At 37.8% G+C, this 71,939-nt stretch overlaps 6 protein-coding genes and 1 pseudogene across 9 annotated transcripts in view; 5 read left to right on the top strand and 2 right to left on the bottom strand.

Annotated features, from left to right (window-relative positions):
• sstr1b (somatostatin receptor 1b) overlaps positions 1–155 on the bottom strand; it is a 2,041-nt gene extending 1,886 nt beyond the window's left edge. Inside the window, exon 1 of the mRNA XM_027017240.2 lies at positions 1–155. This exon is cut by the window's left edge and continues 1,886 nt beyond it. Coding sequence (XP_026873041.1) covers positions 1–155 — 155 coding nt within the window.
• Positions 156–13,055: 12,900 nt separating this feature from the next.
• On the bottom strand, positions 13,056–16,542 carry znf16l (zinc finger protein 16 like). Its single transcript, XM_027017202.2, has 3 exons — positions 15,602–16,542; positions 15,142–15,348; positions 13,056–14,654 (listed from the first exon to the last, which is right to left on the bottom strand). The coding sequence occupies exons 1-3, from the start codon at positions 16,329–16,331 to the stop codon at positions 13,930–13,932; spliced, it is 1,662 nt and encodes a 553-aa protein (XP_026873003.1). The 5' UTR covers positions 16,332–16,542; the 3' UTR covers positions 13,056–13,929.
• A 10,256-nt stretch (positions 16,543–26,798) lies between these two features.
• LOC113581840 (immunoglobulin superfamily member 3-like) lies at positions 26,799–30,955 on the top strand. 2 transcript variants are annotated; one of them, XM_027017270.2, is made up of 6 exons: positions 26,799–26,873; positions 26,982–27,332; positions 27,502–27,849; positions 29,272–29,394; positions 29,520–29,569; positions 29,670–30,955. In XM_027017270.2, the coding sequence occupies exons 1-6, from the start codon at positions 26,831–26,833 to the stop codon at positions 29,826–29,828; spliced, it is 1,074 nt and encodes a 357-aa protein (XP_026873071.2). In that variant the 5' UTR covers positions 26,799–26,830; the 3' UTR covers positions 29,829–30,955. The 2 variants fall into 2 exon arrangements, with proteins under 2 accessions (XP_026873071.2, XP_026873072.2); XM_027017271.2 differs by lacking the exon at positions 29,272–29,394.
• A 5,084-nt stretch (positions 30,956–36,039) lies between these two features.
• Positions 36,040–39,527, top strand: LOC113581822. Of its 3 annotated transcripts, XM_035520045.1 has the most exons (7): positions 36,040–36,143; positions 36,245–36,351; positions 36,530–36,598; positions 36,745–37,095; positions 37,965–38,090; positions 39,067–39,134; positions 39,223–39,527. In XM_035520045.1, exons 3-7 carry the CDS (start codon positions 36,589–36,591, stop codon positions 39,346–39,348), a joined length of 681 nt encoding a protein of 226 aa, XP_035375938.1. In that variant the 5' UTR covers positions 36,040–36,143; positions 36,245–36,351; positions 36,530–36,588; the 3' UTR covers positions 39,349–39,527. The 3 variants fall into 3 exon arrangements, with proteins under 3 accessions (XP_035375938.1, XP_035375937.1, XP_035375936.1); XM_035520044.1 differs by having other exon boundaries at positions 36,245–36,598; positions 37,980–38,090; XM_035520043.1 differs by having other exon boundaries at positions 36,245–36,598.
• Positions 39,528–49,520: 9,993 nt separating this feature from the next.
• On the top strand, positions 49,521–60,538 carry LOC113581829. The gene is made up of 11 exons (XM_027017250.2): positions 49,521–49,575; positions 49,689–50,039; positions 50,340–50,696; positions 50,935–51,054; positions 51,171–51,205; positions 51,376–51,496; positions 53,623–53,855; positions 58,929–59,004; positions 59,105–59,461; positions 59,605–59,961; positions 60,061–60,538. Exons 1-11 carry the CDS (start codon positions 49,530–49,532, stop codon positions 60,201–60,203), a joined length of 2,196 nt encoding a protein of 731 aa, XP_026873051.2. The 5' UTR covers positions 49,521–49,529; the 3' UTR covers positions 60,204–60,538.
• Positions 60,539–62,138: 1,600 nt separating this feature from the next.
• LOC113581804 lies at positions 62,139–64,949 on the top strand. Its single transcript, XM_035519970.1, has 4 exons — positions 62,139–62,202; positions 62,342–62,685; positions 62,926–63,295; positions 63,502–64,949. The coding sequence occupies exons 1-4, from the start codon at positions 62,163–62,165 to the stop codon at positions 63,609–63,611; spliced, it is 864 nt and encodes a 287-aa protein (XP_035375863.1). The 5' UTR covers positions 62,139–62,162; the 3' UTR covers positions 63,612–64,949.
• A 1,058-nt stretch (positions 64,950–66,007) lies between these two features.
• LOC118240130 lies at positions 66,008–70,880 on the top strand (annotated as a pseudogene).
• Positions 70,881–71,939: the final 1,059 nt, after the last annotated feature.

Below are 71,939 nucleotides of genomic sequence, written 5' to 3'. Positions count from 1 at the left end.
CCTACACAGCATACCAGTGCATAAATGGAAGGGAGGATGATCTTGCTCGCATCAGACTCTGGCTGGAAAGCCTCATAATCAGCAGTGGAATTGAAGGGAAGGGAAGTTGAGAAGAGAATGCCGTCGGTGTCATTATAGCCTGCTAATTCTGCCATTTTGTAATTCTGCCAGTAATTTTTGATTATTATTCAAAGATATCCTCCCTTTTAAACTTTTAATAACTTGATATATGCTCCTATTAAAAAGCACATACACATTGTTTCAGAGATGACACATCTCTTGAACAGGTTATGTTATAATGTGGAATTTATTTTGTCTCTTCATCCAGAAGACGTGTCCTTGACCAGGCAAAAATAAAGCAACAGCGGATTCCTTACGGCCTGTTCCTAAACCTGCTTGAACGTAACTCAAGAACTCATCAGATATTCAGCCTTGGAGCCTTTTGGCAACATAGCTGGCAGAAGATTAAAATCCTCTGTGGATTTCTCATTTATTCATAAATAAACTTGTGCTCATATAGGAGTGTAGATGAGCATGTTTGCCTTCACACCCAGGCTTGGCAAAAAGCAAACATTCCAGTTCTTCTTCAGGAAAGTAGATCTGTGCATCAAAGCATTAAAGTTTACCCTCCCCACTTATCAGAGAGTCCCTGCTTCTAGAGAAGCTCATTTGTGATAGCATTGAATCTTGCTACACTCTTCTGTCCAATCACATAATGATAGATTCTTCTGAAGGAAAGGACATTCTGTCATAGCATCCACAGCAAAAGAGTCTGATCATTCCCTGTATCAGACTCTTGTATCTCATATGTTATATACTCCATGTGGTGTACCTGTAAGAACCACCCCCAACCCCCAAAAAGTAAGCTTTTAGTACAAATTAATTTAATTGTCAAAGCAAAAAATAAATAAATAAATGTACTTTAAATTAAATTAAAGTAAATAAATGTTTTTGCATGTAGTATCAACACATTTATGTTACATGTTATTTTTCAAGGTTATGAGATCAAGACTCTAAGACTGTAACAAATCATAATGTTTATCTATTGGACACACAAAACCACAAACAAAAATGACACATACTAGATTGCTCTGCCATTGCTTTGTGATCATGTGACAATGTGCGACAATTTTTGACATTGTGGGTGAAGCAGAGGTGAAATGCATCTGTCACTCGAATTTCTCTGTATATCTGTCACACCCTTTGCCCCTGTCTTCCCAGCCAACCCAATGTTAAACTGAATCACTCAGCGACCTTTGAAACCAATTTCAAAGCTTACCAAACACCCTGTAGAGGGAAGAAATATAACAGATGTTTCCTAAAAAAGGGTTTGATGGGGGATAAAAAGGAGTGGAACAAACCTTGACTTAGCCAGCAAAAATAGCAAATATGAAGTTATTAGAAAACTACTAAGCTAATTGCCTCTGTGGCTGGAATATGAATAGGCAGTATTTGCATTTATGGTGGATTTGAGGAGACCCAATTGGGTGTGGTGTGGTTCTGTGAGCAGAATGCTAGGGGATGGACCAGACATTACCAATAAATGTTATCATACCATATCCTCTGCTCTGACACATTGTTTTATTATATGGTGAAGGGAGCATAGATAAGGTTTATTTGACCTTACAGATTTGATGTGATATCAGGGTCAGGTGAATGAGATGCTTCAAAGAGTTTAGTTCAAATTAGATAACAGCAAACACCCAGTTTTATTACTGATGTTATTACTGATGACAATCGGAGAGTGTTTGTCAAAAGTAACCAATCTGCCAACAGTTAGTTGATAAATAACCACCAAAATTAATTACTGTCCATTAGCACTTTTCCCATCACAAAATCTCAATATTTTATAGTAGTAATTGCTTTGTACTTAAAAAGCAGACAAAAGACAACACAGCAGGAGTGAGTGCGTGAGAGAGAGAGAGAGAGAGAAAGTGGTTGGGAGCTAGAGAGAGAAGGAAGGTAGGAGCTAATCGAGGGGTAGAAAGTAAAATAGACTAGACCACAGCTGGACAGTCTCCCACATGAAGCCAAAGTAAATTACAGGGGCAATGATGAAAGAGGATTGGGGAGTGAGTGGGTGGGTGTGAATGAGAGGGGCTGTGAATAAAGGTGATAATGGCTCCACAAGGGAAAGGGGAACTCCATCACTCTGATATGAAGCAAAGACTCTGGGACTTCTTTTACTCTCAATTTCCTTTTTTTTTTTTTTTTGTGTGTGTGTGAGCAGTCACTGAGATCTGCACCAGAACCACAATGCAGGGTGCTGATAGGATTAAAAAGAGCAGTTCTTTGATTTAAGATTAAAATAATGGCTATTCAAGACAAGACCATTTTTGGGAAACACCATGAAGTCCAGGGAAAGCACCATTTTTAGACCATTTTTATGTTTTGTTGGAATAGTCTACTCTCTTGTAACATTTAAACATAAATCAATCAATAACGCATTTAATTACTTCTACTTTTTTTAAAAGCAGCTTTCATCTCCCTTTATTGCAGTAAATTCTAAGGATTAGGATGTCCGTATATCTGGTTTACAAAACAAAATCAGCGGCCATAGATTTAGTCACAGATTAGCTTGGTTTAGTTAGCTGGCAGGCAGTTAGCTGGTAAGTTTAATTTGTCTTAAGTAACTGTGTAATAATCTTCTTAATTTAGCAAACTCTCACCAAACAACCTGTCCTGTGCAATAAAACATGAACCTTTTCACGTTTTGAAATAGTAAAGGCAAATCTTATTATCTTGGCTGTACAAGCACATTTCCACCAACTGCCCTTTGCCTCATATTACACTTCATTTGTAAACCAAAGAGATCATCTACACAGCTCATCTTAGGCAAATTGTGATTTAACTATACTGTATGTATGGAGGGCACTGTTATGACCCCCAAGTTTCATTGTCCATATAGATGTAATCAAATTTAACATCACGCAGAAACGCTATTAAGAGGCTTTGTGGATGAAGGCCCAGATTGAAGAGTCTGTTCTTAACAGTAAGAACTGTTTCCTGTGTTGTCATTCATAAACTGGGAGAGGAAAAGCATAAACTGGGAGAGTGGTGAGTCAGAGTGAGATGTAATGGTTTTAGATGGGAAAGAGTAGTAAGATTATTCAGAATCTCAAATTATTTGCTGAGGTAATTCCTGTGGAAAAATTATGTATTGTAGTACATCTTTAGTAAATTGCAGAGGTACTATTATGTGAGCAAGCGAGCAAAGGGTGGACAGAGAGAGGGAGACAGACAGATAAATTGGGACTAATTGAATCTAAACGCTCCCTCTGTGCAGGTGATGAATGTAAAAGGACTTACATTTCCTGAATGGTTCCGGTACTATGAATGAGTGTATTCTGCTTTCCTCAATTTCCTGGCTGGCAGAATAGCTAATAGAAATGTATCTGTGAATAGATAAATATGTCTCTGTACATGTGTGTGCATGGATAAGTATCTTTTATGGTCGCAGTGGACTAACATATTTGGACAGAGGCAAAAACATCAAAACTCAGTTCTAATTCAGTGTGAACCAATCTGCACATGGGGGGTGGGGGTGGGAGGAGGATGGGGGTTATACACCAATGCCAACCTAGTATGCTGAATCTGTTCAGTGTATTGGGATTTTAATAGTGTAGAATACCAACAGCACTAGTCATTTACAATGTTTAGAGATGTAACTTCATAAAACAAGTATGTTTGCATGATCCTGTTAAATTGTACAATAGTGACAAGTTTTCTATAAGCACTGCATGACCATTGTGACCATGGGGACACTACCACCATCATTGATGAAACCAAGATTTCAGTCCTCCATTAGGCATCTTGTTTCTTCTCTCTTTCTCTCTTACTCTCTCTCTCTTCTCTCTCTCTCTTTCTCTCTCTTTCCAAGGAAGAGACATTACTAACTGTGGAGAGTCTGGCAGGGAGTCACTTTGATCAATCAGCACACACTGAGTGACCATTATGGCAGTGTAGATAACAATTTCAGCATAGCAGCAAAAGACCCCTGTGCCTCTGAAGTCTTTCAGTACTTTTTGTGCCATGTCACAGTTGTTATTACATGCATTAAAGGTGTTATGGTTTATAACAGTTTGTGACCATTATTTTACACCATAAAAATCAATGTCAAAGAAAAGGTAAGCTCCTCCAACCTATATAACATTTTGTGAAGGTGGTTATAAAATATTATTTTAGTTATTCTTACTTAACATCATTTGTCATATGTGGTATATGTGTTTCACTGTTGAAATTTAAAAACCACTTAAACCTCAGATCTCCCATTTTACATAAACAAAAGTATTGGGGAAAATGATTGATGACTTTAATTGGTTTAATTGCTTTAATTGGTTAGGCACTTCCAGTTGCATTAACTGAGCACACAAAAGAGTTATATGTTCCTCAACCTAATCTCTCCTCGTGTTTTTGATATCCCCTTTGGGGTGGATGAACATAAGCAAATACAAAACCTCAGTAAATTGCCTATGAAAGAACCACAAGCAATTTGGCTACTCAAAGAAAATGATTTGGTAAGATTCATGGCCCAAACACTACAATGCCCAAAGACTCTTCCAATGTAAAATCCTTGTTTGTTTTTCATCACTGGCAAGATGTGTAGTTTGCTAATGGGTTTGTGGCATTTTAGAGCAAACAGCCATGCAAGATGCTTGTTCTGTCCTTAAATTGTTTCAACCTTTACATTAGCAGTATAGACATGTGAACCATTTCCAGAGACTGCTCTCTGTTCTTTCTGCCAAGTGTGTAATCTAGTCCTTTCCTTCTTGGTGCATTTTGGACCTGAATAATTATGGCGCTGAAGTCTTCTGTTTTTACATGTGCCTTAGGGATTATAATGGCAGACATCTTAAAGACTTTCCACCTCTTATCATTTTTCTTTAATAAACAACAGCTGATTTCCTCAGCCAATTTCATCTTTGCCAACTTCACCAGCAGTGTCTTTTCCAAGGCATACTATATTACTGATTTCACCATGCTGATGGAGTTACTCTTTCAAAATCCAAAATTGTTGCTTTTCAGAGGGAGGTCCTGTTTTAATCTTGGCTTAGGCTCACTGACTCCAAAGCAGATACCAAAAGACGATCACAACTATGTTGTGCATGTGGAGTGAGTGTCACATGGCATACCTGACCAGTGAGAAACCTGTGAAACCCTGATACACAGCTAAAACTGGAGGATGTAATACAAATTAAAATTATTGCAAAACAGACAAAAAGGTTAAAGGATGATACTCTGTACTTTTGTCTCATATTTGTCTCACATTCAAATTATTTGGGAAAAAAAGTCCTTTTGACATCAGTGTTCCAATTCTTACAAAGGGCACTGTGACTAAACTATAACAGCTTGCCTGCCTGTTTGGTGTATTGCACACAAGAGAGAGGGAGAAAGAGAGATAGGGAGAGAAACACACCCACTCACCCACACACACAGAAACAGACAAAGCACCTTCTGACATGGTGCTGTTGTTTATTGTCTTAACACCATTTGACATTTGATAACACACTGAAAGTTCAAGTTGCTAGGCAGAGCGTTAAAACATTTTCTGCATTCATATGCCTCTCGTGTCCTTTCATGGTGGATTACACTGGAACCACATTATTCTAATGCCATGCTTTATGACTGCAGTTCACAGGGGTGTCAAAAGACACTGATCAAAGTGCAGAAGAAGACCATCTTAAGGCTTCATATCACTGGTGTCTGTGATGGATTGGATTTAAGCCTTTTTACATTGTCACATATAATACATGGCTGTGGACTAAAGTCTACAATATCATACAATATAAAAATGGAATATATTTTAATATGCTGTCAAGATTTTCCAAAATCTAAATAGAATGTGATAATATATATTATAAACCTTAGATTTTGTATGGAATTTCCATTTTGCAGGCAAATATAAATGTTATGGCTTACCATGGCTTAGATGAGTCAAGGTAGGATGAAAAAAATTGAAATTTGAAAAATTGTGTTAGAGCTTTTTATTGCTTTTAAACATTACACATTTTTTAAGATGAGAGGGGTATGTGGTTGCTAAAGCGCTAATGGCCACACATGCATGTTTTCATACATGAATCCATATTCAGAGAACTTTCCTACTAATACATGAGAGATCATGCTCCACCTTGTGGTAGTATTATGTCTTCAAATTTGGATAAAACAAAACAAAACAACAAAACATAACCCTCCAGAATACTTTCAAATGGCCTGCTTTGAAAGTTTGAAGAAAAAAAAAAAAAAGCACCAGAGCTGTCTGGCCACACCCACCTTATAAATGCAATTGATAGCTGTGCAATGAACCTATCTGTTTTCATGCCTGCTTTGTGTGAATCATCCTCCATCTCTTCATCTGTGATCAGTTTCTGAGCACAGGTTTGCTCTTGGCTAGATTTTTGGGGATGAAGGGATGGGTGCAGTGGGGTGGCAGAATGCTCTAAATATTATACCCCCCCCCCCGAGTAATGCTGTGGTGTCTTACACCAGTGCAGCGCCTGGTGTAAGCGCCTGGTGTAAGCGCCACTAACATGTCACCATCACTGATATGGAGGGGATATCTGGTTAGCAGCAGAGTTCCAGAGTGGGAAGTTGACTAGTGATGAGTAGGGTACGGTGCAGCTGAGCAGTTCTGCATGGCAACAGAGATGCTGCAATCTGAAATTGCATATTTATAAAATGCACCTAAAGATAAGTGTGCTTAATAATTTGACCAGTGAGTGTATGTGCAAGACAAGTTCTTCTAAAAATATATATAGCACCAATATTTTATCCCCTGTGAAAATGAAACACACACACACACAAACAAAGTGGGTGGAAGATGCATGGCCCAGATATTTTTTCTTCAATTGATTCAAAATGTCTAGGATGAATTAAATACAAAATTTTAGTGCACTTCTGTATACTGGTCCTGGATTTATTATGCTGGCAGGCTAGAAACACAGCAGTATTGGAATGACTGGCACTGAAACACAGCACTACTGGACTGACTGGTACTGTTTTGTTATCCACACCCAGTATTGAAAAAAACAAGAAAGACCCAATATGGAAAAACAGAGAGACATTCTCACTGAAACTGATGCAAGTCATGCATTTAGAGCTTAATGACCATAGCTACAAGAGACATTCCAAAGTAATCTGTTCCTCAAGTTTGCTAAACATAAGAAGACATGTAGTAGAAATTTAGGCCAACTAGAAGGTTTTTATTTAAAATTAAAATTGATTATTAAAATAATTTTAAATATTTGAAGAAATACTTACTCTACAATACAATCCTATAAGGCTATTTCTGCTAGAATTAATATTATAGATATCCTACAATGTCTCCATTAAGGGAAGCAACACCAATAAAGGCTACTGAAAACTGGCTACTCATGTGTACATTATAATGGCTGGTGAGCACGTAATATTCAGCAGCAATTATAAAGATGACTGAGTCACTGGAGAGCCTCTGGGCAAATTTAGAAGACAAACCCAGTTACCAGTTTGCACTTCCATACTACAAATGCAGTAGAACTGTGTGGGAGGTATTGATGCACTGATGCAGCTTTGTTGAGGACAGTTGAACAGTAAAAATTCAAAAATCAAAGCTCCTACTGAAAATGCCCAAAATCCCAAAGTGGGAGATCATATCAACAGAGGTCTGGGAGTGTAAGGCACAGTATGTGTATATATAAACGTGTGAAGACAGACGAAGACAGAAAATCTGGCCTTGTTATATTACTGCAATCATCCAATTCCTTAAAAGACAGTCAGTTTTCCATTGAGATGTCCTCCTTCTGTACATCATAAAATTTGGCCAACATCCAGCTAGCATTCTATTCTTATTCTATTATTTCCATAACAAAAATAATTAACTTATCAGTATGTGAGGCAATGTTAATATAACCTGAATCCTTGCCCATATTGTCATTTATATAGAAATCAGAATGTATTCTTTTTCTTAATAGCATGTTTGTTTATTTCAATGCTTAAAAACAGATATTTTCAGTGCAAAAGTTTTGCTATTCATAAATAGTCCGTTGTCCTTTTACAACTGTTGTCAATGGCAGAGGAGTAGTTGTTATTTGAACAAAATTGGAGTCATGAAACATGGCAAAAAACAAACAATAAAAAATAATTTCACATGTCACATGTCTATACATACATGAGTACATTTCCTGGTCCATGCTTTGTTTTATGAAATAATATTTAACTAGCTCTCCCGTTCTGTTTTTTGTCTTTTTTTCTACTCCTCTTTCAAAGTAGCATTTACATTTAAGCTATTCTACACTTTCCAACCTCATAATTTTCTAAGGCATTTCTTATAATAAATTATATCACTACTTATTCACTTGTACCTCAGAGTACTGCACATTGTGAATATCATCATACTTGCTACAGAAATTAGCTTTTTGCTAAAAAAAAAAGAAAAAAAAAAAGGCTGTGGTGAAATATTAAATTATTTAAGACTGAAATACACTGAATGAGAGCAATCTTTTCTATAAGTTTAGTGGAGACATTATAGAAATGTCTTACCTGATTTGATCCTGACAGGAATGGATGGTAAAGGATCCAGGTTGGAGGGAAAAGGATATAGTGAGAGGAGTGTGCCAGTGGTGGCAGTGCTGTGTTTTTTTTCTCTGAGGATACGGGGGAGTCGGGCGAGGCTGAGACGTCCTCTCTCCTCCATCCAGTCGCCAGTCTTTGGTCATGTCTGCATCTCACACCTGCTCTTCCACTGTGCCCATCTCTCTCTCTCTCCCTCTCTCTCGCTCTCTCTCTCTCCCCCCTTTTCCCCTCTGATTCCACCATCTCATTTTCTCCTACTGCTCTTTCTCCCACTCTCTTTCTCTTACCTCTCTTTCTGTCAAATACAAACATACGTGTACACATACACACACACACACACTTATATTTTGTTCAGTGATGGGTACAGTGGGTATTTTGTTCAGTGAAGAATTCTTAATTGATTATATGACACTCAGATTCATGTGAAAACCTGCTGTGTAAGATGAGAAACTACATTATGTTCATTTTTTCAAAAGCCACATTATGTCATAACATGACATGTACATTATCATAGTCACATTTTCTACAAAATAAACGTAGCTGAAAATAATATAAAGATTGCAATAATGTTTTGCAATAATAAATAACATTTGCTATGAGACTAGCAATTTGTTTTTTCACTTAGGAGTCATGGAACATTTACACATTAGGGAAGATAATCTGGAAATTTAAGAAAAGGCTAAAATGCACTTATTACTTTTTATTGTCATGTTCTCCTTGAATACATGAATAATGGATACAACACTGCAGATTTTAACGTATTTTCATTATTTTCTATTCATTATTTTCCTCTAAATTTAGCTACAACCAGTAGCTCTGAGCTTTATCACATGACCGAATAAAGTTTGCTACCACTTCCCTAGTCTATCGTCGGCCAGTCAGCATTTCTGATTTCTTCAGTTCTAGCCTGCTGCACCTCCATGGCTAACAGTGGAGAAGACATGCACCAAACTCATCTTCCCCACCTATGAGAATGTGGTTGGCCATATATTCAGCAACCCCATGGCCTGTGGACAGCACTCAAAAAAATCTGATATATGAACCAGAATGCAGAGTACAAATATGGGCTACTAAACAGTAGCATTTCAACAGTGCTTAAACTGAAGGGTCATTGTATACCTATATTAAAGTAAAACTATAAATCTTCTGCATTTGATCTGCAGTAATCACAGATAGGACAAATTAAATCAATTTTCCCCTGTGCACTTTGAATTGTCTTGCTCTAGGGTTTGGAATTTAAATGAAAACACAGAGGAGCTCACTGAATAGGACAAGTGATAGATATGTTGGTGTCAACCAGTTCCCAATGATTCTTCAACCTCCTGACATTTTAAAAAGCTTCTGAACCCTGGAGACAACACAACCATTCATATAGCACCAATATTTTATCCCCTGTGAAAATGAAACGCACACACACACACACACACACACACACACACACACACACACGCACACACAAAAACAAACAAACAAACAAACAAACACACACACACACACATACGCACACACACACACTCACCTGCGTTCATTTGCCACCTCTGAGCATGGTCACGACTGTAAACCCATGTTGTTACCCTCTGTGTGGTCAAGTCATCTTGTTTCTGCTTTTAGTTATGGACAGTCTGCCCAGTACTGACAGACTGAGGTTAGCATACATCATGGTAGAAGAGTGTGTCTGGAATAGCCAAGCCTGGATCCATAATCAAGGTAAAGGAGCAACTTGATATAACACGGTGAAAATAACACACATCAAGAGAAGTAAACAAATCGTGATTGGTGTAGTTTATCATTAGGTATTATCCAAAAAATATTTTCAAACATAAGGACATCAAAACAAGAGGAATGTAATAAAAGACAATAAAAGATGCATTAGTATTATTATTACAATATTTGAGAAACTGGGAAATTATGGCCAGAGAAAAGATGCTATAGTGGCCATGTAACCCATGTTAAGTCTCCCAGTAATGATCAATAATTACTATGTCCACAAAATTTAAATTATAGGAATGCTAAATTCATATAATGGGAAACATATCCTAACAATGTTTTAATCTGTCTAACTGTCATTTAATTATTCTGTATTCTGAAACCTATGAAACTAATTTCTATAGTTAATTATTGCGATGCTCTTATGTATTATTTCACTGTCAGAATCTGGCCAGCTGGTGCAGAGTATGGGCCCTGTGTTGGGATGGAAAAATAAATGATAGCATAACTGTAGGGGCTGATTGAATTTTGCACTCATGTTTTAAGTATAATACCTTCTTAATGCAATAGTAGATTTATTATCTAGCCTCTAATGTCTCCCAGCAATCAAGCAGTAATTTTATGAAATTAATAAAATGCTCTGCATGGCAGTAGCTAGACATGGCATGAGCAAATTGTCTTTGAAAATCCATTGCTTCTATGAGAAGATCTTATTGGATTTAACTATGTGGTAATAATGAATTGTTTTTATTCTACTGTGTCCTGTGAAAACCCTGTGATAACAGTAAAAGACAGACAGAAAGAGAGAAAGTGTCTTACTATTTCTTTAAAATGAATCAACACAACTTATAACAAGCTACAACATGTGGGGGTTTTATATAGTAAGCCAGCTGTAGATGGATACGGGTGGCTCATGTATTTTTTTTAGGCACGAGTTCATGTTCTTCAAATTCATGTTCTTTTCCCACTGCTATGGGGCTTTCTGTCTCCAGGTGTGTAAGTCATGGGTTGCAACTTGCCTGAAGACACTGCCATGAGCATATTGCTACTTTTCCTTTTCCTGCATTACATCGTTTAATTGATGCAGTTGCCACAGCAACGGTCTCTTACGAGAAGCAGAGGCAACAGGGATGAAAATGGAAGAAGCATCTGCTGCCTCTGAGGTGGGAGGATGGCTCTTCGCACCTTCCGACCTCGCCACAGGCAAATGAACAGGCGCCGGTCACACCATAACCCGGCAACCGCACTGGTGATAAAACAGTTGATCTTTATTTGCTAATAACTACTGCAAGCTTGGAACTCTCACTATAGTTATATTTGATGTATAGTTCTCTGCTTCCCCATTCTCTTGAGGATGTGTCTGCTGTGGCCCTGGCTTACTCTGTAAACTGATTCCTCACCCTGTGGGAGCCCATCTTCTTTCTGGAAGGTGGCTAGCTGCAGGTGAATGGGCCTTTAATTAATGTTGTTGGCAGTGACTGACAAATATTCTGCCAACCTACTGTGGCTACAGATAGTGTGGCCCCCACATTCTACCCACTGTGGAGTGCAAGGGTCTGCTATAAAGTAAGAACTCGCAGTCTGCTTCTGAATATGTTGATATAGTCTGTTTGTATTAAGAAAGTCTGGGTAAAGTAGACACACTCTATCACTGTAACTTGTATTTTATTTTTATGTGGGGAAAATCCAGTGTTAATTGTTAACAGGGCACATTGAGTCCACTCTTCTCCAAATGGGCTCAAATTACTCCTGCAGGAGTTAATTTAGAGTTGGTGATTTTAATGTGTACCAAGAGACTTTGCAGTCATATCTGGGAACTCCTGATTAAATCTTAGCAGCACATAGAAGGTTTAGACTTTCCCAACTCAAATCTCGAGCTTCATCTCACACTCCCAAACTCTTCAACATTCTGAAATTAACAAAGTTTGAAAATTCTAAGTTTTCTTTTTTCAGTCTTGGAAAAATATAAATAATGCTGGCTAAAACTTCGTGAGAGCTTTTATTTACTTAACAATTGTGTGTGTCTGCTATGTGTTTGCAGTCTGTAATGCAATTAAAATGTTTTCTGAGACTTCCTGATTAAGAAAGACAGACAGCAAGGAATGCTCTAGTTAGACATGGATCCAAGCCTGAAGTGTCCTTTTTTGTATTATGCATATAAATATTGCAAGGTTAAGTTACTAATGATGTCTTAAGCTGGACAGGAAGACAGATAGCCTATTGCAATTTAGGTGACAGAGAGAGAGGAGAGAGAGAGAAAGAGAGAGAGAGAGAGAGGGTGGGATTGAAGGTTTGGTGGAGCCATTACAGACACCGATTTCTCATAGCTTGATATGGAGGAAAACATTACTCACCCTGAAATCCTGTCAATTCACCACTAATTCATGCCTTGCTTGCTCTGTTCAGGACTGGATAAACTCCTCCAGACTTCAAATTATTTATCACAATTTCAATGTTTCTTTAAAATGTGTTTCTGTGTAACACAAAAAAATAATTGCAACAACATAAATTAATATTCAGTATAGACACAAAAAGAATTGTGATACTGATCATAGAACAAGAATGTTTATTAGTTAAAATTATGTTGTCAGCAACTAGAAAAGACCAGTCAGATGTATTTTCTGATCACTGACAAGCTGTACCTCATCTTATTTAACAGTCAAACATTTATTTGAGATATGCTGTGTATAGATTTTGATAAAAGTCCTATAATACACCTGCTTTTTCAACTTAAATGAATAAATGATTCCTTTCTTCATAGAAAGTAAATAACTACATAACAGTAGTTACGTTTTCAAAAGTAATTTTTAACAGTTTTATTTTCCAGTTTTTTTTTCACATTATTGGTAAAGCCTAGTTATTAAACAATGTGGCCATATGTAAAAAAAACAAAAACAAAAACAAACAAAAAAACAAAATAAGTGTTAATAGTGTAAATTACATGACTACAGAGAAAGTAGTACACTGGTAAAGATAATACGTACAATTGCAACAGGCAGTTCAGTGTATTGCCAATAAACCAAATAACGCAGATAATGCAGTAAAACATACAGCCCAGAAGGTGGCACCACTGTTCAATTATGACCTCACTCTCAAAAGGACACGCATAGCACAACAGGTGTCATTGCATTGAAACTAAGGTGATTTGCAGAATTGAAGCAGAAATCAGATTAGACCTGCATGTTGCAGACATAATAATAACTAATAACAAATTGTTCTAACAATAAAAAGAAGACAGACTATAAATTCTTCCGTATTAAAAGCAACAGGTGTACCATACTCTCATAAAAGTATGGTTTTCTCAGAAATTAACATGCATGATTTCATGTTCTGGTTAAGCATATACAGTTCATATTCCATGTGAGAGTCTTTTAATGCCATATATTTCTTTGATACGCCTTTGAACCAGTGTTAAAGCAGCATGTGTGGTTTTCTGCTAGTGAGAAAATAACCCAACAAATAATTCAGTCAGCTCAATTTATTTATGCTAGTCAAAAAGTATATTAAGCTTATCTGCACCAGAAAGACAGCAGAAGAGGGTCACTTCTTTCTTTACCAACATCCTACCTCTGTCTACTCATTCATAACTCATTGGCACCAATGAGTCTATTTGTCCCATACAGCTGTTGTGAGACACCTTGGCAGTACCATATCGGATGAGAAATGCCAGTTCTGCTAGCCCGTCTGTACCTTGTCCTCTTGAGCCCATGCTGGACTGTGCCCACTGGGCAGCTGGGTGACAGGCGTGCACCGGTGACTCTTGTAAGTCCCCAAGTGCCGGAAACTGCGGCCGCACTGGTAGCAGGAGTAGGGCGTGGCGCCGCTGTGGATGCGCATGTGTGTGTACAGGTTGCCCAGCTCCTTGAAGCGACGGCCGCACTGCGGGCACGCGTAGGGGCTCTCGCCTGTGTGCACGCGCTGGTGACGCTTGAGTCCGGATAGCACTGGGAAGCCCTTGCCACACTGTGGGCAGGGGAAGGGGCTCTGCGCGCCGCTGTGGCTAAGCCGGTGGCTCTTCAGGCGGGCGGCGTGGCGGAAGCGCTCGCCGCACTCAGGGCAGGCGAACGGCTTCTCGCCCGTGTGGATGCGTTGGTGCTGCCGCAGGTTGCCCAGGTAGTTGAAGCGCCGGCCGCAGTCACCACACTCGTAGCCTCCCTCCGATTTCTTCTCGCGGGGAAAACGCGTGGGCGGAACCTCCGGGACGGCTGTACCGGCCCGCCCCGGCCCGACCTCATCACCTTCCCTGCGGGGGGAAGAGGAGGAGCCACCGGGGGGAGACTGCAAGGCCTGGGAGCTCTCATCTCCGTGCATCAGCTTCAAGTGCTCCTCCAGAAACAAGGAGTCAGGGCAGAGGGTTCCGCAGAAGGGGCAGATGAAGGTGTGAGCAGAGAAGTGATGGCCTAAAAAACAAACAAACAAAAAACAGAGGTTTGACTTAAGAAAATAACCAAAGCTCAAGGTGTTATACACAATACGTTTATCAAATTGGGGCAGTACCATATTACACTACACAGAAATTCAGCTTTGATATGCAGTCAGCTGTGAGCAACAATACTATTAAATAATATATTTTGTTTATGCCCTGTACTTCCGAAGTTTATAACTAAAATGATGCAATTACAAATAATTCACCCCTTTGCTAGGCGAAATTCTTACTTTTACCATAAAAACAACAATACAAATAACAAGTAAATCTGAGATCCTCATAGGTTTGCTAACATGCCATTTTTGCTATAGCTCCATTTCCTCTAGCTATACGCCACACAAAAACAATGGTCTGTAGTTCCTCGTTGTGCAGGGTCAATCAGAAAGCCCCCATTTTCCCCTAAAAACATTTAGTGAGGAAGCCCTCCAAAATCTCCAGCCACAGTCAGAGGTCTGGCTAACCTGGATCTAACCGGTCCATGCTGTCCCCCCCAGGACTGCTTCTGTTCTCTCCTGGGGAGCTGTGAGCATCCAGAGCGAAGGCAGTGGTGGGGGTTTCGGGAACCGATCCCAGTCCCTCCCTCTCCCTCCCTTCATCGGGGCCTTCTTCCTCTTCTTCAGCTCTCTCTCTTGCCACAGTGACATTCTCACACTTTGATTCAGACTCACCTGAGCAGGCAACAAAGATTTTACCAATCCCCCCCCCACACACACACAGACAATAGTTTTCAAATATCAAAAATAAAAATTACCAACACAAACAGACTAAAATGAATTAAAAGTACTAGAGTCAAACAAGTGCTGGAGCCAAACTGAAAACATTACTATTAGGAACAACACAGCGTCGCAGAGCCATATTAAAACAACTACGAATGCAGAATTACTGCAACGCATAAACTTGCATTTCGGTCTAAGCGGTCACCTTTGAATTCATTAGAGTTCAGTTCCACTCCTGCCATCCATTCGTAGTCATACAGGCGTTTACTGGCGGAGGGAAGCATATTGAAGATGTCCTCTGCGGCTGTGTCAGTCACGGAGTCCCCGGAGCCTCCGCCGTCTGTCCAGAGACTGAGGGACGCATGCGGTTCATGACGGGTGTTTCGATCAGGGTGATTATAGGCCTGGTTGTTTTGGTCGCTATCCACTTCAGCACCACCCCGCGAATTTTTGTCTTTCATCAGATAGTCACAAATGGCATTGATGTTTTCCTTTTTAACAACGGGGGCGCCCTGTTTTATTTTCCTTTGATCGGCGTTGTGTTTTTGACTGGGATGGAGCTCCGATTTCCTCACAAATGTGGATGGCTCTGCTGTCGGCAGACTCGACTCTCTTCCGTCTCTTTCCACCGACTCAAGCCTCGCCTTGAGAAGCTCGATCTCGTCGGTTTTCTCTTTAAGCTCCATTTTGAGGACCCTTATCCGCACACTTACTATTTTTCGTATTTCGGACAGGGCCGCTTCGAGTACCACTGTTATGTTTCTGCCAAGGTGCTCGGTGATTGCGCTCACGGAACACACCAACTCCTCGTCGGAATCAAGTTCGGGGAAATTCTCGTCGGATCGAGCGGAGGTGGCAGTAGCATCCATTGATGTGTTTTGAGATTCGCAGGACTGTCCTGCTTCCATAAAGCTATGGTTCCTTTTACGGCTCATATTTTAAAAGTGCAAATTGAACGTCCAAAGCCAAGAGCTTCCGAAGGTGCCCAAGCACCATAGAGTTCTGATACAACTTCCTGCTACACAGGAAGTTGTCTTACCCATTAGCGCCCTCTATGCTCACTGTATGCATTGGCTAGTTATTCCTTCAAGGTGGCCTAATAATTTGAAAAGAAACATAGTTTTTCTTTTTAAAATTTTGACTATACTCCTCTCACTGATAATTTACTGCTTTAATTCAAGGATTTGTGTTTAGCATTTTAAAGTTTTTATTTCAATATAACTGTCACTCATTGTGGGGTTAAAGCCTCCATGCACGTGGCTAACAGATCCACACTGGCCCGGACTGATCGCATCTCACTGTTCCAGCAGCTGTTCTTGTTGATGTCCAGTGGCTGTACCCTGTAAGCTCAACAACACTGCCAGGCTTGGATCGCTCACTGTGTTCCTTTCTAATGGCTTTGCATTCCATGCCATTGTGCAAGCAGAAGAACAAAATGCAAGCAGTGTAAAAATAAACACAAAAAGATGAGCCAAAGCAAAGAGGAATTGTGCTGAGAGTAGTAGAGTGAGGAGGTAAAAGGTGTGGCATTAGGCTGTAGACAGGCTAATGCAAAGTGCATTGTGAAGAGTTTAAATAAGGAGAGGCAAAGAGGAAAAGGGTGTTTAGGGAACAGTACTCAATACTCTTGACTGGGAGGTATGTTGTGAATGGGATCTGTGACTGGAGCCTGTGGGTGTATAGTTTGTGCCTGTGACTGGCTGGATGCTGACTGAGATGAGTGCTTTTATTAGTTTGCTTCCTCCCATTCATATTTCTCTCTTTTTAAAAAAATCATTGATAGTTCTTGTGATATCAGTAATTCTGCTAAGAATGTTCTTAAAGGTCCTCTCTTCATTCCATTCCTCATAGGTCAGTAGATTCGAGATGAGCTATGCCTTGCTTTGGTGGTCAGTGAGGGTAGCCAGCTGCAGACGAGGGAGGAGCTGAGCAGAGCGTTGTCAAGTCAGACAGTTTTACCTGCCACACGCCACATGAACAGGCAGCTTTCAAATATAAATCTCTCATTTAAATATTTTGCATGTGAACATAATATCAAAAAACACTATATATTTTAATAGCCTACATGCTGTAGTCACTATAATCTGTGGGTACGTTTGTACGTCATTAGCCAACCAGCATGCACTGTACTGAGCCACCTGAACAAGCTTATTGTGGTGAATACCATCTCCTCAACTACTGCCTGACAACACCATTACTTGTCTGTTATGCCCCAGTCACACACATCTGCAAACATTGATCGCCACAGTCACACTCCCTAATCACTTCCCTGGTCCAAATCACAAGTCTCTTAACAATCATCACTATCAGCTTGTTTGGCTTTACCTAGTTATTCCTGCAGGTCCCTCTCTACTGTACTTCACATTACCCTCCACTGGAGCCTTTCATGCCATTCCAAACACTCCTTACTCACTTCTAAGCCTGCATCCTCTCACTCGCTTCCAAGCAAGCCTGGTTATCTCTTTGGTGGTTTATCATTCTCACAGAGTTCGTTTGCTTGAGCCACTGTTTCTTTAATCTTTTAATAAACTCTTGCTTGTCGCTCTACTCTTGTCTAACTCCCTATCTCCAGTACCATGATGCACTCTGATTGTTATAGTGAGATTCCTTCTCATTACCATTATTACTATTGCTGCCAGACGTGCAAAGGTAAATTATGCATTTTATTAATCCATATTTGGGTATTCTTACTATTCTTTTAATAGCCAGTTCAAAAACACTTCAATTTATGCTTCAGACATATTCTTTCTTTTCCAGTCAGAAATTTCACCTAAGACAAACCCTCAGTCCCAATGGGTAAAAAAAATAAATTAAAAATTAGGCTCTTTTACGGAGCCTAAATAATTTTCTGTATAGAGGCCATCCACAGCTTCACAAAGAAACCCCAAACTCAAATATGAACATGTTTGCACACATTATCTCACATAGTGTAATGTGTTCATTATCAGTAGGCTACTACTAAAATATATGCAAAATACCAAAACCTCTTATTTTTATTTATACTGCTTTCAATAAGTACATTAACTTTCACCAGGATCGTGAAGAAGACCCAGAAGTGATGACCTGTGTTTCCCTCAATTTAGCAAGCAAGAAAGCTAAAGGAAAAAAAAAAAAATCTATTCTGCTGTTAACTATTATTGCAGATTGATGGTTTTTGGTGTGCAATGTGTGTTTTATATTTGTAATTAATGTATTGCATTGCTGAGTGTGTATGGCTTAGTATTTCTCGAAGTTCTTTAAATCCTTCACATTGGGATATCTTTCTGGCTAACTGTAGTTTTGTGTGTATGGTTGTTTGAAATTTGAGTAGATTGCTGTCTTTATCATTTCATGATCTCTGACAAGACTGCAATCCAAAATGCAGTATAGACCAAGATAGCCTTAGATAATATTTTCCTGGTTTATAAATGCCTCTTGCACCTAGTGCAAAATCTTCCGGTACAGAACTTTCTGATTGCCAATAGGCATATGTGATGTACCTCTAATTTCTTCCACCAGCTGTAAAACATTATATGAACCTACACTTTGTTATAATATATCTTGTGTGTATCTGAAACATGTGAACACTGGAGGTTGACTCCAGAAAGTGTAATTAATTGAATCAACAGTAGAGAGCAACATTGCACAGTATTGGAGATATGCTTCTTTACCTCTGTGGTACAGTGCTTATTTCAAACATGGATCATATAAATACCATGCAACTATCTTATGATCTTTTTTTTATTTTATTTATTTATTTATTTTAATTTTTTTAATTTATGGAACAGAATGTATAGATGAAATATAAGGTTTTTGTTTTGAGAAACATCAGACTTTTTGTGCTTTTTGTGATTTTTTTGTTGATGTTTTGTGTGTTCTTATAATTTTATTTTTTATATCAGTGTGAACATTTGGTCAAGACTACATACAGACAAATATACAAACAAGTGTTTCACTGGAAAAATGACAAATCTTTTTAAAAAGAGGTAAACTTCCCCTGTATAGCCCTTTGGCTGTGTGACCACAAACACTCACCCACACCTCATGCAAGTGACTTTGAGGGGGAACTTGCAAGAGCAAGAAATGTAAAGGTAACCTGTGGTTTGCTCTGTGCGCACCATTCTGACTGATCAGGCCTGTTATGTTCAGTGGCCTCAGTTAGTTTTTCAATGCTTGATCTGTGTCTTTGAGAACCCATCGTTGTTCACAACTGTTCGTCATCTTATTTTAAGCAGAATGAGCTTGCTCTTTACAGTAGGTGACAAATCTGCTATGGTTTAGTAACCAATGCATCTTACTCTACTGTCATTTATAGTGATTCTGTACTTTGGCTAAAATTTTACAATTAGTTTTTGTTTAAAAAACAAACAAATAGTTTTTGTTTAAAAAACAAACAAACAAACAAAAACTAATCATACATAAATTACTTTGCTGTAATTTGCACATTGGACTTTGACCTTTGCTTCATGCAGATATTTGGGTTTGAAAGTTTTTACTATAAGGGAAATTCCAGGACAGAAATTTAAAATCAAACTAAATATAAGTAAAAGTACATGTAACTTGCTAAAAGGACTTTCTTTATGAACTGCTAAATGAAGCTCCTCTATTGCTCTTCCAAATGTTTGCATTATATATACTGCATGTATCTACTTTTAACAGATTATTGCATTTAGGTTGTATAGAAACAGTTCACTGATAATCTTCAGTCAGAATCTGACAAAAATCCCTGCATGTAAATGTCACAGATCGTCATGGCAGCCCTCCTCTTCAACTGAGGAGGTCACTCTCTCCTCAGTATTAATTAGTGTTTGTTACAGCTGAGCCTTAGCGTCACTTATTTTCTGTGCTATATAATCACTCTGTCTTGTGAGCTTATTGACACTATTGTTAGCTGTGTTAGTATTTCAACCCTGGTTTCTGTCTTTTCCTCTACAAGATTTTGGATTTATCCATTGGACATTGTTTGGTCATGTACATCTTTATTCTCTATAAATAAATCTGTAACTATATTCCACATGTCCCATCTTATGTGTTACAGTAGCCAATGTAATCTTATCTACTTAGTCTAGTCTCATTATCTTGGATAGTAACAATACTATACTCAGTCAGTCCCCATACATAGTTTACACAACCATCTGAACAATATACAACCATTTAGACATTCAATGATAATGAAACAAACTTACATAGGCAACACATAGCAGGCCAAGTGTTAAGCATGTTTTTGGCAGTTTGGGACTGTGGGATTATACAGAGGGCATACCATTTTGGTGAACTATTACTGTTCTTTCTGTAATGAAAAAGCTTCCACAAACCCACACATCTGCTTACCTTGCTGAAACCTAAGAACAACCCATAACAGAGTGAAGAATCATAGATAAAGCAAGAATAGGCAGAGATGAGCTAGCCAACATGATATCCTGTGTGAACCATTTACCCCTGCTGTACATTTCCTGCTTCACACACATACTGACTGCTATAAGGTCAACAACTTGTACTGAAAATAATTTTTGATTTTGTTTACTTTTCAATTGAGCTCACCTGGTCTGGAGAGTTACACACTGGAGAGTAAGTAACCCCAAAGGTGCTCTATTCACACCCATTAAGTCTGGCCCCCTGTAGGTTTTCCTGCCTGCCTTTTTGAATGATGATAAAATTGTTAGCCACAACAGAAGTAACCATAAACCCAGCATAGTCTAATGGGGTAGCAGGGCTGTCATGGTAATCAGGGGTGAAGCACCCTGACAGCCTGCAACCCTGGTGGACACTCTAGGAGGGTAGGACCTACTAGATTAACTCAACTGGAGATAAGATTGAGCAAGGAAGGGGAATGGAGAAAAGAGGCAAAACTGAGAAGGAAACCAAGCAGAAGGGACAGGGTTTGAACTGAAGGAGTAGGAAACAAAGAGCACACATCTCTACCCTCTACACTACTGTGAAAGTGAGGGTACCACAGGAGTGAACAACTTAAATAGACAGTGTAGTGCTTGGTGGTCACAGAGGGGAGGAAGGGAACTAGGGGCTTACTCAACCAGATGGGATGGATTTATGGGTGCGTGACAAAAAATAAATACTCTTTGTACTTGTTCTCTTGGTGATGTCATTTCTTGTACTTGTACAGGTACTTGTACAGTCTCTTGTGATCTCAAAGCAACTCACTACTTCCTGGTCTTCCTCTAAGAGCCATCAGACCTCTACAACTTGTCCAGAACACAGCAGCACGACTGGTCTTCAATCTTCCAAAGTTCACACGTTACTCCGCTGTTGCGCTCCCTTCATTGGCTTCCAGTAGCAGCACACATCAGATTTAAAACCTTGATGCTTGCCTACAAAGCCAAAAATGGACCAGCCCCTCCATACATGAAGTCAATGGTCAAAACTCAATCTATACCTCAAGTACTTTGAATCTCAAGTAAGGTTCGGCTTGAAATACCATGCTTCAAGTCTCATGGAAGACAAGCATCGAGACTATTCTCTGTCCGGGCTCCCAGATGGTAGAATGAACTTCCACTTGCTGTCAAGATAGCAGAGTTCCTTGCAGTCTTCAAACGCAGACTGAAGACCCATCTATTGATGGAATATTTAAATGACCACTGACTCTGCTCCTATATTGACTAAATAAACTAGGGTACGGTATTGTTTATTACACTGATGTTGTCTAACAAACTCTAGTACTTATTGTTTATTGCACTTATCATTGTTTAAGATAGACCTTATGAATTTTGTACTTCTAGGCATCAACAGTGATCCTTGTATTTATACAGTATTCTAGATCATTGGTATATTGGACTCTAACCTACTCACTCTACTGGCTAGGATGTATTCTATGAGTAAATGACAAAGCAATTTTGTAACTTGCTCTGGATAAGAGCGTCTGCTAAATGCTGTAAATGTAAATGTAAATATGAGAGAAAGAGAGAGAGACAGAGAGAGACAGAGAAAGAAAGTGAGAGACAGTGAGAGAGAGCGAGAGGGCTCACATATGGATTTAAACACAAGGGCTGTGATTATATACATAGTAGATAATTTTACACTGTTAGAGCTTCCAAAAGTACCTCAAACTTTGGCTCAAACTTTGCAGTTTTTCTCATAATATTAGTTTGAATATATATACCTGTCCATTTTGGTCAAAATCAGACAACCTATGTTTCAGCGACATGACTCAAAAAAGTGATATCAGTATCCATTTGATCAATGTGTTGCAGCCACATAAAATCAGTATGTGAACATAAGGTCAAAATGTCAATTATTTACTTTCAGACTTTTGATTATGACAAGACATCATTGGATGTGACTGAATGAAAATTCTAAGACTAGTTTAAAAAGTGCTCATTGTATATAATTAATGTTTGCAAAAGAATGATTATTTTTGAAAAGCACATGTAATTGCAAAGTGGTTAGGACTCAACAGAGAATCATTTATGTCTAGTTTTGTGTTGCCATGTGAAATTATGTATTAGCTATACTGGATTTATTAGTATAGCGCACTCCAGTGGCCAATTCCCTTCACACTTGTGTAAGTTAAACCAAGTAAAACCAAGCTTTGGACATCCCAGGTACTCCCAACCCTTACCATGACCTCACAGTTTCCTTCGAGAACTCCCTGGTATCACCATCTGAAGCTGTCCGTAGCCTGGGCATAACTTTGAGTTGTTCTCAACTCATGTTTCAAATCTAACCTGGTCTTCCAGTTTTCTCCTTTGTAACATACAGTTATGGTAAGGGTTGGGAGTACCTGGGATGTACAAAGCTCAGTTTTACTGGGGTTGAGCTTCAAGTCGTGGGCTGTCATCCATGACGTAATGTCAGTCAAGCATGTGAGATACGTCTGGAGATGTGTCAGAAGGTAGAAAAAAAGAAATAATTGAGTGTCATCAGCAAAGCAGTGGTAGGAGAAATCATGAGAAGAAATTACATCACCAAGAGAACGAGTATACAAAGAGAAGAGAAGAGGGCCTAAAACTGAGACCTGTGGAACACCGGTGGAGAGTCTACATGGTTTGAATGCAGATCCTCTCCATGTCACCTGATAGGACTGTCCCTCCAGATAGGACTGAAACCATTTCCATGCAGAGCTTATCCAGGACCCAGCTCTGCTCCTCAGGACCGAAGCCCCCCCAGTCCACCAGATACTGAAGAATGCTCCCTTGCCTCCGAGAGTCCAAGATCTGCCGAACAACATAAACTGAAGTCCCATTGAAGGCTATGGATGAAGGAGGCTCGACGCTGGGTGAAACTATATCAAGGGGTCATTCAATGACAGGTGTGAGAAGAGAAACATGGAAAGTGCGTGAGATGCAGTAATGAGAGGATAGGTTGAGCTGGAACTTAACTAGCTGTTTCACTATCTTGAAAAGGCCTATGTATTTCGGACTCAGTTTACGACATGTGACGCAAGTCTTTCATGGATAGCCACACTCTGTCTCATGGCTTGTAGTCTGGGGCCACCCCTCAGTGACAGTGACAGTCCCCCTTTTGTATTTCTGCAACACCTGCCCGATACGTTGGTCCATCTCCTCCCATACTCCCTCGCTGCGTCTCATCCAATCATCCAGCGCCAGTACCTCCATCCGCATCGCTGTCCAAATTTCCAGATTTTTAAAATGATTAAAGTTCAGACTCTTAGGAGACTGTGGATACCAAACCTAGGACTACTTCATGCTCAAAAGTATGTGTGATTTTGGATATTATGCAGAATATTTCAAAATTGAAGTGGGCGGAGCTTATGGGTTCTTGAGGCTTTTTTGCCATGGAAATCACTGGAAAAAAGAATCACACTGTTTGGTTGTGCCATAGGGCCACCTATAGTCTGATCCAGCTGACATCATGTGCCTAAGTGGTGGGAGGGACTACTACCTATCGATCAAGTTTCATGTCCATAGACCTTACGTTTTGGTCTGCATGATTTGTTTTAAGGTAGAAAAGGAATAATAATAATAAGAAAAAAACTGCCTTGACCTTAAAAAAACCCTAACAAAAACAAAAGTCCCAGAATGGGCATCTTTGTAGTTACTGTGTTATGGATGCAGGGATGGAGCGAGATGCAAGTGCACATTTAGAGCTTTTTTATTTGCCATAGAAAAAGCAAACACAAAACACAGTGGTGAACTGGCTAAAAAGCAAAAGAAAAAAAGGCAAAAGCACTGTAGAACCTGGTACGCTGGACAGCAATAGAGCAGTGGTAACACTGGACATCTAGTTCAGAAACAATGCACAGCACTGTATAAGCATTCCTTTAAGCTTAAGTAGAGGGGGTGGGTTGCAGTGGGTGTGTCCTACAGGCTGTGTACCTGGCATACTGTGACAATACTGCATGATGTCACAATGATATAGGAAGATTTTATTTTAGTGTTTATTAAATGTTGATGAAATTTATTAAATGTTGGCAAAACAGGACCTTATATACATACACTAACAAGGACGATAACAAAGGACAGATGTGACACAACACGGGAGTGGCATGGCAACAAAAGACAGACAGACACACACACACATACACACAGACAAACAGTGACAAGGCATCACCAGGCTTTGGGGTGGAGTCTAGGAGAAGGGGCCTGTGCCGTGTCAGAACCCACCCCCTCACGACGGCGCGACTCCTGGTACCAACACCAAATTATGAGTTAACACCAACACCAACACCAAATTATGAGGATGGTGGACCGACACGGGTTAGCTTGCACAGGAGGAGAAAGACAGGGACCAAGACAATGACAGGCACAGGGACAGGCACACTAACAGGAAGGGGAACATAAAGGGAGACAAAGGGATTGACATGGTAAATAGTGATGGAATAGGGATGGCGATAGGCACAGGTACATGAACCGCAGAACCAAACAGAGGAACAGGAAGGAGTCCGGTGAGGCTAGGATGGAAGCTATGTTGGCCAGTCCTGTGCCTGGTCGAGGTGAGTTCCAGTGAGTCCAGAAAAGGAGCTGGGATGCACACCAGATGAAACGCCTGACATGGGATCGAGCGCTGGCAGTGCTTCTTTCTCTCCCAGTCTGGGCTGATGGGCAGGTGCACAGGCTCTGGGGTCATGCGCCCTAAATGTGGAAGTGCCCTTCATCAGCGTGGGTGCTGATGCCGGATCCTTCATGGCAGATACACAGGGAAGCACATGGGCTCTCTAGCAGCATGCCCTGGGTGAAGCTTGGTGCTTGTTGCTGTTGGAGTGCCAGGACTTTCATGGAGCCTCCTCAACCTCCATGGATGGCTCAGTGTCCAACCAGAGGCTCTCGAGATCCTCTTTGTAGCCATAATCCTCATAACCCTTTTGGTAGACCAAGGAGGGCAGATAGGACCCTGCAGAGTCCGAGCCTGGACCACCAGGCCCCACCCACAACATTTCTCAGGGGAGCTCACCCCCTCTGCATCATTATGGAGCGTGCCCACTAGAATAAAGGGTTCTTTCACGTAGGCTGGGTTGGGGCGGCTATGTCGTTTCCTTCCTTTCTTCCTTCGTGTTGTGGTACATCCCTCAGCAGTCGGTGTTTCTGTGATGTTGGGTAGGCAGCGGCAGGATAAAAGTGTGAGGCATCATTTTAACGAACATAGACATGTACTGAAACACAAAAGAAATGCGAAACCAAAATATGAAAAACAACACGAAGCAATAACAAGACAAAACATGATGAGTGATATACAATTGTTAGCATGACGAAGCAGTTGACACACAACGTATACATGATCAAACAACAGCAAACCACTAAACAGGACCTTAAATGCATATACTACATGATAACCAATGATAGGTGTGACACATAACTGGTTATGTGATGGTGATGGAAGAGAGAAACACACACACACACACACACACACACACACACACACACACACACACACAAACACACACACACACACACACACACACACACACACACACACACACACACACACACACACACACACAGACTTTGGGAGGAGTCGAGGAGGAAGGAGTCATGCTGTGATAACAACCCTTATTAGATAATGAATAAGTTGCTATGTTACAGTGGCACAGTGTAACAAGTGGAGCTCCTCTGATGTAACAGTTTAAATTACCTACATGAAGACTTTGATAAAGCAAGTCAAGTAACTTCTGTTAGTTTCAGAAGTGGTATGGGGTTTTGGGATCAGCCATGTCTAATCAGTACCTTCTTTTTTGGGTCAATATTGCTGATTCTTCAGACACACAGTACAGAACAAGTACCAGGCACATTTACCTTTTTATACCAACTTCTGGCAGTTGTGCAGCCCTCTTTACCCCCAACAAAGGCTACTGTCTACACAATACATATTATGGTAAAATAAATTTTCCATGAGACCATTTCTTTTTCACTGTCTAGTTGTGCTGACATGATTTCCTGTCTACCCAGCCAATAAGACACATACAGTATTATCACCCGCCCCCTTAATTTCTTTAAGATGTTAAGGGTGTCTTGCAGTCACAGCATTGAAGCAGCTGGGAATTAAAATGACTGAATTCATTGTACCAATCTTGTTTTATATAACATTAAGTAAGTACAATATGTATAGTCCCTTTTAAATTTTACTACGCTGATATTGTCAGAAATGTCTTAATTACTTCAAGCATTATGTAATTAGGACATTCATATTTCCCTCAGATACTGCTTTTGCTGAAAACATCTTCCAAATGGAACCTTTGCTGATGGCTGAAATTGGTAGTAACACCAACCTCACTTGCTTCTGTGCAAAAGAACAATATACAGGTGTGATGTGGTTTAAACAAGAAATGGGAGAGAAACCCATTGGCATAGCAACCTCATATCACTACTCACATCCACCTGAGTTTTATAAAGATTTTGACAAGAACCGCTTCAGACTGAGCAGGGATGTTAAAAGTTTTAATCTGAGCATCTCAGAAACACAGCTGTCAGACTCTGCAACATACTATTGTGCAGTGGCATTCATAAATATGATCACATTTGGAGATGGCACTATACTAATTGTTAAAGGTAATATTATAATTTCATTTCAATATAAAAACAAACTTTTATCCTTACTTACAAAAAAGTAGAACATAAGGGATACTTAATGTCTGACGCTTTGTTTGTGACCAAATGTAAGTTATTATTTATTATTTTTTGTAAAATGTATGCATGCATGAATTATCTTTGTTTGAAGGCAAGGACCACCACAATCATGTTGTCCAGCAGCAACCTACATCCATGTTACATCAACCAGCTGAAAACATTAACCTGGAATGTAAAATCTTTAGCAATGTTTCCATGGGAAATCATAGTGTTTACTGGTTTAAACATGGCTCAAGAGAATCTCATCCAGGAATAATTTACACTCATGGAGACAGTGCTCAGTGTAAGAAAAGCTCTGAGGCTGGAGCTCCTACACAGAGTTGTGTGTACATGCTTCCCAAAAGGAACCTCAGACTCTCTGATGCTGGAACTTACTACTGTGCTGTGACTGCATGTGGGCAGATACTCATTGGCAATGGAACCAAACTGGAAATTTACGGTACGTTTAGATTCAGATTAAGTTTCCAGGATGAAGTCTAATTTATGATCATTCTTTTTTAATCTATATTTTTATCTACATTTTTAGAATGTAAATATATCAATGGAAAATTCAAGCAAATGTGATTAAAAAGGGAAAAAGATTAATATTATTCCTGTGTAATTTCTGAATTATAGATATTTGGCAATGACTCTGAAATGACAGGGTCTTAAAACATTAAAATATCTCATGCAAAACTACAGTTCTCATTAATTTTGCATAGGCAATAAGTATACTGGCTGGTAATTTTGTTGAGCACCTTAGACATATTAGCATCAAGGACATTTCTTTTACAGTAGCAAGACATTTAACACAAATGGACATCATATTAATAAAACTTACATAGAAAAAGACCTTATGTACTGTTCTTACACTTCCCCGACCAGCAGCTCACTTAAACTAACTATACTTTAATTTAATAAGATCAACTGTAGTTAAATTAATTACCCACAGTAATCCCAATATAATCTCAGAATATGACAATCCTAAATATACATTATAATATGATGTATATACCTGTCTACAATTACATTGGTCAACATTGAATTTGCTTCCTAAAAAAACAAACAAAAAAACCCCTGTTTATTATGTATTTTTGTATTATTTTTCTATGATCTTTTCAGAATTTAGAGTTTTCCGAATTTATCTGCCACGCATAGTTCTTTCCAGTTCCAGTATATTCATCTGTCATGTTTAGTATGGAAAAGTGGTACCAACAAAAGTGGATCCCCTCTATGTTGGCAGACTACTGCTGGAACTGAAGAGGGATGGTTCTAAGGACAAATATAGGCAAAAACCATTTTGGAAGAATGTTTGTAAAAATTTAAGTGTAAATACAGACTTATTAATGAATAAGTAATATATAATTATTGTAAAATTCACACAGTTAAAACCATACATAATAGAATAATTCTAAAAGAGATTAACATTTAGTGTTAAATGTACTATAAAGGTGCACCTAATTGAGTTTGGGTAGCAAAAATAAGTAGTAATTTTTTGGCCCAGTGTTACAGTCAGAAATTAATTGATTACCATACACAATCAGCTTCTGTTTACTGTTTTTGCCACTGGTCAGTCTTTGACCACAGGTCCTCACATCACTGAGAAAGCACTAGTACATGTTCACCTTTTACATGTGTTTCTGTGCTACTGCTGAGTTGAGTGGTCCACCATTCAAAAATACAGAAATATCCAGCCAACATCGGTGAGAATCTGGCCATTGATGAAGAGCTAGAAGACGACTAACATTGTCTGTACTAGGCAAAAGATAATCAAACTACCCAGATTTGCCAATGTAAAATTAAACTGACATACCAGACCTATCTTAAAATACAGACTGTGCTGGTATATGACTTATTCACTGCTGCACTTATACAACTCTAGATGCTTCATCTGATCAAAGGACATGGTTCCTTATCATCAGCATTTCAGTGTTATTACTGCTGAGCTTAACTGTCAACATCACTCTATGTATAAGAATACAAAGAGGGCAATGGAATTCTGAAGGTAAGGTATGAATATATTTTGAAATGCAGGTATGCAATAGTTACATTTTTAAACAACACTGAAATATCCAAGGTGAAAAATCACTGCTTCACTGTAAAGGTACATGTTGTGTTTTTGTTTTCTAGGTAACAAACAAGCACCAACCAAGATCAGAAATAACATACCATCTGAACAGGTTAGTTATTGTATATCCTACTAAGGGCCACACACTACTGTCTTGACAACAACAATTTTCTTGAGTATTATTTGTAAACGTCTGATTATCCTCTTTGCAGGCCAATGATGACAGCAATCTGAATTATGCCACTATAAAATTCATTGACAAAGGAATGAATCCCAGGAGAAAAACTAACATAAATATAGAAGATCAGACTGTTTATTACAATGGTCTAAATATGCAGTCTAGTATCAGCAAGCGTCAGACTGCATTATAATCTCATCAGGTGTTTAGCACATATAATGAAATTATGACATAAGATGAAATACCTGATATGCCTGATATCACTTGATATGCCATGATGTTTCATAGTGTAAGAATGACAGATTAAGACATAACAAATGTGTATAGAAAATATTCACATAGCATCATTCATGATAGAGGCCATGGAAACATGACACATTACAAGTCAAATAGTTCATTTACTATGGTGCACAAAAAGTGCAAACTGCAAATTATAGAGTTAATTAGCAATTTATGTGGTATGAAAGCCTATGATTATAGTTATAAAGTAGCCACAGAGGGTAGATATCAGTATTTGAGTTGGTCAGAATGGAAGAATGGCAGCTGTGTGAAGAAGTGTGCCCTCTGGTGGTGGAAACAGCAATGACAGCAACAATAACTGTTCCACTAGAACAATGGCACACAGGAATAATTTCTACTGTTGTTTTTGACCTATGTTTTGTATGTTTGTATAATTTATTGTTTATTTTTATTTAAATTATAAGTGAATACATGAGGGCTAAATATATTTTATCTTTTTATCTTTATTATTCAAAGTCCAACAAAATTAGAATTTGTTTTATTTCAAATCTTAAACCCCAGTCGATAGTATGCATGTCAGAGTATACACACAATTATGTATAGTATGTGTGCCATGCCTGTGCTGAGCTGTTTTTTAATGTTAATGGTCTCATTGAGTGCATAGACTGCCTCATTATTTTAAAAATAAAAATGTGCAGGAAATCCCTCATCTTTATTTTAGTGCCTGTAAATTCACTGATGTGAAATTTTTCTCAAGTGATTTATCTTGGGTACATCAGCATTAGGTCTTGACTTGTCTACAAGTAGATTATCAAATATTATATAACTTAACAGTGCATTTCTTTATCGATCTGACAAGCCCTGCTTCAGGTATCCAGCATACAAAGGAAACCAAAGCCAACCTATGTACTCAACTATACTTATATAAATACTTATAGAAGTACAATTGTTAAATACTTACACCTTTGCAAACTTATTGTACATCATGTGCATTGTACTTTCTGCATGACAAATGATGTGAGATCATACTTGTTATTCAGAATTAGTGTTAGTATATTGTAAAACTGTTTGGAGACAATGTATCTTGATAAATGTGTTATTGAAATTGAATTGTAGAAATAAAAATTTTGTTATATGTATAATCTCTATTATTTGTACAAATATGAAATGACTACTTAACATATCTTGGCCCTGAATAAAAATAAAAGCACTACATAAATGTATCCATACAATGCACATATAAGTACAAGGCAGTATCTGTAAATATTTTAGGATATTTATTGCACTTTCCTTGTTGTTTACACCACATGTAGCCCTCCTATTCAACAAGTGAATCTAACTTTGTCTTTGCATATTGTTTGTTGATTTGTCAGCATTGCTCAATGCATTATGCATTATGTGCCTAAGAAAACCACACTTTTTTCCACTCTCTTTCACCATGTGGTTTTGAGCACAGGATGTTTCACAGCCTGAAAGGTTGACCTGTTTTTTTGTTTTGTGTGTGTATAAGAATTACATAACCATTTACAAGAACTGAGCCATTCTATTTGGGTTCAATAAACCAAAAAAAATCTCAATAGAAAATGTAACATTTGTATAAGGTTTTATCTGTAATTATGACCAGAACAAATAGCATAAATGTAAGTGTGCATACTGTATTTTATTTATAAATAACAAAAAATAAAGCCAATAATTGTGGATCCACCACCCTGGACAAATGTATACTGCAATTATGTGTAATTGTACACAAGTATATAAATGATTTTTTAATAGGTGCACCTTGTGAAGTAGTCAGTGACTTTAGGTGCAAGGTAAGTGGTTCCTGGTAAAGTGGCTGGTGAGTGTAATTATGTTCAGTATGGGACAGCTTCGTAACAAAGTTAACTCAAAGAAACATTTTGATCAAAGAAACTAACATTGTTGCTATGATAGTATAGCCCTCATTTCCACTTCAAAGGCATACACTTCCAATGATACTGAAGATCCACTGCAATGTCTGAAGGAGAAGAAGCATGCAGTGGCTGCTTCAGTTAGATTTCATGGGCCATCAGTAGGGAAGTGTGAGGAGAAGCCTGAATTAACCTCTGACAGAAGTTGGCCAAAATGATACAACACCAACATTCTTAACCCCCTCCCTGGTTTAAGAATGCTTAAAGGGAACCTATTTGTAATGAGGCAAGATCAGCCAGATACTTGTAGGTAAAAGTGAATAATACTCCAAAAACATCATTAGAGAACTGGCCAAGGTCAAAACCAGAACAGTGGGATTTCCAAAGCAAAGGAACATTAGGAGCAGGACAAAAAGCCAGTCTGTATGAAAGCCAAAACACAGTCCAAAGAGCAAACAAATCCAGAGGAGAGTCCAAAAAAACCCAGAGTCAACCAAAAGGTACACCAAAACCAGTCAATACACAAAAGGGTAAAATACACAAAGTATAGCTTCCTCTAGCTCCCTGCCAGTTAAGTCACAAACACAAGGCGTTCTTGATTACAGGTGTTTATTTTTCACATTCATGCCTTCAAACATGCCATGAGAACTCATTGGTCGCAATAACTAAAAGGGGGAAAAGAAAGGAAACCGCAGGCTCTACAAATCTTCTAGCTTTAGTTGAACTCAAATTGTTCTTCACCAAACCACACAACTATGTTCTGCTCCTCATGGCGATACAAAGTGTGTCTCCAATAATAACAAGCCAACTACAACAAGAACAATTCCATCATGGTTCCTACACCTATGGACATGCTCCTAGCTACATTTGTCAACTGATAAACAACTACTCCACTAAAATAGAGGTTAACAAACAAGAAAGGCTTAACCCTATAACTGAGTGTTGTCAGCCACATGAAGGAAACACAGGATCAATAGTTTGCAAAGATAGGGATGAATACTTCCAATGACTCCCATGGTGGTGTGTATAATGGAGCCAAATATTGCCAAAAGAGATGGCTTTAGGCAATACTTTCCGACTTAGGCTCTACATCTACATATCTCCAGTGAGTTCCTGCAAGCTGAAGCCAGTTTGGAGCCCCCCAACCAAAAAATACTTTTTAAAATTTTAACTCCCAATGTGGAAATTTTATCTTGTTTTATTCGCTTTTCCCATGCCAATAATAATGTGCAAGCTGACACCCAGTCCAGAACCAGCTCTGTCAAGGAACACTTTGCTGCTTTGCCAATTTTTTAATCATGGATTCATCAGAAGCTTCATTTCCAACATAGTTCCACTCATTACCTTATTAAGGGGTAAACCACACATTTTTCAGTTGAACTTGGAAGCTGAGATAACCATTTTTGATCTCAAGAAGAGATTCACCACAACCCATCTCCTTAAACACTGGGATCTTTCCAATTTATGGTGCAGGTTGATGGATCTGAAAGGGATGTGTAAGCAGTTTTCTTGCAGAGACAAGATAATGCCCTGAATCTGTTTCCACATGTTTACTTCCCCTAAAACTTTGTCCAGCAGAAAAAAATTATATCAAAAACTGGAAGCTTCTGGCCTCAGAGTAGTAGTGCCACTGGCTTGAAAGATTTTCTTATTCTTTTCTGGTCCCGACCAATCATAAGAACCTTAAATATATCAAAACTACCAAAACATTGAAAACTTGTTAAACTATGTGGTTCCAACTTTCTCAAGTTTGTAGTTCTTTGTATTCTAATGTCCAGATTAAAGAATGCAAAGCTGATGCCCCTTCTACAATCAGGCAATGCCCAGAGGAGTTGGGCAGAGGAGATCATTCTACCTCTCAATTTGTTTGCTGTGTTTATAGTTTTGAATTTTGATGAGACCATTCAACAATTTCAGTTTTTCACTGAGCTGGATGTTTGAAAGACCAGCTGAATGTCCTCCTAATCAGTCTTATGCTCTTGAGCAACACCATTCAGACCTGATATCCTGGCAACACATATCAAGTTCACCTGGCATGGACATTACTTTCCATATCCTCTCCAAAAAGGACCAGCTAGCTTTGAGAATGGAAACCCAAATGCAGTCAGCTTCTGCATATTGTGTGCTATGTTGGTGTCCCCATGGCAAGCTCCAGCAGATACACTTCTTCTTCTGACCAATCTCTACAGACTCTAGTCATATTTTTTTCATAGACAACCTCACATATCTGCCTGAATCAGAGGGTTACACCACCTTACTGGTGGTAGTAGACACATTTTTAAAGGGATGCCATCTAATACTCTCCATCTAAGACTTCCAGCTAGTTTCTCCTGAGGCTACTTGGAAACTTGATCATGCACAGATTGATCAGGCATAGTGAAATTATGTGAAGGAATGTGTTGGCTGACATCACATGAATGCCACAACATATCAGCCTGACAGAGGGGATTGCATGCATGATCTCCATTTTCATCTTCCCTGCTGTAAACTAGCATCCAGATTCACTGATCCCTTAAGGTTAATAACAAATCAGACTGAAGACCTGAAACACAGGTAAAGAAGGTTCAGATGCAGGATTTGAGGAGAAACAGGTTATTTTATTCTTAAACAGAAACTTTTACATTGGTAGTCTCTTGTCATGCATCACAGGCACAGCAATGTAATAAGTGGCTCATAGTGCTGGCCTGCTGCCACCATAGGAATACAGTGCACTGTCAATTAATCAGTGCTCATTAGTGTGATTACCCACATGTGTCTACTCACTTATATGAGGGCTTCACGAAGACCACAAAATGTGCAACCTTTTCGCTGGTAAATGGTATTGTCAAAGGGCTCCTTCATGTAGGAGTTTGCATTCAGTAACTGGTGGACTGGGATAGGTATAGCTGAGATGTGCAGTGCTGGGGCCCAGTCTGCAATATACTGGACACCAGCCTCATAGGGGAATTCCATGAACATCACATCAGCCAGCCTGCATGGTAACTGAGGGGTCACCCTCCAGTGAGTTGGTTTGATGCAACTGGAGTTACCCCTGGACTGTCACTTCCCCTGCCCTGAGTATTTAGCATTATTGTCTTATTGATCACCGGCGACATCCCTTTCACCTGTCTCCAATTGACTTCCACTATTTAAGACCATGAACAGTGTACCATTTTTTTTTATTTGGTTCATGTAAGCTTGCACATAATATCGTCTCATTATTGGCAACAGAAAGGCAGGAGTAGCAGATCAAGACCATAAAAAGACCATGTGAGACTTTTAGTTCTTCTTGTCAATACATGATTTGAATCAATTTTAATATCAGAAAACAGCTAGGGACAAGAGTTCAGCACCATGGAGAGGGCTTAATTATTTCACAAAAGTTTCCTAAAGAATGCAAAATCTGTGTCAGTCATGAAGGTATTTTGGAGTACATTATTAAATATTTAAATACATCCCAGATGAAAAACACAGACATCACAGTAGGCTACCACCCCAGACAATATAGGAAAAGACAATAAATTATACAAATGCTCTTACCACAATAGTTATGAAGCCTGGTTCAATATATGCTAAGAAGCTACCCAAGAGGTCATTAAATACATTACTTTTTAAACATTGTGGTACATTGATACTTTGGTTGATGCATTGATTTGTGTCTTGCAGATCTGAATTTGATACAGATGCCCTAACATGCTGATTCTTGAGAAAAAAACAACAAAGAAAAACACTGACTCTTTCTATACTAGTCTAAACTCCTTTATGATGGTGAGACTTGGCTTTCCTGTGACTAGATTTCCTCAGCTTTGTATGAGAGTGTGTCCCTGCCTCATTGTTCTTCTGTAGTTTCCTCAAATTTGACCTGACACCTCATATAACGTCACCTAGACATATTAGAATTGAGATTATTATCAAGTAGATAAATACAATTGTATGTATTGTTGTTAGCTTCATCTATATATGGTTCAAATAACAGAATTTGTCAATACACTGATTGGTGTGTCGTTACCAATACGGCTTTAACTCAAACCAACAATGACAACAAACATATTTAAATGATTGATGTAATTTACTTACATTTACATTAGGAATCTAAAAATGGAAACTTAAAACCAATAGGAAAACATTTAGACAAGAATGTCTAACAATATGACCATGGGTGTTCAATGGTTTCCTTTCAGGAAGCAAATAGAATCAGTCAGTGTTGCTGAACCCTCAAGGAGGCAGCAGGAGTACATAAGTATATAAAGACTTGTTAGCTTGTCACCAGTATATCTCAAGAGTGACACAGGGGCGCAACAAGCAAAAGGCATGTTAAACACAAATGCAGACTCAAAAAGGGCTGTGCACTAAAATGTCAGTTGTGCTTTATGTGATATCTTTGGTCTTCTCTGAAATGTGTAAGTTCAAGTTTCTACTGCAAAATATTCTGAAGTGTATATAACTATGCCTGCTATGTGTCCGTTTACATTTTTTCTGTCTTATCTACAATCGGTTTTAGTTGGAAATCTTCAAGGAAAGATTTTGCAGCTAGATTCTGTTCTGACTTTTAAAGAAGGAGAAGATGTGGAGTTGACTTGCTTTCATCCAAAAGAACAAATGCACAAGGTGTTGTGGTACAAACAACCGGTGGGACAGAAGCCTTTACTGGTCATCTCTTCATATCACTTAAGCCTACCCTTTAATTTCCATAATGATTTTGACAAGCTGAAACGTTTTCATTTATCAAGGTCAGCTGGCAGCTCAAATTTAACTATAACAAAAACTATTCCATCTGATTCAGCAGTGTACTATTGTGCTGGATCTTTCTCAAATATTGTCATCTTTGGTCCTGGCACAGTTTTGATGCTGAAAGGTAAGCAATGGCTTATTTTGTTGCAATTTTACTTAACCTGTAATAATAAATAAAAGTGTTTATATAAACCAGTTGTATAAAGTACATAATCTACATAAACCTGTAAAAACTGAATTCAGTTATTCATGAGTGACATATTTTTATAGGTAAAGATTCAAATAAATATACTGTTGTACAGAACACCGTACCACAGCTACTTCAGCCTGGAGACTCTGTGACTCTACAGTGCACAGTCCTCTCTGAGAGATGTGCAGGAGGACACAATGTCTACTGGTTCAGAGATGGCTTGAGAGACTCTCATCCAGGAATCATTTACACTCATGGAGACAGGAGTGATCAGTGTAAGAAGAGCACAGAGCTTCACTCTCCTACACGGAGTTGTGCCTACAAGCTCCCTAAGAGGAACCTCAGCTCCTCTGATGCTGGAACTTACTACTGTGCTGTGAGTGCATGTGGAGAGATCCTCTTTGGGAATGGAACTAAACTAGACTTGGACGGTAAGCATTTAAGTTTACTTGGAATATTGAAACACTTTTTCATTGTTTTGGAAGAAAATGCTACAAAATTTGAAAATGCATGTCAGTGTACAACCATGCTTGTGAGTGGACTTTACAAATGGAATAAGACTAACATTTGACACTCTCTTAGAGAATACTGCTTCACACACTTAGCACATATGAATACAAACATACGTGTGTGTGTGTGTGTGTGTGTGCAAATGCATAGTGAGTAACTGCAGTGTACAGTAGTAAAAACTGGAAGCTGAACGTTTTGGAAGCTTTTTATATATTTGCAAGAGGAGGCCTAATCTGTCTCCTCATCCTATGCATGTTTATATATATATATATATATATATATATATATATATATATATATATATATATATATATATATATATATATATAGATAGATATAGATATATATATATAAAGAGAGAGAGAGATTCAAAATTGATTTTCAAGAGAAATAGAACATGAAGAGGTCCTTCATCAAACAAAGTGCACACACACACACACACACAATATATATATATATATATATATATATATATATATATATATATATATATATATATATATATATATATATATATATATATGTATGTTTGTTGTTAAATTTAATTATATTATTTGCAGTAGATAATCAGAATGTAAATGTCAATGTGATCAGTCAAAGCTTATTAAAAATGTTTTCAATATGTAATAAATTATGTAATTTAATTATCATTTAAAATAGCAGTAAGTTACAAATGCCTAACATTAGACAAAATGAGATGTTTTTCATCAATGTTTTAAAAGATGTTTTCCCTTTGTCCTGCAACCACCAATGTCTTTAAAAACCCAGTAAAATACATTCATAAATTTAGTTTTTTATGTTTCAGGTGTGCCTGATGGCAAGAGCATATACATGTTCATGATAGTTGGCTTGGCAGTGCTATTACTTATAAGCTTGGCCATCAATATTCTTTTATGTGTAACACGCAGAAAAAAAGGTAGGCATTTTAAAGAATGTACTCATATGGATAACAGATTTACTTGATATTTACCTGTGGTAAAGCACATGTACATATGGTGGTGTATGCACATGTACATATATATATATATATATATATATATATATATATATATATATATATATATATATATATCTCCAAAGGTCTAAGTTAATCAGGAGCTTTCTTAAAGCCAGCCCCACACACTCGAATTTAAAATATTTTCCTAAGATTTTAAAAATGTATTCCAGAGGGCATTCTTTATTTATGTTAGTCTTTGGTGCTTACAGTGTGTTAAATGTGACAATGTTGTGATTTTTTCAAAGAAAGTTCCTCATACAAGAAAATTTTGCAATATTATCTTAATTTCTTTTTAAAGTTGTTTTATGCGGTGCTGTGAATAGCATAATTATCTTGAAAGGCAATGTTACCTTGAATAATCTTGGAAGGCCTGATCGATTTGACAAGAAGTATCCTATGGGATATTGACAATTAATATCGATGATAAAAATGATTTAAATCACTTAATTTTAATTGGAGGTTAATTTGCCACTAATATTTTTCAGCAGGCAGCATGGCTATACACATCGTCTTTGTATAAGACCTATTTGCAAAATAGCAAATACAAATTAATAGGTATTTTTGTGATTTAGGTTTTTCATACACTTTGGTCCTGGAAAGCTAGTTTGTTGTAATTTAAACAGAAGAGCAAAACTTTAAATACCATTTTAAAACTTGAGAATAATCTCAGAATGATCTTCAAATTCAAATAAATAAGAAATACAATCCATTATGTGAAACCTGTAGTGCATGACGTAGTAAAAATCTGGACCAATCTGTCCATGAACTGTATTTGTTGTTTTTTGTTATCATTGAAAATATAACATCACACAGTAACTGATCAAACAAAACACCATACTTTAGATTTACACTCTGCTGACAGTTTTTTTTTATGGATGTTATTTCCATATTGCAGACACCCAGCGCATTACAAACTGCCCATCACAGCAATTCAATTCTAACGACACTATGTCAGCAGCACAGGTTTGAAGTTTTAAAGTATCATTCATTGTATATGCACTCATATGTAAATGTTGAAATTTCAGATTTTTAATATTGATTGTTTTTACAGTACCATACAACTGATGTGTTGAACTATGCTGCCTTAAAATTTACTGCACAAAGCACAAGAATGAAGAGAGAGCGACACCAAGAGGAAACGCTGTACTCAGGCATAACATGTCAAAACCTTATATGATACCCCTAATTGTTCTCATTTCCTGCTTTTATTTGGCCACTGTCAGAAACTTGAATTTACCATAACTTGAAAACACAGGCATGAGAACAAAATTTTGAAACAATTATAAGGTGAAGTTAACTATGCATATAATTTCACATCCCCAATCCCCAAATATCACACTTGAATAATGAAATGATCATTTATGTAAATAAATATTTTTCCAGTGTCTTTTACTTACTTTGGTACTTTTACTAAACCTTTTCTATATAATTAATCATTCTATCTAATAGAGTAGGTCAAGTTCTAAGTTTCAATTCTTAATTTTCAACATTAAAATCACAGATTTTCTAATGCACCTATTGTGTAATGTTCATGTTAGTAAGTTTGTAAATCAGAAGGCAGCCATGGAAATTTACCAGTAAAACAGGCATCAAGTGACCCTGGCTTGATCACATGTATGCCCCAAGCAACATAGTAGAAGCCTCAAGGGATTATGTTTGATTCTTTTGTGTCAGTAATTCAGAAGATAGATTAAAATTATAATAACTCTTTTCAAGTCTGCACAAACCAGTAAACAGGAAGGTAATTTTTGTTCTTGTGGCCAATGCCTGTCCTTCCACATGATTGACTACAATTCTGCCATTCTGGATCCATATAGTTTACAAAATTGCTTTCTTTAGTTCTTCTTTGTTCTAAAATCTTATCCATAAGATGTAAAAAAGCATAGCCTAAAATGCTAATGCTTTAATCAATAACACACACAGTCTCCTTTGAAGATCATGCTGGTTTGAACTGCAAGTGATGGCCTATATATAGACTGTGCTCAAAAGGCCTCAGATGCTTTTTGGCCACTGAAAGAACGACTGCAGGATGACTGTTTTATATTTAGTCTTGCTGTTCATACCTATGGGTAAGTTAATCTTTGACTCTTTTTAGAGTGAATAATAGTAGTTTTCAGCCTTTGACAGTATCAGTTTTAATGTAGCTACAGCTCAGTAAAGTCTGTTAACCCTATTTAACTTTTTTACTACTCTATTTATTAAAAAAATATTTAATTCAGATAGGTAAGATTAGACATTTACTCTTTTGGGGTATGTAAAAAGATGAAAGGCAACCTTTGTTGGATATGTATATTTTATTTATTTCAAAAGCTTTTAATGGGCTAATAAAATCAAAAGTTATTTTTAGTGGCAGATAATAAATTTCTACTGTATTTAGTGTGAAAGCTTAGTGTTATTAAAATGGGTAACACTTTACGTTTTTGGCAGCACCTTAATAATTTATTATTAATTGTTAATAAGCAGAGTTGGGAGATTGACTTTAAAAATGTATTCCATTACAGATTACTGACTGCCTGTTAAAAATCTATCTATACTATAATCCAAAATCTTACTATATTAAAGTAAGGGAATCTGATTAATTTCTGTTACTTTTGGGTTGCCTTTTAACCCATTAACTGCTGAGGACTTCTGGAACATTGGTTACCTACACTATAACTCTTGGAATATAGACGACATGGACTGTACCATAACCCCTTATATTGTGTTCCTACAGTTATTGTTTATTGTATTTATAACTCAGGAGATGAACACAATCTGTCCATATAAACATGTTCCTTCCCAAGTGCAGCATTTCTGAGAAGGCCATTTAATTCAGAATGTCCAGACCCAACACTCTGGCCATATATATATATATATATATATATATATATATATATATATATATATATATATATATATATATATATATATATATATATATAATGGATTTATTGTATACATTTCATGCTGAGTAATGCAGACAAAAAAAAAAGATGCACAAAAAAATAGATGCAGTTTGTCTAAAAGAATTAAAGGAATCTAGAAAGTCTCATAGTTTTAAAATCTGTTGGAGGATTAAATATCCCACATTTTGAGCTACATCATTAACCTAGTGCCATAAAGTTTTTTAAATAAAAATATTAGTGTTTCACAATCTAAGAGCCGAAATATTTGTGTAACAAACTTCCTATTACTGATGCCCATAAAGCTATAGAATTATAACAACAGTAAATACAAAATGTGCACTCTAAGTTTTTTAAAATGATATGTTTTAACGTTCATATTCAATCACTGTAGACATGAACAGGTATTTGTTTACAACAGTGGTCCATTACAACTATGTTTTAGGGAGCATGATTGAAGGGAAAAACTGTAAAACAGAGAAATATGAACATAACGGAACTATGACTGGATACACATTAGCAGAAGGTAAATATTTTAAAAGCATCTTTTTAAATAAGTATATCGAATATGTTTGAAGGCTATATGCCATTTTTAAAAATTACTTGATACATTGTGTGCAATTTGGTTATTGATAGATAATCTTTCTTTCAGAGGCTGGAACATCTAGCTGTGTAACTACAATACAAACAACACAGTACTTCCAATACAATAATCACCTTTCATACTTTAGGGAGTTATGGGAGTTGTAGTACTCCTTTCATAGTTGTGTTTGTTGGAAACACATTAATTTTGCTGTTAAGTGGAACTATCAACGTTGTCCTCTATAAAAGACTGAGGAGAAAAGATGAACACTGCAGAGGTACAGAGGTTTTTTTTTTTTTTTACCCCCACCCATGAAACAAATTGTTTTAAAAAAGTATATTGACAAACATTTATATATTATGAGCTGTATATGATTTTCTATAGATGAGTAACCCTAACTTATTTCTTACAATTGGGCAGTAATGAATAAGGTATTGGTTAGTAATTGACTTCATTTGCTTGACTTGTAAATTCATTATTTTCTTCTTTTATAGCACTAAGAATTCTTAGGAACACCTTTTCTGGTGAATTCCAGTTAGTTGAAGAGGTATGTTACAGTAACAGATGTCAAATCATGAAATTCCATACATCCACTGACATAGCAATAATTTAAGCCTCAGCACTTGTAGCTTTCATGCTTAAAAATATAGTTATTCATGAATTTGTACAAAATTCAAGTAAATTAAAAATGTTTTTCTTTAAAGTTAAAAAAAGAATTAATAGAAAATAGGTTAATAACTCCAGAATGTTGGTTTCAGAGTATAGCATCACTTATTTAATGCATGTTTTTTTTCAGATTTTAAAATTTTAATCCACAAAATTATCCAAACCACAAATACAAAAATGTCTTTTTTTTAGCCCGACGATGAAGATCTAAACTACACTACCATGCAACACCCTGAGGTTAGTGGAGATAACCAGGGAGATCAGAGGAAGAATGAAGAAGACAAAACATTATACTCCAGTCTGAAATGTCAACATTCAAATAATTAATGACTTACAATGTTCCGATATGTAGCATTGGCAAACATTTTTTATACATTTCTATAAATTGAGATTTTTTCATAAATTGCAATTGCGTATGTTACTGCCTTTATCAGAAATCTTTAAAACCAACAGCCCCCTAACCTCCATGTTATGGAAAACCATAAACCATAGCACTGAATTCACAATGCATGCTGTGCCTTTTTATTCACTGTTATCAGTAAGTCACCAACTGATGCATCTTCTGTTTTCGAGGCATAGCAAGAACACATCCAGGTACTTGAACCGTTCTTGGTACATGCGTGCTTGGAATATAATATTGGCAGTGGAATGTGTTGTCAGGCAAGAGCACAGGGACACAAGAACACAGAAGCAGCATATTGTCTAGCTGTACCCCTCCAAAGGCTATCAACAGCAATCATTTTTTGCAATTATTCATAGAAGCATTGCCTGCAAGTACAAATGTTAATAATGTACTTAATAATAATGTTTTTGTGTGTATTTGTTGAAAACTGTAAAATGTACAAGTTTTTTCAGATTAGATGCAGTGTGCTTCTGCTTTTAACCTGTTAGTTACCTAAAGCTCCTATTAAGGCAGACTTTAATACTCATATATATGTTTTTAACTATGTTTACTCAAGCTACTTGGTATTTAGCTCTGTAAAGCAGGCTCTTATACAATACAATCCTTCCCACTCCCCTCCCATTGGCTGATTCTCTAAGAAGTTATACCTCCTCCCAAGTCCTTCCCCCTACCCATACAGGAATACACTTTCTGGCAAAAATTGATATAAGGTGTCCATCCTCCAAAAACCAAACTCCTCCCAGGGTCAGAAATACACTAGGCCAGAATGTTCAAATTTTGCCTCCTATTTTCTTTCTATCCAACCAAACAGACCTGTGTATAAGAGGTTTCTTTAATTGAGAAATATTAATGTGATTAAAGAAAATTAAAGTTTTCAGTCTCATACTACACCAGTCTTTCTCCACTTTCTCTGTCTGTTCAGTATCCTCTCTGACACACACTCTGCAGTCAGAGGTCATTGACTCTCTCCCTCTCTCTCTCTCTCTCTCTCTCACTCACTCTCACACCTCCTGACATCTTATCTGCCATATGTACTCAAACAGGGCAATAAGCAAACTTTTCATAAAACATCATAAAGTTTCCATTTATTTATTTTTTCTGTGATCTCTAACCAAATGTGTTTACTCTATAAGTTTTATCACACAAGGTTCTTGTCCATTATCAAACATTGAGCCCTTAACACTTTTCAGTGCATTCCACATCTGAGAGTGGTGTTGGGGATGGGTGGATTGTAATTTACAGCTTATATCCGAAAACCATCTCTTTTCCCCACCAACCTTTCTTTCTTAAAGCCGTTGTTGCTGGTTCAAGTTGCCACTGTTGGGCCCCTGTGCTTCAATTGCTCAAGTTGTACTCAGTCATAATTGTAAGTTGCTTTGGATAAAAGCATTAGCTAAATGCTGTAGAGGTAAATTCTGAAGGGCAGACAAACAAAAACAGCCCACAAGAGCTTTGTGTTTAAATTATTACCATGAATAATATTTACATTTGTCAATTTTTCTGATTACAATGAAATAAAATTTAATCCTCTTACTTGATAAAACATGAGGCTGGCCACAGAAGGATTTGTAGGGTTTACATATTATTCACGTCTGTGTTTGTAATATTCAGGGCAATGGTGACAAATTTTGAACCAAGCTCTACACGTAAGGCATTTCCCAGCTTTGATGAGCAATGTATATGTATACAGTATACACACTCTCTACTATACACATGTACTCAATAATTATATGCATATATTTGCATAATTATTATTTCAATGTTACAGGGTAAAGTGTTAGGTTGTTGTTACTGTTGTTGTTACTGTGCACTGAAACAAAATATATAACCCACATGAATAAGGTCTGAGAGAAGCTACTATTAATAATAGAGGCTGAATTTATATTTATGTCCAACTCAGTGCCACTGCCAACTGTTCCAAAGAAAGAGACTCTAGAATGTACACAAACATATTCTGCACACTACTCAAGTTTGAAGGGAAGTTGTTTTGCAGCATGTTGAGTTAGCTGTTTTACATATGATGTAGTTAGTTCTGGTGGATCCTGCAGTTTCTGGTGAAACTGGTGGAGGGCAGAGAGCTCATGTTCTAATACTATTTCTTGCTGTTCAGAAAGCAGTTTGACAGAGACCGCTGAGATACCAAGGGATTTGCTGTTTAACACAATTGTGTCGGTTTGGTTCAGAGTAGTTAAGAAAATAAAAATATGCCCATTGAAGCTTTTTGTTTGTAGATTAAGGTAGATCAGACTTATGTAGTAGTCCGGTTGGACAGTGGTTGAGGGTCGAGGCTGCCTCCATGGAAATGACTCATTTAACAAATCTGCTGAAGAGCCTCTGTTTTAAGCCTTGCCCTTAGAACAAAAAGCTAAAAGAAGAATTGCAAATAGCCCAGCATACCAAGTCTGTAGACAACACATACATTGGAATGGAAGTAGGCTACATGAGCACTGTGACAATATGTGAAGGAGTGCAGGTCTGGTGAGGGGGTGTTACGGTATGACACAGTAGAAGACAAAACCGCACTAGTATGACATAGTAGAAGACAGCACTGCACTAATATATCACAGAAAACAATACTGCACTAGTATTACTAGAAGTCAGCACAGTGGCAATAGTGGTGACATAGCTTAAACATTGACTACAACAAGAATCAGCTGCCTTAGGACCTCTCAAGGTCCCTTTACACTCCACATCAAGTGTCTATGTAACTGATTGAGAGTGAATCAAGAATTATTTGCAATACCAACTGTATGAAGCAATGCTAAACATTACATTCCTATTTATACAGATAAAAAAATAACAAAAAATTTAAATGATAAATGAAATATATATAAATAAAATGTATAAAAGTTCACAAATAAGAAATTACCTTGGTCAGCAATTCTCTCCACAGATTCAAGGAACTCGTGAACGCCTGAACCAACGGAAATACATAGAACAGAATTATAGACTGTGAACAGAAAAGATAACCACGATGGTATCCTTTATAGCAAAACGCTTTGATGTTACCTTATTTATTGCTTAATTTAACTAAATAGAATCACCTACTTAGAAATTAAAGTTTTTCTATTTAGCTATCCATGAGAATAAGAATAGCGGTCGATCAAAAGTGTTTCAGTCAATCAAAATGTTTCATATACTCTATAACACAATGGTCATATTACATAATGATCAATAATCATCAGAATAAAGAAAATGTCCTTTCCCAGCTAGCTCACAAAAACAATACTTACGATAGCTTGTACACAATATGTAATGATTGTTTGCTAAAATACAATTAAGTTACACAACCGGTAAAGATATCCAATTGGCTAATTCATAAAATAGCTTTGTGAAAGAACATTACTATTTTCCCCCTAGTTTAGCTAATATGTGGTGGTGAAAAAAAACAATGTATTAATTTTCTAATATGATTATTAATTTTCAGACCCTAAGAGCGCAGGCCTTGTATGTTTTATCTATACCTGAAATTAATTACTACGTTAGGCCCCAACGAGTTAAATCATACAACGCGCGATAAAGTATTACAACCAATAGCTAAATAAATAGCTAAATACACGTCAGCCTTTTTAGTAACTTATACTAATATCAGTTATAACATGAATGGATAAATAGAATGTACCTGTTGATAATGGTTGAGCCATGTCCATGTTCGTTCAGAGGTCTTGGCAAAAGTTTTCAGATGTGTCGCTTACAATTACGGCTGTGAACTAAAGGAGTGAAGCACTGCAAAACAACGGCTTTAAGAAAGAAAGGTTGGTGGGGAAAAGAGATGGTTTTCGGATATAAGCTGTAAATTACAATCCACCCATCCCCAACACCACTCTCAGATGTGGAATGCACTGAAAAGTGTTAAGGGCTCAATGTGTGATAATAGACAAGAACCTTGTGTGATAAAACTTATAAACACATTTGGTTAGAGATCACAGAAAAAATAAATAAATGGAAACTTCATGATGTTTTGTGAAAAGTTTGCTTATTGCCCTGTTTGAGTACATATGGCAGATAAGATGTCAGGAGGTGTGAGAGTGAGTGAGAGAGAGAGAGAGGGAGAGAGTCAATGACCTCTGACTGCAGAGTGTGTGTCAGAGAGGATACTGAACAGACAGAGAAAGTGGAGAAAGACTGGTGTAGTATGAGACTGAAAACTTTAATTTTCTTTAATCACATTAATATTTCTCAATATTAATATTAGGGATGAGGGTTGTGTGAGGGGGCCTTATATCAATTTTTGACAGAAGGTGCATTGCTGTATGGTAGGGGGAAGGACTAGAGAGAGATACACACACAACTGAGACCCATACGCATGTTATTACTTAAAAAAAAAAATTAACATATGGCCTTGGTATTGTACATTAAAAATACATGATGTTTATAATTATAAATATTGTAACCTACCTTTTTAAATAATTTGAAAATGTAAATGACAGTTGTGGGGGCATAAAACCACAGATCTGTTGATCTTTACAAATCAAGACTCCATAGTGCTGAAAAAGGTTTACATAGCATTTTTAAGCATGACTTAAAAGAGCTGATTCTATTCTGCTTTTGCACCTGACATAAGGGTTGGCAGGGAGGATGTGAAGGGGGAAGTGGTAGGAAATGGCAATATGTCATCCTGGCCCAATGCAGAAACCTCTATGTTTATGGCATGTAGCTGATGCTACATGCCATAAAGCATGTACAATTTTGACTGTATACAACTTGAGCAACTGAGAGTTAAGGGAGAATCAGCCAATGGAAGGGGGTGAGTGAGTGGGTGAGTGAGAGAGAGACACACACAACTGAGACCCATACGCATGTTGGTGTATCAGTAAATGACCAGCAGCGGAGCAGAGCGGACATTAAAGTCTGGGTGGTACGTATTCATTTAAGACACATAACTTTTATTTACTTTAATCACTTGATTATTTCTTACTTTACTTTACACTTTACATGCTTACTTTAATTACTTGATTATATATATATATATATATATATATATATATATATATATATATATATATATACACACACACACACACACACACACACACACACACACACACACACACACACACACACTATATATATATATATATAGTGTGTATAGTATATAGTGTGTGTGTGTGTGTGTATACACACACACACACTATATATATATATATATATATATATATATATATGGGGGATGATTGACAGCTGTCAAATCAATCAATCAAATCAAGCAATAAATGATTTTGACTGTCTATACTATTACTCTCTCTATCCAGTACTCAGCCACCCATCTCAATACAGGTATCGGCCCATGCTCAAGCCAAACAGTATGCCAGATGTCCCGTGTCACACCCATATGTGGCCCAATACCACTATCTGCTAGCTGGAATGGGAACCATGAGGCAGGAAGGAGAAGGACAGCAACATCCAATTACCTCCATAGGGTCATCAAGAGCCAGTTCAATGGGAACAAGATCAATGTCATAAACACATATGCCCTGCTAGTCATATACCCGGCAGACACAATAAGATGGTCAAGAGACGATGCAAACCTTCCCCCTAAGATCCAACATCCAAAGGCGGTGTGCTAGCTGGCTGGAGGGTCCTACAAAGTGTAAGATCCACTGTCCAGGCTGATATGCGAGATCCATGAATACATCCAAGCAATGGCCCCCAAGGATGAGCTGATGGAGTGCCTCATTCAAATGGGGACCATGTAGAGGAGGTGCCATTGTAGAGCAGAAGCCCCTTTTAGTTTTGTTTTGCAGGTTGTCCAAGAGATGGCACTGCAACAAGAGCAGTAACACATGATTTATTGTGTTAATGGTCAAATAGGATTGATAGCTGATTGGTCGACAGTTGAGCCATTGAGCCAGTACAATAGGGCCATAACAGTACCACTGATAGATAGTGGAGGTGGCTGACATAAGACAATGCTACCAATGGCTGGAAAAGGTAGGACCGAAGGAGGCTGCAGAGTCAATAATCATGGCATCACAAGATCAGCTCTAAGCACTCGGTCGATTGAAGCAGAAGTGTAGGACACCAGACAAGAATACTATGCCACACCCGCCAACTCCCAGATCTCTGGTAGTAGGCAAAATGTAGGAAATGTAGAAAATGTAGTAAAATGTATTAAAATGTAGGAAAGGCAGAAAAAAGAGTCAAAGTGCCATGAAATGACATGTACATATTGATAACCTTTTTGTGCTTTGTAATACTAATGTCATAATAACAGGCTAAACATATAATAAGTCGAGGATTGGTAGACATAGGGGAGTAGTTTTGTCAAAGCTAAATTTATTTTGTTAAATTTTTAAATCATTCAATGACGCTCTTATCCATTCTAATGTTAAGGAACAAATTTGTAAAGTATATGTGTAAAACAGTGTAATATGGTGTTCTGACAAGGAAATGAGGCAAGCTATTGACTGTAAGAAATCAGCATCCAATAAAATAATATGTTGAATTTTGTGTACGTAGTATAGCTATCCTGGTCCCTTGTCAAACTGAACTTTTAATGGATGAATTCAAAAAACAAAGAACTGAAAAATAACTATTTACTGTATTATAGTGTGAACTGTCTATTCCAGACCTGCAATTAAAATCTTAACTGTAATTACAACTCCTGGTTGCTGCTGTAAGTTTATTGATTTCTTGTGTTGTCATTTCAGTCAAAGTGCCTCTGATGTGTTCAGCCAATCACATCAAATGCTGAAGTTTAACCATGCATGATGTGATGTGTTATTCCACCAATCAGGTTCAACATGATATTTTTTCATGATAGTTATGTACTTCTTCAGCTCATCAGACTTCTTTTTCAAGCTATGAGGAAAGAACTCAAAAATATGATCTACCCATCTACTCTTACATTCTGTTTTCTCTGTTTTGTTGGTAAGCAACTTTTTTATATTAAAATAATGTATAAAATTGCTTCTTCTGTATGAAATAATGTTATCAGGTGAAATGCAATTCATTTAGAAATAATGCATTTGTTTTTAAATTAGGTGGATTCAATGCTTCATTTATAACTCAACCCAGAGCTGTTCAAGCAGTCCAGGTTGGAGATAATGTCACTATAGAATGTTACTTGCCTAAGACAGACTTCAACACTATGGTGTGGTATAAGCAGGAGCTTGGCATGATGCCTGAACCCATGGCAAAATGTTATAATTACCTTAGGGAAATTACATTTTTGGATGGATTTAAAAATGAACGCTTTAATGTTTCAATAGGCCAAGGAATTTTTCACTTAACAATTTCTGCAACAAAACATGAGGATACAGCTATGTATTTCTGTGGCATCGTAATGTTAAATGAGTTGCGATTTGGGCCAGGAACATTTTTGATGATAAAAGGTAAATTTAATTGCATTATTTGCTTCTATCTTTCTTTTTGAAACATTATCTGAAGATGTCATAAAAAAATTCCTCAAAACAAGTGATACAATTTAGTGCTCCAGCATACCTGATCCAAGTCGTAAATGGTTTTGTTAAACATCTCTTATCAATTGATGACGTGTGGTAATAAGAACAAAGTATTCAAATTGACTTGTAGGACTGTAGTATTGTAATTATTTAATGAGAAGTCATTAAATTCGAAATCTGAAACATGGAAAAATCTTCCAGTTTTATTTTAACATGTTTTCCATATTTAAGGAGTACAGTTCAACACTCAAGCAGTTCTACAGAAGCCTATTGTAGAGTTAGTCTCTCCAGGAGATACTGTCACTCTGCAGTGTTCTGTTGTGATTGGAGAACCAAAGTGTGCAGAACCACATCGTCTCTACTGGTTCAGACATGGCTCAGGAGAATCTCATCCAGGAGTCATATACACTCATGGAGACAGCAGTGATCAGTGTAAGAAAAGCTATGAGGATGGCTATTCTACACAGAGCTGTGTGTATGAATTCTCAAAGAGGAACCTCAGCCTCACTGATACTGGAACTTACTACTGTGCTATTGCTGCGTGTGGTAAAATATTATTTGGGAATGGAACCAAACTAAACATTACAGGTAAAATCTTTGTCCATAGTTAATTAATAATTTTTATTTTATTTTATTGTTAATTTTATTACATACCAAAATATTCACTTCTGAGCCAAAAATGACTAGACACTGTCAAGAACAAATGGCTATAAATCTTATGTAAACCATCTCTAGGTCTGAGTTGTGAGATGTAAGCACAATGTGACAGTTTTATTAAAAATTGTTTTATACTCTCATAATGGGTATGTAAAATATGCATTTGCAGATAACTCTGTGAACACTTTCAGTCCAATATTTCTTATACTGGTCTTGACCAACATCATTTCAGTGTTGTTGATTATCATAACCATGGCTAGTCGATGTACAAAGCAAAACCCTTCATCAGGTGAGTTCTTTAATAGCGGTATAGATATCATTTCTGGGTTTTTTTCATTAATGGTATATTTTGGCTCTTTTTTTGTATTACATTCAGTATTTTTTAATGTATTATTTTTATTAAAGGCTCTCCAAACTGTGAGATGTCTTTGGACACTCATGTAAGTCAGACTATGATATACTACTAAACTTCATTGAAAGAAAAATTAGCAAAACATTCAAGTTAATTTTCATGTTCAGTTATGCTTTTTAATTTGCATATTTGACCTCATCTTAAGAGGCACAGCTAGGAGCATGCAGTAAAACCTGTAAATTTATTCTCTTTTTGCAGGTTGCATGTGAGGAAACCTTGAACTATGCAGCACTGAGTTTAGCCAAACCACTGTCCTCCAGAGGCACTAGAACACAACAAATGTTAGACATCGACATGTACTCCCAGGTCAAATATGAAAACTAAGCTGTTGATATAATACAACTTAAAGAATTATCTTCTTTTTTTTTTAAGGTAATATGTGCTGACAATTTTAATCTGGTGTGTTTTATATTTTATAAATCATTACTGCTCTTTTTTTCATATCAATATGCTGTAAAGAATAACCATTCATTAAAATAAATTAAATAATTTAGAGACAAATAAAATAAATTTGCTTTAAATTAAAGCATCCTTCTTGGTTACTGCTATATGCAACTTTTTGACTTCAATCAGATTATATTTCGAGCCCTGGATTAAACCTCTATGTACCTAAGGTGTGTATTATCATTGCTATACATATATATATATTTTTTTGTTATTAAGAGGCCATGATAGCATAAACTTCTTGTCACAAGTTTATGTACTACCCTCCAGTGGCTTGGGCACACCTAACTGAATGTTTGATCTTATGGTTTTCATAAACTTAAATGCATTTTAATCTAATGGTGCATGCTTAAATTTGTCTGACATTTGCACTTGCAGTCAGGATGAAAGTGAGAGTCTAGTAGAAATAACACAGTGTTTCATGAAAACAAAAGTAACCTCAAGAGTAAACAGACACATAAAGACATAAATCCAAACAACAAGGGAAAAAACAGAGCGGTATATATAGGCTACACTAGGACACATTAGGGAAAGAAACTAGGAACAGGTGAGACAAATAAGTGATAAATAGACACAGGTAGAATGACTCAAAGATAAGGATGATACAAGTGGGGGGGGTGGAGCCAGGGAAGACAAAAACAAAGAGTAAATAGAGAACAAAGGAAAATAAAAAGACAGAACCACATGGGGTTTTTCTGGCCTTACCTCTATGGCATCCCCTTTTTCCTGCGTACTCTTCATGCTTTGCTGACTTGGCTCATGCAGTTTTAAGAGCTTGAGGGCCAAGTCATGAGGTGGATGACAAAATTACAGGGATACTGTTCCACCATCCATCAATGTGCTTTACACCTGCATGGTAACACCAGTGTTGTTTATTGCCACCCTTGTGCTACCAAATAGTGCATGCAGTCACATTTTGGCAGTAGTTTCACCACATGGGCCCACAGCTAAGGTGCTCTATGCTAGATAGCCTCAGACTACATGATGAGGAGTTGTACCAGGGTAGAGAGATAAATGTATTCATCAGGGAACACAAGGCTTATCCACAAATGGTGGGTGTGGTTGCCAAGCAGAAATACACCTGACACAGGTCAACACTCCAGGGGTTTGTGAAACAGCTGGGCAATGTAGGCAATCCAAACTTGGGAGACATAAACTAGGCCTTAGGGAGATGGTGCATTCTAGGTTTAGGTGCCCTAGGTCATATGGACAGCCCAAATAGGTTGCATGCATTTGAACTGGAAGTTCCATACAAAACTCCAGAGGGTTGCGAAGCAGCCATTTGACCCACGGGCCCCAAGCATAACACACATATACTAGTTCTTAGAGAGATGTGGAGTTCAGGGGCCCTATGTCACACAGTTGACCTTTTGTGTGGTTGAACTGAATTGCTATGAATGGCCACCCTCCTATTTCCGTGGTTTCCCTGTCGTGTCTGTTTTCCTGTTGTTCCGTTCCATGGTTTCGTTTTCTCTGCCCCTCATTTGGTTTTGCACACCTGTCCCTTGTTTCTAGTCGTAAGTTCATTAAACCCTGCCTTACTCCCTGTGTGTTGGCTGTTCCTTGTATGTGAATGTGAATTACTGATTTTCTCGTATCTGTCATAGCCTGTTTCCCTTGTTTGCTACCATGTGTTTAGTTCTAGCCGCTGTTTGTGTTTAGTTACTCGTGTATCCTAGCCCTTGTCTTGTGTAATCATGTATCCTCGTATTCTCCGTGTTGGCTCTTTGACCCTGGACTACTCTGATGACACTGACTCTAGATTTTCCCTTAATAAATCTCGCTGTGCTCTGCACATGCATCTGCCTCCTTACCGCTCAACGTTACATGAATGAATGAATGCCTTTATTGTCATTGCACAAAGTTCAATGAAATTAGATGGCTGTACTATATAGTGCAGGAAAAGAAAGAAGAACTAAGTTAAGAACTAAGAACTAAGTGTCACGGAACTCTCGCCTCCCACGAGAGTACCGCAACCACTGTCCGTGCCTTCTCCGGAAGCGGAGGGGAACACCCCCAGGAATTTCTTGGGGGGCCTGAGGCTGTTGAGCCTGGACCGAGGAGGACAGAGGGGCACCACAAAGACCAGAAAGAGGGTGGGAGCGGGATCTTCTGAGTCCCTTCCCTTAAGCAGACTTGCCAGTGAGAATGGAGGGGTCTGCCCAAAGCTCCAGAGGCAAACCATCTCTGGGACACTCCTAGAGCGGCAGGCGAGAGGAAGACTGTCGGGGAGGGTAAAACGTCCGGAACCAGGGTGGACGTGCACCCCCACGTGTCTGTTGAGGCCAAAGACACGTCAAGGCACCTGCGAGGATGGCGAGCGCCACGTCACAGCACCTTATGTTTGTGTGTGGGCACTATTGTGTGTTTGTGTTTGCGCCTTTTATGTTTGCAGGGAATCTGCCTTTCTCACTCTCACCATGAGGTCTCCCTTGCTGGCGGCACCTGGCCCGCCTGGTACTGGGTGGGCACTGGGCATGGCCGTGCTGTGTTTGTGTTTACGTGTACATGGCACCTGGAGGTTCGCGTTCACTGGAAGGACGCATCGGGAGCCGTGCCCCTTGGTAGGGGGTTCTGTCACAGAACGCTCGCCTCCCGTGAGTCACTTGGTTGGCCTGCCATGTGCAGTGGGAGGATCCGGTTTCATAGACACACCTGCACACACCTGTATTGTGTTAGTCTTCTGTGTATTTAAACTCTTGTTGTTGTATGTAGTGTTGACGGTTATTCACCTAAGGTGTTAATGTTTGTGTTGAATGTTCTTGTGTTGGTGTTAAATGTTACCGTGTTTATTGTATTTGTTCTGTGTTAACCGTGTGGGGTTTATTGTTTGTAAATCACGTGAGTGCTGTTGTCTTTATGTTTCAATTAAATGTTTGTCAAGGACGTCTGTGCATCCTGCTCCACACCCTTTGGCAAACGTTACACTAAGAAGAAGTTAAACTACTAAATAAAATCTAATAAAAACCTAAAAAACATTAAAATATTAAATGATAAAACTTGAAATATTGCTTATTCATAGTATTGTAATGTGTGTGTAAATCAGAATGGTCAAGGTTGGGCAGTGTTCAATTATGTAATGGCTCTGGAGTAAGTGTTTTTGGGTCTATTTGTTCTTGATTTAATGGACCTGTTGTACCTTCCAGAGGGAAACAAGTCAAACAAGTGTTGTCCCAGGATGAGTTAATAATGGCTCTGCTGAGCAGTGAGAGGTAAAAATGTCCTCAAGTGAAGGAAGTGGGCACTCCCTCTGGAGTGAGGGAGGACCCTCTGGACTCTTAAGAGGAGCAGCCTGAAAAAACACAGAGATGCAGTAGCTCAGCACACTCAATAGAACAGTGGCAGAAGGATACTGGCAAATTCTCAGCCCGTGTGCTCTTCCTGAGGATCCTCAGGAGGTTGCTGCTGGGCCTTCTTGACAACAACAATGGTGCTGGTAGTCCATGAGAGGATTTCAGCTATGTATTCTCACAGCAACCAGAAATCTGAGAATTCATGTGGATAGACTCTAGATCAGATTTGTCCTTCCTATGTTGGTCTTTGAGGTGTTCAGAGCAAGGTTTTACTCTGAACACCATAATATCAGTTTTTGGACTTCATGACTTCATGTTAAGCTTAATTCAATCTGGCTGCAGAGATAGTTTCACTTATGTGGTTTGTGTTTTTTTTAATTTTACTGTGTAAGTTGTTCATTAAGAGATTTTATTTACTCAATATCTTTTTTCAATTTTTTCAGTTTTTACTGACATCGGTCTTTTTTGACTCCATGTGTGTTGAACTATGATATGCGACCAAACTGTTCAGACAGTGTTATCAATGATTCAAAACCATCACATGTTCCCAGGGAGGTATGCACCCAGACAATGAGGGAAGGGGCATTGGAGTGGGACTTATAGCTTGTTATGAGGGCAATAAAGGATTGTGGCAATAAAGGCCCTCTCTATGGCTCAATCCATGTCCCATCTGATGGCTTCAATGAAGCAGCGGGCAGCAGAATGAGCTCGACAGGTGGGACTGGTGGGAGAGAACATCAGGCTTACCAATCTTGAATCCAGGTATGTAGGTTATGGTGAAATTTAATTGTGAAAAGAAGAGTGACATCCAGGATTGATGAGCTTTCAGTATTTTTGCTGTTTGTAGGTATTGTAAGTTTTTGTGTTCTGTGTGATCTAGCCAGTGACACCACACCTCAAAATAATAAAGATCATCATAAAACTTCCCCAGTTGATTATTTACATTAAGACAATACTTGTATTACAAGTTTTCAGAAATTTTTTGCTTATATATGCGAAGACTCTGGTAGCAGCCTACACAGGAACAAGCACAGGCTTCTATGGTACCAGAAAGGGTCAATGTCAAGCACTGAAGGCCTGTTTCTGTGGGACTAAAATAGTGGGGTGAACTAAGGGCAGGTGAAGTGAATACTACTTAATAGGCAGGTGACTAGAAGGGAGGGACACAAGGGAGTATAGAGATGACTGTGTGTGTGCTGCTGTGTGTAGCCCGGGGTATGACATTGTAATAACAAGTTTGTAATTTTTTCAGTGAAACACTTTTAGTCTATGTAATAAAATGAAAATATGCATTTTTTTTATGGTTTGAGATGTAGGCTCAAACAAATGCCATCTAGAAAGAGCAGGAAGCATGTAAAAATAAGGGAATGCTACAACCATTGGGATTGGGAACAAACAGGAGCGTTGTGGGAAATGCAGTGGTAGCTCAGTAGTTAAGGTACTTGACTTGTAATTGGACGGTTGATGGTTCAAGCTCCACCACTGCCAAGTTGCCACTGTTGGGCTCCGGAGCAAGGCACTTAACCCTCAATTACTCAAGTTGTACTCAGTCATAATTGTATGTCGCTTTAGATAAAAGTGTCAGATAAATGTAAATGCAGGCCATAGAGGGGCAGACATAACAATTACCTGAATCATCTTCATTAATGCAATTATGCACATGTATTTAAAACATGCTACATAGTTGTTAAAAAGACTTAAAATGCAATATGCTGTCTATAGTTCACTGCTTCCCTTTTGTTCCTGTTTAAGAGAGATTTTATCCCTGTGTAAGAGTGTCTTAACAATGAAGCTAGAACATTATGTTTTAGCAAAATAATCGTGTACACTCAATGCACAGTGACTGATGACTTTGTGTGCATTTGGAGAGGTTTTTGGGCACTTTGGAGATGTCTAGCACGGTGTAGTACTGTGTAGTTACTTAGTAATTTCATGCATATGCTCAAAAGTGTTTATTATTTATTAGATAAGTCCCTGATGAATTAGGAAATGTAGAGCATGACTGAAAAGTAATCTCCAGCATCAACACACATTATAAACCCCCAAAATAAAAGCCGTTTTTTTTTTTTTGACATTTTTATCTGTAGTAGATGAGCTCAAATAGAACATAAATGATGGAAAAATAAGCCTTGATGTAGATGGATGTCTTGTCCCAAGACTCTACTTCAATTTGAATCCTGAATGATCAATTACAGTTTCAATACAATTTTAGATAACTAGTTCTAAAGTGAAGAAGTACAAATCGTTAAAAAAATGAGCCTAAAACTGGAGGTGCGCATAGTGGTTTTAATAGAAAGGGATGATAGAGAGAGAATAAAAAAACAAACTGAGCAAAACTAGAATGAAATAGAAACTGAAAACTGGCAAAAGAAATATGGACATAGGAGTACAAATAAAGCACAGATTTAACACTGACAACCCAATATAAATGACAGTGACACAGCCACAAAAAAAAACAGCCACAAAAACCATCAGTAGGATTTGAAAACACAGAAAATACACAGGGGTACAAGAAATAGAAACAAGTAACACCTGGATACAATAACAGATTCATGGAACAAGACAGGCAGGGATGGAACTAAAAAAACACATGGCAAGAAATGTTGGTAAAATCTTATAATAATGATAGTTATAGCAGGGCATGTTCAGTCCCAGGATGGCTCAAAGATAGTATCCACAAAGAGTGTTCAAGAGTTAGGAGTAAGCGTGAGTTAACAAGGTGTTTACCTTTTTGCACTTGGTAACATGGGTATACGGAAAAATGGCTCAAACAATAATTGCTCTGAGAAAATTATGCCACATGCCAAATCTAACTGAGGATCTCTGCCCTACATCCTAACACCTCTGGCTCAGCTTTATTTAAATGTAACTGAGTACAATTGCATTCAATCATTTTTTGAAGGCAATGCTTCATAAGACTCCCTTCATTTATGTTGTAGAGATTTATTCATTCGGTTCTATAAACACACACAAAGCAACACATCTTGTCTCTATCCCAGAGAAAGGGCCCATTTCATTTTTTTTTTTACCCTTCAACTATACTTCTGTCCTAGTTATGTGTGTGTGTGTGTGTGTGTGTGTGTGTGTGTGTGTGTGTGTGTGGGTGGGTGTGTGTGTCCATGTACACATACATGGTAAAATAATATGTCATTCTTATTAGATTGTCTTGAGGCTGAGCTAAGTATGCAGCTGGTCTAATTGACAGCTGGCAGCAGAAATAATTTGGCATAAACAAATAACTAATATACTGTAATTTACAACACACCTAAAATCAGAGTGCACATTAGATAAAACAATTAGCCAAACAATCAAAGTAGTTATAACTTGAGTGTTTGTGGTTAATTTCCCATAAAGGTGTGAACACACACCCTTCCTGTGCTACTGGTATGCATATATATATATATATATATATATATATATATATATATATATATATATATATATATATATATATATATATATATATCATAAAACATAACAAAATATATAAAACAACCAAGGAGCTCCAAAGGAAACTTTAGTATTCTTTTTGCATTTTTATACTGAAACAGAATTACTTAAAGGAGGTTTTAGGTTACCTATCAGCCCTTTTCACACATTTATTGTCACATGGTCATTTCCCTGCAATTCTCTGATGTACTCTTTTCACATGTGTGAAAGTTAGTCGTAACTGAAGAAGGTCAGGTTCACCCCATATCCGGAGGACAAAAAACCACAACTAGCACTCACAGACGTAAATGATCCAGTTTTATTTTGGTGTAAAAAAATACCAAAGGCCCTTTTATATGCATCAGGAATTCATATCATAAATGCACAGTTTTCTTATTATTCTATGGTCTACAATCTTTCAGGCATATTTCCATGTATAAACTACAAAGTGTGCTAGGGATGCAAATCATATTACAATAACAGATCTGGCGTCACCCTTCTCTCTAACACTTCAGTCAGCTCTTTTCAGATATTCTGTTTACTCAGCACATTGTTTTTAGTTTTGTTCCTTATTCTCTTCTCTAGTTACTTACACAAGTATGTGAAGAAGAAGCTGAAAACATGCTGACCATTGGATTAATTTTACTCCTTTCTACAATCAGTAAGTCATATTATGTGAATGCAAATATTGTGGAATACTTAGATAACATTGTTAATCGTTTACATTGTTAATCATTTGAATGCTTTGTGCTTTTTTCTAGCACTTGCAAAAACACAAAAAGGTCTTCACCGAGATGGTGCTGTAGTGTTTGCTAAGGAAGGAGGCAATGTCACAATTACTTGCATTTACCATAATACTATGGCTATGCATTTCTCATGGTACAAGCACAAATTCGGACAAAAGCCTGAACTCATCTCCACTATCTACAAATATGAACTGAAGGCCACATTTTATTATGAATTTAAGAATAATCCTCGTTTTTCCATGGTGAATGAAAATGGTATGACTCATCTGGAGATAAGAGAGTTGCAGCTCTCTGACTCTGCTACATATTACTGTGGAAGTGCTCATTCCAACATAATAGAGTTTGGGGATGGAACGGAGGTGCTTGTACAAGGTAATTGTGATTTTTCTACAGGTTAACAATATTCATAAATTAAAGGTTATCTTAAATTAATCGGTTTTAGAATTGACATTTTGTGCTAAAACCATTCTGAGTGAAATATTTAAAATCCCTAAGTAACCATGCCATTCATTTAGCTTCACAGTCCCATAGCCTGTCTGTTCTCCAGCAGCCTGTGTTGGAGCCAGTTCATCCAGGAGACTCTGTCACTCTGCAGTGTACAGTCCTCACTGAGAGCTGTGCAGGAGAAGACAGTGTCTACTGGTTCAGACATGGCTCAGGAGAATCTCATCCAGGAATCATTTACACTTATGGAGACAGCAATGATCAGTGTAAGAAGAGCTCTAAGGCTGGATCCCCTACACAGAGCTGTGTGTACAAGCTCTCCAAGAGGAACCTAAGCCTCTCTGATGCTGGAACTTACTACTGTGCAGTGGCCATTTGTGGGGAGATACTCTTTGGACCTGGGACTACACTGAATATAAACATAACAGGTGAGTTGTATTAGACTTTATTTTAAAAAAGAACACTTTGGACTAATGAATATAAAATCTGATAACATAATTAACACTCTTCCTGCAATATTGTTTCAGGGGTGGATTGCTCTGACCATATGCACAATCTGATTTTTCTTTCTATCATTAGAACTTCAGTTCTGCTGTTTAGTGCTGGCCTCATTTCCATATACTGGTATACAAACCAGAGAAGAAATAACTCATTTTCGGTTACTTTCTGAAAAGTCTACCAGATAGAGACACCACATTGGACAATAGCTGGTGAGGAATCACACCACCAGCAGTGACCAACTTTGACCTGAAGACATTGTTTTTAATGTAGTCCACATTATAGTACTGATTAAGCTTTAGAAAATCATTGTGTACTTATTAGATGCAAGACAATAGGTTATTTTACAATGTCAATACAACTGAGTCAAATTAAAACATTGGCTTCCTTTCTTTTTTATACTCATTATTCCAGTTACACTGAAGTCAACCATTATGTCTGTTTGTCTCAACACACTTTTTTTCACAATGTATCACACAACCCGTTGAATAAAAGCTTTTCTTTTTTCATTATGGTTGATAGATCTATTGCTTAAATGATTACGAGGGTACTCATGAGGGGGAACTTTAACTGACAATACAGTAGGTGTGTGTGGAGTGGTGGGTAGATGTCAGAGTTAATGGGGCAAATTATATAAAATCTGGAAATAACAAGGAAGCCATAATATCTAAGACAGCAGACATAATGCTGCATGTTTCTTTACTTTTAAAATCTGAATGTAGTAACTTTTAAATACATGGATAAATAGTTGGATATATTGGATCAGCTTGTTAGGAGAGACACCAAAGGCTGGGGAGAGCACCTGCCATCCTGTGGACCTGTCAGCACTACTGGCATGAGGCAGGTCTACTCGAGGTGAAAACTGCTTCTCTGGGGCAGGAGGACGACACCTGGGGCAGCGACTCTGACTCCATCTGCCACCTCACAACAGCAGTCTAGCCAAGGAGCTTGAGATGGACGTTTTTGGTGCATGCTGGAAGCCTGCCACCTCAAAACAGCAGTCTAGCCAAGAAGCTTGAGGTGGAAATTTTTGGTGCTTGCTGGAAGCCATAGATGCTGCGGGAAGAAAGACTGTCCCAAGCCTGCTCCTGAGCTATAATCCAAGCTTCCCACCCTCCCAATGCTGGTGGCTAGGGTCTCCATGATTCAGGGGCTCCCATCATCTCAACTTCTGGTGTAAGGGCTTGTGCTCATCTTGACATTCCAATAAAATCAATGGTTCATTGCGAGCTTTTAGTCTTTAGTTTTTAGTCACACAAATAGTGGCACGACGATGACAACAACCAATAGATGAACTCTCTCCAGCTACAAACAGGAAGCAGCAAAGCATGTACAGGGACATCTCTGGCAGATAGTTGAGACATACTGAAACTTATCTCTATCTTTTTAGGTGTTTTTCATAACCAGCCACTACACACACAAGGACAGCTGTGGCCAACCACTGCTTCTATTTCTGCTCCATTGTTCAACAGATTCTCTTTTTGCAAATTTTTAACAGGAGCATGATGGCACATAATCTCAAAATGAATCAAGTAACATTTTTGCAAATAGTGATCCCCATAGTCTTTGTAAAATCATAATCTGTGACAAAACTCTGTCACACATTGTTTTTAGATTTAGGTTGTCAGACTTTAGCCTTATAAAAGTCTTTGCAGTATCATTTCAAGGTCTTCTAGGGTATAGTTAGCATAGCATATAATAATTCATACTTGTATTTGTTCTGTAATACAGTTTTCATCAGTGTGGTCAAAGAGTTCACCAAAGTCTAAGAACGTAAATGTAGTTTACATTCATATTAATTTTGTCTGACTTTGTTTTTTCATCCTCAGAGTGCAGCGGCACTGAAATTAGAAATGGTGCTTTGACCTATTTAATAGACTGTACTGTCAGCAACTCAATGATGACATTGTTTGACATAATGTGTGAGGTTGGTTTTTTTTTCCCATATAAATAAGGACATCCGGTGTTCATTTCCTCACTCTTAACTGTGAGTTTTCCTTGTAAGTACAGATTTTGACAAGCTTCCTATAACTTTGATTTCATGGTAACAGCATCCCTTTCACTGTTTTCTGTTCACCCTGCTCTTCTAGATGGACTTCACTGATCTCACAGGTCAAATTTTCTAAAAAACATGATTGCTTACTTTTTCCTCATGTTGTACCTATTTGTCTGTAAGTAGTCTAAACATGTTTTTTTTAAAATACAATTTACAAACCTCAGTTCTTACAGAATTTATACATATGTAAGCAGTGTGAAAGCAATTAAACAGAATTATTCATTTTAAATAAATGTCTTTTTATGCTTCCCCAGGTCATACACATTGTGAAGATGTGCTTCTTCAGGAATCACTAAGGACAGTTGAAGTTGGTGACAGTGTTATCCTAACTTGCAAATGTTTGAAACAAAGACGAACCAGTATAGTATGGATCAAACATATTTTTGGAGAGAGGCCTCTTGTAATTGCCACATCATATCAGGACCAGCCTGGAATATTCCATAATGCCTTTGACAAGACTGACCGCTTTAATTTAACAATAGGACACAATAGTTTCAATCTTGGCATCTCAAAAACAGATCTTTCAGATGTAGCCACGTACTACTGTGCTGTAACATTTCTTTATGATATAACATTTGGGCAAGGCACTCTTCTATTAGTAAAAGGTAAGAGCCAAGCGAGTGAAATGGTGGTCTATCATAACTTTACTGTTTAAAGCTTGTGTAATTGTTATTATTCAGTCAAAATAAATATCAGCACTACGCTGTTCATTTTGAATTCTAAAATATTTGAGTTAACATTTGTAATCCCTTAAGGTAATGTGAATTTTGTTTGTATATTTACAAAAGAATTTGTAACAATATATTGCACTATAAAATGCATATAGTTATTCTCTCTCTCTCTCTCTCTCTCTCTCTCTCAACATGGAGCATCAAAAAGTCCCACACTGCTGCAGCAACTTGTGTTAAATCCTGTTAATCAAGAAGACTCTGTAACTCTGCAGTGTACAGTTCTCACTGAAAGCTGTGCAGAAGAACACAGTGTCTACTGGTTCAGACATGGCTCAGGAGAATCTCACCCAGGAATCATTTACACTCATGGAGACAGCAGTGATCAGTGTAAAAAGAGCTCTGAATCTGGATCTCCACAGAGCTGTGTGTATGAGCTCTCCAAGAACCTTAGCCACTCCGATGCTGGAACTTACTACTGTGCAGTAGCTGCATGTGGAGAGATATTCTTTGGGAATGGAACTAAATTAGACTTCAAAGGTAATCCAATTCCTTAAGTGATGAAACTTGTAAATATATGTTACAACTTTGATTAAACTGATTCAGTATGTACTTCAAAGCAAACTATATACAGAGTGGCACATGCAAGGCATATCATTACTCATTTGCTTATTTTTTTATTAAATGTATTTAAACATTATTACTATAAAATATTTATTTTATAATTTGTGTTTGTGTTTGTGCAGAAGATGGCTATAATCAGATGAAGCTGCTGGTCATTCTCGCCATTGTAAGATCAACTGTTGTCCTGCTTACTTTCATTATTTTCCTGCTTTGTTACCTTTTACTCCATTAACCATAATGAACACTTTCATTTGTGATGTATCTTCTAAAAGAACTTCATCTATTGAAAGGTATTTGAAGAACAAAAGTTTGACTATGCTTAAGAACAGCAAGAGCAACATGCGTTTAGCAATAACATTCCTAGCTCATTTCATTTTTGGTCATTCTCAAATATTCCATAGCTGCTACAGTAACCTATTGAATTTTCAATAACCAAGGTAACTGAGCACTCTTAAAATGTATAAACTTTAATTTTGAAGTACTCCATATTTATTGTAATAACATAATTGCATGATTGTCAGAGCACTTGTGAGACTTACGTCTGATTGACGACATATGTCCAAAATATCAGTTTTTCTAGAGCCATGAAAAATGTTCTTCTCTGAAAGTGGCTAATAGTGGGAATAAATTCTAAACTATATAATTAGTAAACAAATCAGCTCAGAAATTGAAAAACACAATGTTTTAAAATTGATAGTGTATGATTTCATGTTTAACATGGACTTATGTGGTTCAAGCAACATAAAATTAAATTTCAAAATATATCATCTAACTAGTTAGCCAGTAAAGGTCAGTCGTTAGTGTTAGCTAGCTGGCCACTTTATAATCTCAAATATTAACTGTACAAACATACACATACTCCTTCAAAATAATTGAGTTTTTGAGAAAGCAAAATAGTACTTTTTGAGCAAGTAAATCTAAAGGGTTAAAGTTCAATTTGCACCTTAAATGTGGGATGAACATGATAAAACAGAAATTCCTCTCAACTTTCTCAAACAGCATTGCAGCAGATTATATGTGATGTTGATAAACACATCTGGCAGAATATGGACATAGTAGATAAATAGATTTTCAGTTCTACACTGGTTATTCTGTTAACCACTGCTAAGGATAGACAGATATATGCCCACATTCCATATACTGAAGATCTAAAAATTCAAAACCTAAAAAAAGATTAAAAGTGGAGATTTTTGGTGTTTATCATCAGACAGCAATGATATACAGCTGTACAAACAAAATCTTAAATTCGTCACTCCCTCATTTAATACTCACCCCATCTGTGGCTTTAAAATGTTGTTGTAAACTCGCATTATTTTCTCTTATACCTACTCATAACATTAGTTACGAAACATTTTTTTCATGCTTCCATAATTGTTCTTTGACAGCAAACAGATGCAGGTTTCAAAATACAAATAACAGTCTGCAAACATTTGGACAATGATACACTTGTTTTGATTCTGTACTCTATTCACATCAAACATCAGAAGAGTCATCTATGATATGCAGTATGTTGGCTTTAATTCAACACTCTATGTGCCCATAGGAAAACATTGCACCCCCCACCGCTTTGCAAGAGACCAAAGATAATGCAATTAATATAATCTGAAATAAAATTGTCTTGCTAAATATTTAGCTGAAAAGTCATTTCCTCCTCTATTTTGGGGACTTTTTTGCATTCATTGTTTTCTTCAGTAAGATGTTGCAAATTATTATTGTGGTATGTAGTAGTACTGCACTTCATTAATTAATTGCACTTCAGACCCATTTACAACTGATAGGACATGGTTAAACTGAGTTTTGAGCTTGGTGTAGTCTAGGAACATACATGCTTCATGTACATATAATTATTGGAAAGGATTACTGAATGTTTTCTCTAAACCTTTGCACTTGTTCCTATTTGGTGAAGGTTTGTGGTTTAGTTTCCCTTCAAGCTGACAACAAACGTATGTGATATTCAACAGGATACAATAACGACATAGAATAATGGTATTTTTAGCAATATGCACTTCAGACAAGTACATTGAGTAATCTGCATAATCTCCTTTAAATCATATCACAATAGATCACATAGCAAAAATCTGCCAAATTTAAGACTTCTGAACTATATTTGACAAAAATGTATTACCTGTTAATGACTGCAATAACTGTTAATAACTATGTAAATACACCTATATTTGACTTCAGTGTTTTTGCACTTATTGCAGAAACACATTTGCTTAAAGGATGCACCTTTAGAAACTAACCCATTTCACACTTTCATGGTTATTTCCTAGAATCAGCTTCAATGTATTTTTCACACATGCAAAAGATAGCTGAAAAAGAAAAAGGTCAAGTTACCACATGCATGCAGGAAAACCCACAAATATTATACTCGCAAATCTAAATAGTTCAGTTTAAAGGAAGTTACACCAATATGCACATTGAAGTGCACAGTTTGGGACTTTTTTATATTTTATTTCTTGGAGTACAAAGTCATTCATGGTCTCACAAAGTGTGGTAGTGATGAAAGCCAATATTACAATAAGAGATCAGGCATGCCACGTTTGTCTCATCCTTTTGAAATATTCTGTTCACCTACCACACTTTTGCCAGTGCTCTTTAGGCTCTTCGCAGATGCTTTTCTTATAAATGTACAACTGTGAGATTAATTGTACTCATTTTCACAATCAGTAAGTCATATTATGCGAATGCAAATATTGTGAAATACTTAGATAACATTGTTTTTATTGTTAATCATTTGATTGCCTTGTGTTTTTTTCTAGTTCCTTTAAAAACACAAAAATTGACTTCATCAAGATGGTGCTGTAGTGTTTGCTAAGGAAGGAGACACTGTCATAGTTACTTGCATTTACCAGAGTAATATGGGTATGCACTACTCATGGTACAAACACAAACTCGGACAAAAGCTCATCTCCACTATCTACAAATATGAAGTGAAGGCCACATTTTATCATGAATTCAAGAATAATCCTCCTTTTACCATAGTGAATGAAAAGGGTATGTCTCATCTGGAGATAAGAGAGTTGCAGCTCTCTCACTGTGACATTTTGAGGATAAGCAGGATGTGGGGACGAGGCATAATTACACACAGATTTATTCTTCCGAACATGCAACACTTACAACTACCTTAAACGCTATACACAACTCAAACACCAACAACACACCCTACAACACAGCAGACGTATATACACTCAAGATGATTACACCTAAGCCAGAACAGGTGACCAACATGAGAGGGCGTGGTAACAGAGATGCCAACCAGCCTGGGGAGGAGTGTTTATCACCGGCTCGGCGCATGTGCGTGGGGAAGCGCCCTGGTTGTGTTCCCTATTTGTGAGGCAGTCCCCGGTGCCGCTGTCCTGTTTCCTCCCCTTGGCTTTGGCGTCGGTGCCTACGTTCTAGCAGTCACCAGAGGCTGCTTGCCTGTTCCAGAACGCCTGACCCTGGGCAGAGCCTTAGGTGGAACATGGGGTGCGGGGGGCTCGTCTTCCTCAGAGCTTGTGACATCACTCGGAGGGGGAGGTTTCCGGTTTCCCCTAGATACCCCCCTAGAGCGCTTTGCTCTGGGCTGAGCCTTCGGTGGAGCCTGGGGTGCTGGGGTCTCGTCCTCCTCTGAACATGTGTCGTCGTCTGCAGAGGGCGGGTCCTCACTAGGTACCCCATTCACCTCCATCACCGGGTCCTCCTCGTGATTGTACCCCCTGTCCAACTCCAGAGTGACATCACTGCACCCACTTCTCTCTCCATACTCTGCATAGTCCTCCGCAAAGTTCATATAGGACCCAGCAGATTCCGCCTCAGAATACCGGTCCTCACGAACCAGCTGGTCTCCGTAGGGCACAGCGGCTTCGTCCTACGAATAGCAGGCCTCATGATCCAGATGGTCTCCGTAGAATGCAGCGGGTTCCTCCCCTGCTACAGGACCATGGAGCGAGGCCAGGATGAGCGACAGTCTCTTCTGGGGGTTACAGAAGTCCCCGTCGTCCAACTCCGAGGACTGGAAATCATTATACCAGTCCCGGTAGTCCAATGTAGTATCATGTGCCGCTATTGCACTCAGCTGGGTCACACTCCCCTATTGTGGGAGTCCAGAGAGTACCCCCAAACATGGGGGACTTCCCTGCACAAGTTGTGGAAGCATGTTTGCTTCCCTGCTTCCCTTTCCTCTTTCCCTCCTTCTGCGATTGGTGTTTCTGTGACATTTTGAGGATAAGCAGGATGTGGGGACGAGGCACGATAACACACAAATTTATTCTTCCAAACATGCAACACTTACGACTTGCTTAAGTGCTATACACAACTCAAACACCAACAACATGCACTACAACACAGGAGACATATATACACTCAAGATGATTATACCTAATACAGAACAGATGAACGACACGAGAGGGCATGGCAACAGAGACGAACACACACATGAAGACGTTTGAGGAGGGGGCGGGTCCGTGACGTGACACTGACTCTGCTACATATTACTGTGGAAGTGCCCGTTCCAACATAGAGTTTGGGGAAGGAACAGAGGTGCTTGTACAAGGTAATTGTAATTTTACTACATGTTAACTGTATTCATAAATTAAGGATTATCTTAAATTAATCTGTCTTAGAATTGACTCTTTGTGCTAAAACCACTGAGTTAAATATTTAAAATCCCTATGTAACCATGCCATTCATTTAGCTTCACAGTCCCATAGCCTGTCTGTTCTCTAGCAGCTTGTGTTGGAGCCAGTCCATCCAGGAGAATCTGTGACTCTGTGACTTTCCTCACTGAGAGCTGTGCAGGAGAAGACAGTGTCTACTAATTCAGACATGGTTCAGGAGAATCTCATCCAGGAATCATTTACACTCAAGGAGACAGGAGAAATCAGCGTAAGAAGAGCTCTGAGGCTGGATTTCCTACACAGAGCTGTGTGTACCAGCTCCTCAGTGTAACATGGGGAGAACAGAGATGGAGCGTGTGCAGGGAAACTGAACAATTTAATAATAAAGGGCAATCCAAAATGTAGACTGAGAAATAGGCAGGGTAAAAGGTCCAATACGACAGGCAAACAAATCTAAAAAGGGGCAGGCAAAAGATTAAACCAAAAACACAAGCAAAGAATTAAGAGACCAGAGAAACAATACAACTATATCACTTAGAAATGCAAGGCAAGCAAACATGAACAATGAAGACACAACAGGTTAACAAGCCACAGCTGCAATCAATATTCAGGAGACTGGGAATGAACAGGGGTTTTCAGGGTAGCACAGTCCTTGTCAGATGATGTTGCTGCAGCAGGTGAGACACCAAGAGGCTCCTCTGATGCGAGAATTTACTACTGAGCTGTGGCCATGTGTGGGGAGATACTCTTTGGAAATGGGACTAAGTGAAGATGAGTATTAAAGGTGAGTTACATGTGAGTTACATTTTTATTTTAAAAATATAAACTTCCACTTTGTGTTTCTAAATAAAAATTTGGGATAATTATTTTATCATTTATCAGTTATCATGATATGTGCAATATTGTTTAGGTGTGGGTTGCTCTGCACACATGAACAACTTGGTTCTTTTTTCTATTTTAAAAACTTCAGTACTGTTCTTTAGATTTTGCATTATTGTCATATACTGGATTGTCATATTCTACACAAGTATAGGAACACACACACACACACATATATATATATATATATATATATATATATATATATATATATATATATATATATATATAAAGAACTGTTACTTGAAATGTTAAACAGGAAAAAAGTGCAACTATAGACATACAAATAGCTAATGACTGACACTGGCATAATTTCATTTGCTTTAGCTTTAGAACTTTAGAAATTGTGACGTGGCGGCACATAGGGATTGAGAGGTGAGACTGAAATAAAGAGATCTTTATTTTCCATCAATTAAACGGCTGTGAAGCAGTGAACAAAAGAAAAAAAAACAGGCGTTGAATCAGTGTTGTGCTTGGTCATAGTGCATAGCTTTAAGGTCCGCTAATAGGCAAAGACCCTATAGGCCTAAATAAGATGGGGAAAATAAGGAACAAGTGAATGTAATTAGTAGGCTGGCGACTGGGACCAGGGCAGGTGCTGTGCATGGGTATGTGCAGGTGTGGGCATGTCCCTCCTGCTGTATAGCCGGCCTACTGTGATAGTAGCATCACTGATGGGTTGTTGTTGGTATGCAATCTCTTAGTCTTCATACATAAGCTTCACCTATCTTTCAAAAAAATGTTATTTTGTATTGGTGTAAGACTTACTTATGACTTATGAAGAAATTGAAATATTATCACTTTCTATTACATATATTCATCTAAACATATCTCTACATTAACCATGTGTATCTTAATTATTCACATTCTATGTCAGACATTGAAGACAGAGATGCCTTGATTTATGTTTCACTAAGTTTTGCTCATAGACCATCCATCTCTAGAACAACTGGAACAAGTACACATCAAGATTGCTCAGGTGAAAACATGCCAGCATTAAAACTATAAAATCAGGCCTCACAGATAATCAGAGACTGTATGTATATATACAGATAAATGTAATTAATGCAGAAAAAGAAAATAATTGTATTCTAGCAAACATTAACATGACTTACAAATTTATCTTAGCTTTTTAAATGTCTAACTGAAAACTTTCACTTGTCAGAGAAAGGGCTTAGATAAGCAACCAATGTTATATGTGAATAAAAGTCTTCTTTCTAAAGCTTAATCAGTGGTACACTAAGATTTCTTCTGGCAACCTTTGAATCTTAGTAAAATGTGGACGGGGTCCTGTCAACAACCTTGGTCCTATCTTTTAATGCCACAGAGAAGCAACTTAGTAATTTAGGCTTGTTGAGGTAATTAAACAATTATTACATTTTGTAGTTTAATTTTGTCTTCTGTTTGGATCTTGAATGAAAAGGCTCCTGAATTTTATTTGAATGTTAATTAAAATCATTCATAGTTTTAAGGTTGTAGGCTAAATTATCATTTGTTACATAAATGTTGGTGTAAGTATACATTTGTTTGTTTGTGTGTGTGTGTGTGTGTGTGTGTGTGTGTGTGTGTGTGTGTGTGTGTGTATGTATGAAGATGTACAGGGGTGGGATTATGGTCCTGTAATAATATAACTGTAATAATAAACAAGCTAAACAAATCAAAACTAATGCCGTTTAAGTTAATGTGCTCCTTGAAGTTAACATTGCAACATCACATTTTGCAAGCTATCTTATTTCAAGCAATTTCCTGGCTAATTAATGTAGAACGTCTGTTGATGCATCTGATTATATATTTGAAATGTATTCAAACAAGAGGTCATGTTTGTAACAAGAATGAAGAAAGATCAAAGAAAGATATCAGGATTTTTTCAGATTCAGAAGCTGGGTGTGGCTGTGCCATTTTGAAGAAGTAGCAAAGCACGAGTGCAGGACATAAAGCGGGAGCAAATTATTTTGCAGATCGTAAACATAATTGTGTAATATAATTGTTTGCCTGAACTGCCATAGGATTTTGGCACCTAATAGCTAAAAATTATTGAGGTATTTTAAACTTCGGCTAGTGAATATGCAAAGACCTCAGAATTTGTATTTACCACCAGTCAAATTAGAGGGGCTGCTTTCAACCAAAAATGGCCAAGGGCATTACTGAATTTAAGGTAGAAGCTGAACACGAGGTAGATCCACAAGAGGGAGAGAGCAGGATGAAACACTGGCCAAAAACAAAAAAAATACACAAGGTCTAAGAAACAGGGTATAAGGCATCAGAAATCATGATCATGCCCTAATGTGTAATATATCCATCTCATAAGGCTTTGGTTGGGTTTCTGTAAGGAATGGGGAAAAGTGAGAGGGTTATGATTTGTATATACCACAAGAGGGCTAGCACATAGACTTTGAAATGCTGCAGAACCCTCTCTTTAGATTATTTTTCTCTTTAATCCAACTGATACAAACTCAAATTCCTAGAGAAAGAAAACCCACAGGGTGGGCTACACCCTGCTCAGAAGACTTCATCAAATTAGCTCCAACACCAATGTTGCAAGCATCAAAATGACGTGAAAAAGGGCTGATTTAGCTTTTAGGGATACCTAAAAGAGTCACTTCAGCTCATCTAAAGCTTGCTGACATGCCAGTGTCCACTCAAGCTTACACCTTTGTTCTTAGGTAAGAGGTGCTGCCACCACTGAAAAATTCCTGATAGTACCCTGCCAAACCCAAAAATCTCAAAGAGTACAGCCTAGTCATTGAATTAATTATTTATTACTTTTGATTTAGAAAAAAAAAAACTACAAAAAGTATCAAAACACACTTACATGAACACCACACCAGGCAAGCAGGAAGGAAACTTAATTTACAAGACTATAGGCCTATAACACTGTAATATATTGAATTACATATATTACACTTCTCAATGTATGTATGAGACAAGCATGAGACTTATTCTTACAGTGAAAATACTTAATCAGTTTTTTTACCTTCAGAGCAAAATAAAAGTTCTGGCTACTCATATGCACAATGGAATCATTGTAGTTGTTTTCAGAAATGTAAGCGAGCAGCACATATGACATTTGCAGTAAGAAG

This window comes from Electrophorus electricus, chromosome 19, assembly GCF_013358815.1.
Source record: "Electrophorus electricus isolate fEleEle1 chromosome 19, fEleEle1.pri, whole genome shotgun sequence".
NCBI classification, from domain to species: domain Eukaryota; kingdom Metazoa; phylum Chordata; class Actinopteri; order Gymnotiformes; family Gymnotidae; genus Electrophorus; species Electrophorus electricus.
The sequence above is the reverse complement of the archived record's forward strand: the minus strand, read 5'-3'. Positions and strand labels throughout refer to the sequence as shown.

Coding starts and splice junctions, on each gene's coding strand:
- znf16l (XM_027017202.2), bottom strand. CDS start 16,331: ATGAGCCGTAAAAGGAACCATAGCTTTATGGAAGCAGGACAGTCCTGC. Junction 15,349..15,601: donor GAACTCTAATGAATTCAAAG/GTGACCGCTTAG, acceptor TTGCCTGCTCAG/GTGAGTCTGAATCAAAGTGT. Junction 14,655..15,141: donor CATGGACCGGTTAGATCCAG/GTTAGCCAGACC, acceptor TTTGTTTTTTAG/GCCATCACTTCTCTGCTCAC.
- LOC113581840 (XM_027017270.2), top strand. CDS start 26,831: ATGACTGAATTCATTGTACCAATCTTGTTTTATATAACATTAA. Junction 26,874..26,981: donor CTTGTTTTATATAACATTAA/GTAAGTACAATA, acceptor TATTTCCCTCAG/ATACTGCTTTTGCTGAAAAC. Junction 29,570..29,669: donor ATAACATACCATCTGAACAG/GTTAGTTATTGT, acceptor TCCTCTTTGCAG/GCCAATGATGACAGCAATCT.
- LOC113581822 (XM_035520043.1), top strand. CDS start 36,068: ATGCAGACTCAAAAAGGGCTGTGCACTAAAATGTCAGTTGTGCTTTAT. Junction 38,091..39,066: donor TGTAACACGCAGAAAAAAAG/GTAGGCATTTTA, acceptor TCCATATTGCAG/ACACCCAGCGCATTACAAAC. Junction 39,135..39,222: donor ACACTATGTCAGCAGCACAG/GTTTGAAGTTTT, acceptor TTGTTTTTACAG/TACCATACAACTGATGTGTT.
- LOC113581829 (XM_027017250.2), top strand. CDS start 49,530: ATGATCTACCCATCTACTCTTACATTCTGTTTTCTCTGTTTTGTTG. Junction 53,856..58,928: donor GAGGAAGACTGTCGGGGAGG/GTAAAACGTCCG, acceptor TCTCTTCTCTAG/TTACTTACACAAGTATGTGA. Junction 59,962..60,060: donor ACTGAATATAAACATAACAG/GTGAGTTGTATT, acceptor ATATTGTTTCAG/GGGTGGATTGCTCTGACCAT.
- LOC113581804 (XM_035519970.1), top strand. CDS start 62,163: ATGATTGCTTACTTTTTCCTCATGTTGTACCTATTTGTCT. Junction 62,686..62,925: donor GGCAAGGCACTCTTCTATTA/GTAAAAGGTAAG, acceptor TTATTCTCTCTC/TCTCTCTCTCTCTCTCTCTC. Junction 63,296..63,501: donor AACTAAATTAGACTTCAAAG/GTAATCCAATTC, acceptor GTGTTTGTGCAG/AAGATGGCTATAATCAGATG.